Source organism: Polistes fuscatus, unplaced genomic scaffold (genome assembly GCF_010416935.1).
Source record: "Polistes fuscatus isolate 324 unplaced genomic scaffold, CU_Pfus_HIC Scaffold34, whole genome shotgun sequence".
NCBI classification, from domain to species: Eukaryota; Metazoa; Arthropoda; class Insecta; order Hymenoptera; family Vespidae; genus Polistes; species Polistes fuscatus.
The window spans coordinates 88298-160386 of record NW_025113112.1 but is presented as its reverse complement, the minus strand read 5'-3'; the positions used below and the strand labels follow the sequence as shown (position 1 = coordinate 160386).

At 32.6% G+C, this 72089-nt stretch overlaps 6 protein-coding genes and 1 long non-coding RNA gene across 7 annotated transcripts; 2 read left to right on the top strand and 5 right to left on the bottom strand.

The window, feature by feature from the left end:
- Positions 1-3150: 3150 nt before the first annotated feature.
- LOC122520427 lies at positions 3151-4804 on the bottom strand. The gene is made up of 3 exons (XR_006304530.1): positions 4710-4804; positions 4088-4272; positions 3151-3964 (listed from the first exon to the last, which is right to left on the bottom strand). It is a non-coding gene; the product is annotated as an uncharacterized LOC122520427 (long non-coding RNA).
- Positions 4805-6711: 1907 nt separating this feature from the next.
- LOC122520430 lies at positions 6712-7604 on the bottom strand. The gene is made up of 2 exons (XM_043640509.1): positions 7464-7604; positions 6712-7346 (listed from the first exon to the last, which is right to left on the bottom strand). The coding sequence occupies exon 2, from the start codon at positions 7328-7330 to the stop codon at positions 6722-6724; it is 609 nt and encodes a 202-aa protein (XP_043496444.1). The 5' UTR covers positions 7331-7346; positions 7464-7604; the 3' UTR covers positions 6712-6721.
- Positions 7605-11258: 3654 nt separating this feature from the next.
- Positions 11259-11885, top strand: LOC122520417. Its single transcript, XM_043640502.1, has one exon. It carries the CDS (start codon positions 11259-11261, stop codon positions 11883-11885), a length of 627 nt encoding a protein of 208 aa, XP_043496437.1.
- A 1189-nt stretch (positions 11886-13074) lies between these two features.
- LOC122520416 lies at positions 13075-15208 on the bottom strand. The gene is made up of 3 exons (XM_043640500.1): positions 14631-15208; positions 13609-14450; positions 13075-13556 (listed from the first exon to the last, which is right to left on the bottom strand). The coding sequence occupies exons 1-3, from the start codon at positions 15206-15208 to the stop codon at positions 13075-13077; spliced, it is 1902 nt and encodes a 633-aa protein (XP_043496435.1).
- A 17-nt stretch (positions 15209-15225) lies between these two features.
- LOC122520415 (cell division cycle 5-like protein) lies at positions 15226-18189 on the top strand (the record flags this gene model as incomplete). Its single annotated transcript, XM_043640499.1, is given in 2 exon segments — positions 15226-17214; positions 17293-18189. Coding segments are annotated over 2 exon segments (2211 nt in total), but the record flags the coding sequence as incomplete, so codon positions are not given.
- A 9009-nt stretch (positions 18190-27198) lies between these two features.
- LOC122520414 lies at positions 27199-37454 on the bottom strand. The gene is made up of 5 exons (XM_043640498.1): positions 37200-37454; positions 35743-36012; positions 34958-35088; positions 33166-33331; positions 27199-27600 (listed from the first exon to the last, which is right to left on the bottom strand). Exons 1-5 carry the CDS (start codon positions 37452-37454, stop codon positions 27199-27201), a joined length of 1224 nt encoding a protein of 407 aa, XP_043496433.1.
- Positions 37455-52346: 14892 nt separating this feature from the next.
- Positions 52347-54581, bottom strand: LOC122520413. The gene has a single exon (XM_043640496.1). The coding sequence runs from the start codon at positions 54579-54581 to the stop codon at positions 52347-52349; it is 2235 nt and encodes a 744-aa protein (XP_043496431.1).
- Between the last annotated feature and the right edge of the window lie 17508 nt (positions 54582-72089).

The following is a 72089-nucleotide window of genomic DNA, read 5'->3' as shown; positions in this document are numbered from 1 at the left end:
ACCCGACAAGTTTAATTTTCGAGCTTCTATTACCACTAGCTTAATCTGGCTTAAACTATACTAATAAAAGATCGGCCGTTTGCTAGAATCGTCGCTTGTCCATTGGACAAGCCATTCAGCGATAGTCATGCCTCTTGTGGATGTAAGACTAACTAAATACTATTCAATTGAACCTTGTGCCCTTAATTTCGCCATAAATAACATACAACTAACCTCTACGCCAAACATATCAAAATAATTTAGAAAAAAATTAATACAAAAAGTTAAATTACTAATTTTTCTCATTTTAAGTGAAACTTTTTAAGTGACAGTAACGAAGAAATTTTGTGAAACGACGTGAAAAGAGAGGGAGCATAGATATAATTGTCCAATAAGTCAAGCGTCATAAATTAAATAAACATCTCTCAAATTCGGATAATGTAGCCTGATGAGAACTTTTACTATCATCCGAATTCAGACGACGTAGCTATTAACGTGTTAATTGACAGAAAATCTGGAATTATTGTAATTTAATTTATTCAATCTACAATCAATCTCTTGTATTTGACAATTTATATCCGAACATAAAGCAGTTTCAGAGTTTCGAGAATTCATAGCTGAAATTGAATTAACAATCTTTTCCATAAATGCAACCATAGTATTACAGTCATGCAATTCATAATAATCGTTTTTATACATAGATATTATAAATTTTAATTGGCGTGATAGTAACTAAAATACAAATTTAATTAGATGGATTGATTTGTATGGGGTAAGAAATATAAATAAAAAGCAATTCAAACTTGGATTTTTACGAACGAAAAATGTAAAAATAATTCATCAGTTACTGATAACAAAAAATGTACAACATACTTGCATTGCAAGAAGTACATTCATTTTTTAAAAACCTTCAAGCTTTAGATAATGGGGAGAGAATTTAAAAGCAATAAAGTGTTAAGAATTTAATAAGAATTTAAAAACGATTTTTTAGTTATTTATTCAATTACTCACTCAGAAAGATAGAATATCAATTATTCTATTTCTCAAACATTTCAGCAAATGTGAAAAATCAAATACAAACCATAAGTTTTTAATAGAATCAAAGGGATGCGTACAACTAAATTTATGGTCTTCTATTCCAAACAGTTTCCACACTCTGCGGTTCCATTGCGCATCATCGCAAGTTATTCAATCAACATGAAATCCTGATTTTTCAAGTAACAGTACGCATTCTATAAGTAACTTAGGTTAAATTTCATTAGTCACTGCATTTTTATTTAAGATACGCAACAAAAGATAATAAGATATCCAACAACTTGTACCCAGCCACCTTGGAAAGACTGTAACATGAACACTAAATCGTGAGCAGCTCTAGTGTTCATTAAATGCTCTGCTCCTAATAAAAATATGTGCTTTCAAATTAACAATGCCATCCAATTATATACTCAACCTCAACCCTCCTATAACGCGGTACTCTCAGAACGCGGAGCTGAAAATGCGACAGCCCTCCTATAACGCGGTACTCTCAGAACGCAGTTTCCATATAACGCGAAGCTGAAAATGCGACAGCCCTCCTATAACACGATACTCTTACAGCGCGGTTTCCGTCAACAGCATCCCATAAGTTCCTTCCGCGTAGCCTAAGAATGTTTAGCCTATGTTTAGTTCGTTAGGGCCAGTTTCATATAGGTCCAGGCAATCGGATCGCGACATAGTAACTAGATATGTTTATATAAAGATTATCTCCGGCTTATCTGATAGCCGTCTACGACATCGGTTTTAGTCTTCTCAGAGCTCTTTCACAGTGTACACGTTTTGTTGGTGACCAAGTCTTTCTAAAAATTTTTCTGCACCGTCCGTTCGTTCAGCTTTTTGCTGCTTAATTTGTGGTTTATAATTGGACAACATTACACAATACTGTAAGTAATATTCTTCATTTGTTCTAATATAATAATAATAAAGTAATTATTAACCCTAGATTTGCATCATGTCAAACACGAAAGAAACAAGGAAAGGATTAAAAAGAAAGTTTATATCTCTTGAAGATAAAATCGAAATTCTAAATCGTTTAGAAGGTGGGGAAAATCTATCGTCGGTTGCAAAATCAACCAAGTTGAATGAATCTACAATTCGAACCCTAAAGAAAAATGCAGACAATATAAGGAAAACTGTGGCAGATGGCTGTCCGTTAGGTGCGAAACGTGTCACTCGCACACGAAATTCTAATATGGTTAAAATGGAACGGGCGTTAATGATCTGGTTGGAAGACTGTATAGCCAAAAAGATTCCTATCAGTGGAAATCTTATCAAGCAGAAAGCACTTAAAATCTATGAACATTTAAGGAATATTGGGCATTCTTCTGCAGAGCTAGAAAATCATTCGTTTGTCGCGAGTAAAGGGTGGTTTGAAAAACTAAAAAAAGGTACTCATTACACAATATTAAGTTTCAAGGAGAACAGGCCTCAGCAGATGCTGAGGCTGCCGAGAATTATAAGCTGGAATTAGCTAGAATTATCAATGAAGGAGGCTATTCACCTCATCAGATTTTTAACGCCGATGAGACGGCATTATATTAGAAAAAACTACCATCTAGGACCTTCATTTTGAAAAATCAAAGGCGTGCTCAGGGGTTTAAACCTTCAAAAGAACGTGTCACCCTTCATATGTGCAGCAATCTATCAGGGAGCCTGATGATAAAACCTATGATAATAAATCGTTCTTCAACTCCCTGTGTTATGAAAAACATTAATAAGACCGAATTGCCTGTATTCTGGCGATCTAATAAGAAAGCTTGGATGACCCAAGATGCACCCACCTCAAATCCATTGGTAAACGAAAATAAAGAAAACGAATGGGTGCCAAATGTCGATTTACAAGATGTGAAAAAAGGGCTAAATTTGGCTAAAGAATTAGAACTCCATTTCATTCAAACTGACCATTCAACGGTGCGTAGCGCAAAGTTTAAAAAGAGTTAAGAAATTGCTTAGCTCCCTATAGAGAGGTTTTAGTGGAGTTAGAAAAAAAAGCTACAATCGAAAACCAATGTGAAGATGAGCCAAGTGAGGAAGACATTTTGCCTATTAAAAGAAGACGATTAGGCGACTCATATTATCTGACAGCGAGGATGAGTGTTGAAAGATTAAATTTTACAAAAGTCTTTCTTGTTTTTGTTGGAAAACAGTTTTTCAGTTTAGTTTTGGTATCATTTCTTTATATAAACTCTTCAATTCAATAAAAATAATTTATAATTTATCTTGTCCTTATTGGTCTCCATATAACGCGGTACGAATAATGTGATTTGTACTAATTCTGCGTTTCTTGTAGCGCGGTTTCCATACAACGCGGTAGACGGTTTCCATAGAACGCGCTACGAATTAGCCTGGTTTGTACGGTTAAATCCGAGTTTCTTATAGCGCGGTTTCCATATAACGCGGTACGCACTCACCGCGTTATAGGAGGGTTGACTGTAGTACGTGAATTTAATTTAACCCCTTCACTTAAAGCTATTTTATCAATAAGACGTGTGCTTGATAGAAAATGTGTTGAAATTTTTTAAATGAATTTTATTCAAACATTATTGCAAAGTTTCAAAAAGTAATTATTTGAAAGCAAATGAAAAGTTGATAAAAAGAAAGACACTGGAGCAAATTTACAGAAGAGATAAAGCTAAAAGAGGAAGAGACAACAGCAATTCGATAGTTACATGAAGAATAATTTAGGAAACCGAAAACACTATTCAATTTTTGGATGTAAGAATTTAAAGTATCTTTGCAAGGAAGGGGTAAAATTTGTCTTTTTCCAAGTTGGTCATATACTGCGGGGCTTTTAATTCTAATTAGAAGACACTTATATACCCATTCTATATCATATCTTTGCTTTCTTAAAATTTGTAATCTTAGCGGAATCGAAACTGGCACGAACGACTTTTTGTTGGATTTCCAATAGGTCAGCTATTGCTTGCTCGAATTCTTTCACTTGTTACTTCTGCACATTTTAATTTTAGCTCATTAATTAATTAAAACAGTTCATTATTCTACATATTAAATACACTAATAAACTATTAATTCGAATAAACCATAAAAATACTATATACTACACTTTAATTACCTTTATTTGCAAACACGAGCATTTGCTTTTTTTGAACATTTATTTATATTTAAATTTTTGATACAATACTTAAAACGTTTTGTAACTGTCTTCTAAATGTCCAACAGGATTCAAATTGATATACTCCTTTATATTGTTATATTTTTTCATTTGGTAAAATTATATTAGTTTACGTTGTAGAAAATCTGTTAAAAAAGCATCTGACTTCAGAAATTGAGAAGTTTAAAATAAGAGAGACAAAACAAAAATAGTTTTTTTATAGGATTAATGTTTAAATATATAACAGAGAAAGAAATTATAAGATATAAACTTAACATTTTAAATGATAACATCACAGTTAAAAGCAGAAAAATATAATATTTTATGTTATTTTTATATTATTTATTTTTATATTATGTTATTTTACCTATTACTATCAAAAACTAATTCTATCACAAAAATGACTACTTTTCATCCGTTTTAATAAGTTCCAAAAATCACATCGATGCTTGAAAAATTAAAAGTAAAATCTCTAGATACGTTGGTTTTAATATTTGTTATCTATACGTCAGAAAACAATTTGCTCTTATTTGAATGTTAGTCATAATAAACAAAATAAATTTTAATTATACCAATAAGATACCTCGATTTTCAAAATTCGTTTTTCGTTAAAAAATTGAATTAATGAATACTTCGTCCGAGTTTTTTTCTCCATTTCTCACGTTACTTATTCACAGTCACTTTGAATAAAACGCGGTAGACGCGTGAGAGTGAGAGAGTAGGACGATTCTCTCTCTCTATCTTCCTAATTGCCACGTTTGTTGGTAGGAGAGAAGCGTCACGCTGCACATGCGCAAAACCTTCGGTATATCGTATGCGAGGGAAAGAGTAGAAACGACGTTCTGTCCTCCTCGCTCGTTAAGTATAGAGAGGGAGAATCGTTCCTACTCCCTCACTCTCACACCATAAGCGCGTCTATCGTATGCGAAGGAAAGAGAAAAGCGTAGTATGAAAGTTTAAGAGCTTTGTTTCTTGCATTTCAATTTTAAGTATTAATTAGAAGAAAGGAAAATTTAACCAAAAGTGTTTTACACAAGGAATAGTTATTCTAAAAATTGTAAAGTATTTAAAAAGTATGATATTAGTAGAAAATAAATAATATTTGAAGGGTGTTATAGATTTCAATGGACAAGAATTTCTTGAAATTAAAAATGATATGGAAAAAATGATGACTATTTGACACAACCGATAAGCTAGAGTTTTCAAATAGGCATAATAAAAGGGAATATATTTTAATTCGAATGGAAGAATAAGATTACATTTATTTGGATTAATTAGTTATTTCATTTATTATTTAATTTGATACTAAATTGATTATTTTTTACATTCAATTGAAACATATATAACTTTTTGTTGACATATTTGCCATTGTGCCTTAGCGAACAAATTCCAATCATAGCGTAGAACTTATTTTTTGCTTTACTTATCATAACAAATTTATAATACTGTACTTTCAATGGAAATCATTGTATCATAGATATCTAACACTTGTAACGAAACAGGTAAACGAATTCGTACAGAACGCCAAAATCACAACAGATGAATGGGAAAAACATTTCCCAGAGATGTACAAAAACAAGACGAAGGAGACTTACAACAGATGCGACGAAGAATAAGAGATGGCACTAAATGTCTACACTATCTCATCTGGAGAAGTACAAAGAACAATAGACAAACTAAAAAAACGTAAAACACAAGGAACAAACAGATGAGATAACAAACGACCTAATAAAATATGAGGAAAGTCCACAAACAGAGCATAACTACCCTTCTTTTTCTTATTATTATTATTATTATTATTATAATTATTATAACTTTTATTTTAACATAGATTATAGTTGATAAAGAAACCTGTTCCCACCCCCCCATCCCACTGCTTGATGACGAGTGATCAGCTTTTTTCGACGATCTTACATTCCTGAAAGAAAAAAGGCGATGTTCCCTGAGGGGTTTTCCTGAGCGGTGGCGCGAAAATAAAACAAGAAAAAAGAGGAGAATGCTTGATGACATATATAACGTGTCTCGTGAAATTGAAACGAAATTTGTCGAGATATAGGATGATACGACGATATTTTCGAAAAATCCTGGAAAGTCACTAAATTTTCTAAATCGATAGACGTACATGGGTATTGGTTGCAACGAAAACAATCATAATAGGTATATATCTTTCCGAAGCTATGGCGAATTTCCTACTCTTTCGATTTGACGATTATCATATAGACGTGTGTTCATGTACATACAAGTTTATAATCCACTAGAGAATCTCGATCGTTTTTATCGGTTTCGCTTATTTATCTTTCTATTCCATTTGTTTCTCACTCTATTTTTCTTGAAAATATATTTCAAAATCGATATGTATTTATCTATAGAAAGATCATTACCCATCAAACTGACCCCTCGGAAAAATAAAAATAACTCGTATATATTATCAAAAGTGTTGTTTAATTTTGGTATACAATGTTTTAAATAATACAATATAATACAATCAATATAAAGTTATATTTTATATAAAACAACTATAAAATTTTCTACATGAAAAATAAGTTAAAAGTTAAAAGGTAAAAAAAAAACAAAGGTAAAAAGTTAAAATAAAAGTTAATTGAGTACATTATAAACTATATCCGGATAAGGATAATGAATTCCCATGGCTTCGTATCTGTCATGGAGTTCCATTTCTTTTGCAATATCTAGCATTTCTTCCGCGTTTAATTCCTGCAGTTTCCATAATACAGATTGAATCAATTCATTTCTTAAACCGTTACAAAATTGTATTTTTATGGCAGCCTCTCTAAGACGTCCAAAATTACAATTATTGCACATAATTTCAAGCGTGTAAAGAAAACTTGATGTCGATTCGTTCTCTCTTTGCTTTCGGTTTCTGAACGTTCTTCTATACAACTCGTATACCGGAACTTCTTTGAAAGTATCTTGTAATATATGTGCAAGATCTTTGTACGAGGAATTACTTAGTTCTGTAAGACTTAATCCTGTTTCTTTCTCGACGTCGGTTAAAACATGAGGTTCAATCAGTTTTAATAGGAAAGATACTTTCATGTCATCCGGTAGCTCAATTCTACGCGTGGTTCTATTAAATTTTTGCTCCCAACAAATAAATTCATTGTTACTTGGATCGAACTTAGCAATTAGTTTAATAGCTTTAGATACGAAGTATTCCAAATCTTCTTTGACAGTGGTATCCTTCATTTTGTCGAATATATTTCTAAAACAAATTGAAAATTATTCGTTAGATCTTTTGTTTCACTTTCAGCAACGAACACTATGTCCTTATCTCGTACGTAAGATAGAGATTTTTCGTGTAATTATTAAAATACCTTACCTCGTTGATTAAGAAAAATAAGAACACGAGCACGAGCACGAGCACGAGGAAGTTGCACGTTGGATGATTCTTCGTTAAACGAAGAAACGAATTTGATGTATCACTTAGGATTCCCAAATGAAAATCGATGGAGCTCGAACAACTCAACTCGACAACTTAAACTTGAACAAGGCAAGAACGTTTCTTGGCAAGAACGACTATTAGCTTCGATGGGCAAGACAGTAATAAGGAAAAACTTTTTGGGAAGTGGTTTTTATAGGGTTCCAGGTTCAGGAGGTATCAGGAGAGGGGTTAAAAATTGAATGAATTTTGAATTCATGGTGGTGGAAACCTTGACCAAAACAATATGCGCCATTGTAAAAAAGGGAAAGTTTTACGGGAAAGTTCCTAATTGTTGATCCTGCACGTGCAGGGCACATGCATTGGTGAAGGAAGAATAGGAAGAATAAGGAAGCAAAAGGTTTCTGTTTTTTCTGTCCTTTACTGTAAAAAGTATCGAAAAGGGACAAAACCAATTGTTGGTCTTCCTTTTGTCGCTATTGATAATTACGATTGAAAGAAAATTAAATGATATTTTAATCCTCAGGTATGAACTTTTTAATTCAGGAAGAGGAGAAACACAAAGAATAATTTCCCTTTAGGAGGGTTTACCACCGTGCAAGAGTACTTCCAAATTTGTCAAGCTAAAGATTTTGTTGATTTTTCAAAGAAAAATTTTTCTTACTTTTGGAATGTCTGTTTGAAAGGAAATGGAAATATAAGAGTAACCTTGAAATATCAATGTGTTCATTTATTTTAGGATACAATGAACGTATCCAAATGTTTTGTAATCTTTCATTTTCTCTATCGAAATGATCGAAAGATAAATTCGAGTATGATTTTTCTTTTGATTTTAAGATTTCTCTAACACACGTGCAGAGGGTGACTCGTAATAGTAATAATACTCGTAATAGTAATACACGAATAATCTAGCTTCGTAGATTTTCTTTTCTACTAAATTTCTATGACTACGACGCAATAAGCTTTTTCTCGAGAACTAACGTTGGGATACTCGTACGAAAGTCACGATAGAACGTAACGTGGACAAGTAGATTCTAACGATACCATGGAAGCAAAAATTTCAGAATAGCTTCCGGCTATTTTCATGTGTATGTAAATATAAAAATATCGTGTAACATTATGAAAATAAAAGTAATCGATAAAATTCCGTTCTTCTTTGTATTATTCATAGAACAAATTTACCAAAATTTTACCATTTATTCTTTTTTTTTCATTGATTTAATGAATTTAATGTATTATTAGTATTATTAGTCTATTGTTAGTTTAGTAGTCAACATATGTTCATTATAAATCAATTCGTTGTTTCAATATCGTATTAGTACTGTATTAGATATCTCTTCAAATATTGAATTTGGGAGAAACTTTTTCGTATTTTCCCGATAGGAAGTTTTGCTATCGCATAATTCTGGTAATATTAATCGGATCTGGTAATAAATGAATGAATTTGAAAGGTGACATAGCATAAAGTAATTAACTTCAAAAATAAAAAACAAAAAAGTTGTGTTATTCATTTATTAGATAAAAAGTTATTGTCACTTGAAAATGAGTGAATATAAAGAAGAAATTCGATCTTTCTTGAAATTTTTGTACAAAAAGAAAAAACTGATGCAGTTACTGACATGATGCTGTTTTTTTTCTGTTTTTTACAAAACAACAAAGCACAGCTAATTACTATAACTAAGGTCAGAGTGAAGGTGTGAGGGCAAAGCCCTCCTAGTTTTCATAGGGACCAGAGATTCTGTCGTGGAGGGGATTGTCCTTTCTCCACCCTTTTGGCGCAAGCCAACCCAAGCCTTCCTGATGCACCACAGCTTCTAGAACATTCTTGTGAAGGCTCACATATTTTCATTAACATTACGTAGATAATTAATACAGTTTCTTAAAATCTAAGTCTTATTTAATATTTCCTTTACATATTTCCATCGTTTATCCTTATAACATGCAGTCATTTTCCTTCCTATAACATTCGAATCTTATTTAATTAGTTTCGACGATATTCATATAATAATCCTTTTTTAATTATTCATTAATAATATTTCTATAATTCCTTTTTCATTTATTCTTTCGTCGTACGAGTATACATAGAGGATTCGTATTTCAGCAATTGTTTTAGTATTTCTGAGTTTCGAGGATTCAAGTCTAAACTATTTGAGGATCTTCCATATTTTTCCATTAAAATCATTCGAGAAAGTTCTACGCATTTCTTTTAGTTCATAATTGTTTAAGTTTAGTCTATCGGTCGGGTGACGATTAGTTTTAGTTTAATATTTGTAAACGCTTATGCAGGTTCGTGCGCGTTGGCGCCTGCACTAGTGTGAGTGCGTGCGGATGTTTGATTAAGCATCGATATTCTTAAGATTAAATGTGAAGAACATAGGCTGTATGCGTCACCCATGGAGGGGGGCCGATGCTCCGTTGTTTGACGGAAAAGTATAAAAAGGCAGTCGGACAAGAGGAGAGGAGTTAGTTAGTTCAGTTTGTCGGCTTTATGAAATATTATGTTCTGGGGAGTTTACATATTTATGTCTTTCATGGCGAGGATTCTAACAGAGATTTCTTTATTAAGTGAATGGCAATGTATTCATGGCGACAATGGGGTCCCGGAGACAATAGGAGAAAGTTGGTCCTTTCGATCTTAGATTTCACGTTCTCCGATCCTCCTGGCAACGCGGCCTACGGTATTTTATGATTAGCACGTGTTTACGAACAAGGGTTGATGGTAGGGGGCAGGCACATGGCTTATCGAATTTTTGGGCATTTTCCAATGATTTATCGTGGTTGCTTTTGTATCGTTAGAAGACATATGTTTTAATAAAATCAACTAGGTTTCGAGAACAATTGTTACGTGCATTTTATAAATTGGTTATGATAAGTTAATCCCTTATCAATACTACTGTTGTAATTGTTTTCGGTACTTACTACTGAAAATGGTTCGGTTGAAATTTATATAAATCACTGTAATAATGTTAATATTATTCTACTGTGAAAAAATTGAAGAAGATATGCGTGGCGGGACGTCACAATATTGTATAAGTATATAAAACAGATTTGAAAAAAGAAAGTAAAGTAATAACTTTTATTAAGATTCGATTTAAATATATAAGACAATTTTAGATCACGTTCGAGTTCTGGTATCGATAATATTCAACAAAAAAAAATCATTGAACCAAAGTCGAACTTTTTTATCAATCGATAAACACTTCGTGATAAAACTTTTAGCGAGGATTGTTAAATCATTTATTACGTATTGTTACGTAAAAATAACAGAGAAATATGTTATCTAATTTTAGTAACGGAGTAAAGAAGATTTTATAGAAAGAACAATTAATTAGGAAGCTAACCAATTAATTAGTATATCCAAATAATATTAATATACATAGACACGTATGGCAGAAGAAGGACAGATAGATAGAATTAAGATTTCCATAAACTTGAGCTGTATCTTGGAAGTTGGTATGTGTACCAATATATATATACTCTAACATTTGATTTTAAAATCAAGTTTACTGTGCTATTATATTTCTTTCCGGATATTTCATTTATCTTCTTTAAGAACAGCCTTGCGTATACACAATGTCATGAAGTTTATTTCACGTAAAGAGTAACTTTATTTTTTATTATTTTACACGAACATATTATAATATACATAATATATATATAATATATATATATATATATAATAACACGAACATATTCCCCCTCTTTTCTCTTTAACCTTCCGCCTTTGTCGTGAAAATGCCTCGTTCGACTAAATCGCGTAGTGAGGTCGAACGCGTTACATTGAGATACAGTCATATTAAAAGGAGAATCGAACAAGTTAAAAAATTATTAAGTGAAGTAGATCGCGCAAATCCGCTTGATATTAAAAAATTAAAGGTTAGAATCATCGAACTCGATAAAGATATAGTGATACTGAAGGAAATATTAGAAGCGCCGCCTGAAAATATCGAACAAGCATTATTTGAGGAGATTAACTCAAATTTAGAAATCGCTTTCGAGATCAAAGCCGAAGCCGAGTTAGTAGTAGAAAGATTCGAAACAATAAGCGTCCAAAGTACAAATTCAGCGGCCGCGAGTTTGACTTCTCATACGGGCATAGTGACTAACAATCCGTCCATAGAAAATAATTATAGGATACCAGCGGTGCAGTTGCCTCGGTTCGACGGGCAACACGAAGAATGGCCGAGTTTTGTGGACGCGTTCCAATCGGTGATAGGAAAGAATTCCGAACTTCGGGATATACAAAAGTTTAGCTATCTAAAATCATGTTTATCGGGACCGGCCGCAGAGAAGATACGTACGCTCGAAATTACCGCAGATAATTATCCCATAGCGTGGAAGAATTTAATAAATAAATTTTGATCCTTAAGAGCTTTAAAAATAAGTTACTTTATACTCTTTTTATCGAGGTTTTAGGTAGAGTTCTTCTTTCTCCTAGGAAATTTAGAGAAGAAAGGTGTTGTCTAACCTTCTATCGACCATCAAGGATATTTTATCTCATACACCGAATGAGTGTGAGGTAAAAGGCAGGTACGCCTGCCTGTTGCGGCTTTGTTCGGTGAAGTTAGAAGTTGGCAATGAAAACGAAGCAACTCGTCGAAATTGGTTATACACGAATTAAAGGGCCAATTACCGAAAAGCTAGATAACGTAGCTGTCGATGCATATGATTGGACTAATAGAAATGGTGGGAGAACGCGTGCTAGAAGAACGAAAGCGCCCTGCAAGGAGCTCGCTGCGCTCCTTTGTTACACCGTAACTAGGATGTTTCTTTGTCGCTATATCTCGGCACGCGTCGATACGGCTCGAAACGTCCAGATGATTTTCATTCACTCGCTTGCGTAGGATTACGCAACATAGTGAGAGAAAGAGAATTTCTCAATAGGAGAAGAATGTATGCTGGGCCGCAAAAGAGACTAGCTCCTAGGCGGCCCCCCCGGGCGAGGCTCCGGGCAGCTTTGGCGGCGCCTGGCCCGGTCTAGCGCGTCGCTTCCCCCGAGATGAGTGTTGCATGCGGATGCATGGGATGCGTGAACCCGACCAGTGCATCTTGGGATGGATGGTCGGGTTTGTACATATACATATATAGGTAGAGTAAGTTGCGCCTCCGGAAGACCGTGAGGCGCAGTAGTTAGTTAGTTTTAAGGTGTGAGTGTTTTGTATGAATGAAGAGAGCATGGCAAAACACCGGCCAGGCTCATCGGGATGGGAGAGTGGGTGTGTTTTTGTGACATATATCACGGATCCGCCTCTCCCATCCAGCGAATGAATGATTTGCACCAGGTGGGTTTTTTAGTCGGTAGAAATCCGATACTCCCTTGGGTACCGGGCCCAGGGGGCCTTTTGAAGGTCTTTCCCCCTGACGAAAAAAAAAAAAAGGATTACGCAACATACCGCCCCCCTTGAACGGGCACCGATCAACACGCTACACACACACTTACATATACATTATCAAATGCATACATTCAAATACATACATTCACATAACAAGATATTACAGATGTATTAAACATAAATAATAATTACTTCTACTAAATCTCAATTCAAAATTTTTATGCATCGTACAGCAAAGGAGAAAGACGTTTCATACCGCGTTTTAAAAGACCGTTGGTGGTTTTCACAGTTACCACGCGTGCTATACCGTCGGAACCTTTATGTACTTCCGTAACGCGTTCTAAAGGCCATTTAAGAGGTGGGGAGTTATCTTCGCGGAGAATGACTAAAGTACCCGGGCTTATGTCGTCGGTTGTACCTCTGTGCCACTTTTTTCTAACTGTCTGTTCATTTAAATATTCCTTGTTCCAACGATTCCAAAAATGTTGTTTCATCTGCTGGACATGTTGCCATTGTGATAGACGTCCAGATGGTATATCCCGATAATCATCTTCTGGTAAACTCGTCAATGATTCACCAATTAAAAAATGGCCAGGTGTGAGAGCACGAAGATCATTTGGATCATTAGACAGGGGAGTGATAGGACGGGAATTAAGGATTGCCTCTATTTCTAAAACATAAGTTAATAACGCTTCGTACCCTAATAAAGTATCGCCGATAATTCGTACTAAATGATGCTTAAATGATTTTACCGCCGCTTCCCACAGACCTCCGAAATGATGGGATAAAATGCCACTTTATTCCTTCGTTTGCTAAACTTCGCGATACACGGGCCTCCAATTCGTTCGCGGAACCTACAAAATTTGTCGCATTGTCAGAATATATGTCCGAACATTTACCACGACGTGCCATAAATCTATGTAAGGCTGCTAAAAAGGCTTCAGTTGTTAAATCGCTCACGAGTTCTAGATGTACGGCCTTAGTGCTAAAGCAAACGAATACTGCTACGTATATCTTAACGCGACCACGATTCCGATGTTGCTTTTCCTTTATAAATAACGGTCCACAAAAATCTACGCCGGTATGGAGAAATGGACGATTTTGTAATAGACGATTCGCTGGTAAATCACTCATTGGATATTGAGGCGTGGTGGGTTTTAACCGCCGACACATGATACACTTATATATTACTCTTTTTACGCTAGTTCGCCCGTTTATTGGCCAAAACGATTCGCGAATAGCATTCAATGTGGCTTGCGTACCACCGTGACCTATCTGAAAATGTTTTTCACGTATTATCGCGTTCGTAATCGCATGATCCTTGGGCAGCAATGCCGGATGTCTTCGTTCGTATGGCAAATTACTTTTGGCTAATCTACCTCCTACTCTTATTATTCCCAGACTATCAATAAAAGGGTTAAGTACAGAAAACGACGCGCAAACCTCTTTCTTAGATTTGATACGTTCGATGATCTCGGAGAATGCTTCTTTTTGCACATATTTAATAGCAATTGATTCTGCGTCCTTTAATTCGTCTACCGTTAATTCGCCTATTATCCTTTTTTCTTTTGTATTGCGCGAGTTGCGTGCGAACCTAACGCAATAAGCTATTACCCGTTTTAACTTTATGAATGAAGAATACCGCGTAAATAAATTAAATGGAGTGTTCAATATCGCGTGCGTTGCAATCCTTCTTATTTCTGGAATTTCGATTGGTTATAATCGACTATGTGGCCAATTTGATTCCGGTTTAACGAGCCACGCCGGTCCTGACTTCCATATTTTATTTTCACGAAGTTCAGTGGGGGTAACGCCTCGAGATATTAAATCCGCGGGGTTATGTTCGGATGGTACATGTCGCCACAGCTCGCGGGCTGTGTTTTCCTGAATTTCAGCTACGCGATGTGACAAAAAAGTTTTTAAGGTGTGCGGCAGAGTGTTAATCCAATGTAATACTATTGCCGAATCTGACCAAAATATTGTACGACGAATGTTACTTCTACGTAGAGCGTTCTTTGTGGCCTTAAACAATCGCGAGAGTACTAATGCGCCGCAAAGTTCTAAACGCGGGAGAGATTGTGTTTTCAGCGGAGCTACCCTTGATTTTGCGCAAAGTAACGATACTCGGGGATTCTTTCCCATGGTTTTCACGTATATACACGCGCCGTAAGCCTTTTCGCTCGCATCGCAGAAACCGTGCATTTCTATTTCTTTTCCGTTGCCCGCGACGTTTCGCGTGAATCTTATCTTCTCGAGCGTGGGGAGGTTTCGTCGAAAAGTTTGCCACATCTCGTTCATATCGGCTGGGACTTCTTCGTCCCACGATGATTTTAATTGCCATAAACCTTGCATTACGATTTTGGCGGTGATTACTACCGGTACTACGTTGGTTTGAATGGTTAGATCCGAGTATTAAAAAAACAGAATGGAGCAGAGAAGAAGATGAAAAGCTTTTACATTTAGCCAAACTCATGCCAACGCAGTGGAGAACTATAGCTCCTATTGTAGGACGTACAGCAGCACAATGCTTAGAAAGGTACGAATATTTATTAGACCAAGCACAAAAAAAAGAGGAAGGAGACGATGCAGCTGATGATCCTCGTAAACTAAAGCCGGGTGAAATAGATCCTAATCCTGAGACAAAACCTGCCAGGCCTGATCCTAAAGACATGGACGAGGATGAATTGGAAATGTTGTCCGAGGCTCGTGCAAGACTCGCTAATACTCAAGGGAAAAAAGCTAAACGAAAAGCTCGCGAAAAACAATTAGAAGAAGCACGCAGGCTTGCAGCTTTACAAAAGCGTAGGGAATTACGCGCTGCTGGGATAACAGTGTCGCAAAAGAATAAGCGCAAGCGTGGACTTAATTATAATTCTGAAATACCTTTTGAAAAACGTCCTGCTCCAGGATTTTATGATACTTCTAAGGAACATATAGATCCACTTGCAATAGATTTTTCTAAAATGAGACAACAACAATTAGATGGAGATCATAAACAGGAAAAGGAAGAAATGGAACGTAGGAAAGATAAGCAAAAACTGAAGCAGCGGAAAGAAAATGATATTCCAATGGGAATGCTTAATAATGAAGAACCAGTGAAGAAAAGAAGTAAACTTGTTTTACCTGAACCACAGATTTCTGATCAAGAGTTACAACAAGTGGTTAAACTTGGACGTGCATCAGAGGTTGCACGTGAAGTTGCTACCGAAAGTGGAATTACATTATCGGATAGTTTATTAGCTGATTATTCTCTTCCAACAAATGTTGCTGTAACTCCCAGAACTCCAGCTGCGCAAGATAAAATTCTTCAAGAAGCTCAAAATGTTATGGCTCTGACACATGTTGATACTCCATTGAAAGGTGGCTTAAACACACCGTTAAATAATTCTGATTTTTCTGGCATTGTACCTGTAACAAATGCTATTGCAACTCCAAATACTATTCTAGCAACTCCTTTCCGTTCTCAGCGTAGCGACGGAACACCCTTGAATTCGTTTAATACACCAGCATCTTCGCGACTGCAAAATGGAGTTTTGGCAACACCAATTCGTGATAAACTTAGCATTAATCCTGATGATGGTATTTCTGGGTCAGAAACACCAGTGATACAGAAACAAGCTAAAGAACAATTACGTGCAGGCTTAATAGCATTGCCAACACCACGTAACGATTACGAAATAGTTGTTCCTGATGATGAAACTATAGATGAAAATACCTCTACTCTTGCAAATGACATAATTGAAGATCAAGCTGATATAGATGTTAGACAACAACAAGAATTGCTGGAACAAAAGAAAAGGGAATTAGCTCGTAGATCACAAGTTATACAACGGGATTTGCCAAGGCCAGTTGACGTTAACATGAATATTTTAAGGCCTTTCATGGATACTCCACTAACGGATATGCAACGAGCAGAAGAGCTAATTAAAAGGGAAATGATTACAATGATGCAATATGATGCGCTTCAAAATCCTATGCAACAGAATAGAAAGAGTGCTTCCAACTCTTTAGCTCAAGCACAAGCATATCTCGAACAACATCCTTATATGAATTTTGAGGAAGAGGAATTGGATGCAGCGAAAAAATTACTCACCGATGAAATGAATGTTGTTAAAGATGGTATGGCGCATGGAGATTTAAGTTTAGATGCATATACAACAGTGTGGGAAGAGTGTTTATCGCAGATATTATATTAGGAAACACAAAAGCGGTATACAAGAACAACCTTAGCCTCCAAAAAAGATAGAGTAGAAGCTTGCGAAAGAAAATTAGAAGAAAATCGGATGCATATGACTGGTGAAGCTAAAAAAGCTGCTAGAATGGAAAAAAAATTGAAAATTTTAACAGGAGGCTATCAGGTAATTATTTAATATATATAGTTAAATATATAGTTAAATATTGACATTAGTTGTAATCTTAACATGACTTTTTTTTAGACCAGAGCACAAGTCTTAATCAAACAATTACACGATTTGTACGAACAAATAGAACAAGCCCATTTGGAACTTTCAACATTTAAATTTTTACAAAATCAAGAGGAAGCAGCAGTTCCGAGGAGAGTCAATGCTCTTATTGAAGATGTTAATAGACAAACTGAACGTGAACGTATATTACAAATGCGATATGCACAATTGCAAGATAAACTTCAGCAATGTTAATATTATATAGCAAATGTTAACAATTGTATTAATCTTTAAACATAATATTTTGAAATTTATATGTGATATAAGTATGCTTAAAACTTTGCTAACCTAAGCATGAAAGATTATTGTATAGATGTTGCGTATGTGGATAGTTGTATGTTGACATTATCATATTATAATATGTATATATTTTACTATGTATAAATTATTGAAAAAAATAATACTGAAAAAGAGAGAGAAAGAAAGACAATTCAAAACAATGAACCCATAATTATTGAAAATTTGTTAAATTATTAATATCTACTTCTAAATATCAGGGCATTTTTGAAAAGTAATTTTTTCAAAAATAGTTAAGATAAAATATTTAAAAAATCTGATTTTATTAGCCTAATTTTATTAATTACGTGTTAAAACTATTGTATACTTTATAATTTTAACTGTCTCTTTAACTCTCATTTATGAGTTTGAGTGGTTCATTCCCTTTATAATCGTTTAACAAAAATCCTTATAATCTATCTGCATTAATTATCAATGCTATCTTCGTGAACATAAGATTAGGCTAATAAATAAATATGTACAATATGTATTGAACAATACCATAAAACTATAATAAGAAATAAACAATGAACAAAACCATAAAACTGTTTAAACAATATACTTAACACTCTAATAAAGGCACATCAAATCTTACAGAGGCTGTCCTACTTCACTCTGCTATCTATTTTTCTCTCCTCTCCCTCTCCTTCTTAATTCTCTATCCTTTCTTCTCTCTTCCAGCTCTCTCATTCACTTTTCCCCTCTAAAATTCAACAGATTCTCTCCCCTACGCTTTACTCCGCCTTTCCAACTTTTCTCACCAATCTAGCACATGCTTCCACGACTCCACTTATCTTACACATACTGAACAGTCTTTTCTGCTCATTCATCCAATACCTACGCTCACTCATACCTTCACCCATCTTGAAACATATAACCCTGTTGTATTTGTTCTCCTTTTTTACCTTATTCAAATATTTCAATACAAATATACAGATACAAATCATCATTGATACTTAAATTTTTCGAAAGTACACCTCCTATTTTCATTTGGTCATTTTGTATTCAACCTTTCTTCTGTTTTTTCGATAATAATTGTAAAGTTTTTTTGAATAAGACTCTTACAAAGAGTCGATCAGTGAGTCACATCTTATTGTAAGTATGTTTTCCTTTTTTTTTCTAATTTCTTTTTTTCCTTATTATGAATTTAACCTAATAAATTTTTTTCTTTTTTTATTTTTTCTAGAGTATTTTATATTAATTTTATAGGGAATATAATTAAACAAAAAAAGTGCATTTTTATAATATTATAGGGCGTGTGAATTTTTTTTGCTAACGTTATAAATTTAATTCAAAAATCAACATTACTACGCAAGTGATAGAATTAATAATTATAAATTAAATAATATATAATAAATAACAAAAAATAATTTTTTGTTGAAAAATGTATCAAAAACCATGCATATTAATTGTAAATATGAAAGATACAAATGCAATTACTAATATTTAAAAATGTATTCTGTTATTCTGTTACAATGAAGATCAGCGTGATGTTAGGTCATATTATACTGACTGGCTCCTTAACCGACTTTGAAAACATACTTTGCCCTTGCCCCTTTGCCCATTCACGCACAGTCGAGATAAGATATAGATATCGGTAACATCAGAGACACACACATTATTGTTGACTACTACACTACTACAGTTAAAGGAATACGTATCTATATGAAATTTCAATCCGCGTTTTTTCACAAACGGCTGAATATATACGCTACGTTTAAAAGCACAATGAATATTCTCATAGAGTACTACAAGTGTCAAAATTTGAACAAAATCTGAGATGTGACCCACTAACCGTCTCTTTGTTAGTAATAAAAGAAAAAAAGAGAAGATATATATTATATATATATTTAAAGATACAATTTGATAGGATAAACTCGTAATTGTCTACAATTGACCAAATTACTAATTAAGTATTTTCGTGTTTTATGTTAATTTTAACGTTTTTTTTTAACGAAATTATCTCTTACAAAGTCGTATTTAGCTCTTTGTGTTATTCGTCGTACTTCTAACAAAATCTTTCGTCGTACAAAATACATTCTTTATAGTTTATCAAAACAATACATACAGTGCGCTCGCCTTTCGTTACACATACGCATTAATACCCCCTATCGTCATTCGTCATTTCTTTGTAATGTCTTTTTTCTTAATTTTTCCTTTCTTTTGAATCCCCACTTCGCAACCTCGCGGATGGCAATTGATCGTATGATCTCCTTGCTTTCGGTCACGTACGCCACAAGCACGCATCCGACACACACACATCCAGTCTCATGCACTCATACTCACACCATCACCCACGACAAAAGAAACAACATTTTCTTTAACTTTCCCTATAAGGAAATCGTCCGTAGTTATTCTCGAAACATCTATACGCACACTTCTAATAGTAATTACTTTTCGTAATTTACGTCTTAATTTTCTTTTCTTTCACTCGAGACAGGAAATACTGCTTTCTTGTTCACTTCGAATTTCTCTTATCCTTGCAATAGTAAATCTTTGTAAATTTTCTTTAAAAATAAAGAAAAAAATTCCAGAAAAAACGCAAGATTCATTCTGAAAGTTGGACTAAAATTAAAAGTGTTCCTTTGACTCGTCGAAGAAAGACTCGTAGCGTTGCGCTATCTAAATTTCTAAATTTCTAAATTTTCACTTTCTTATATCCATAAGCAGAGAAAGGATTTAAACGATCAAAATCTAGGATTTTTCAATTCTATATAGCCTATGTAACATGTAGCTTCGCCTAATACAATTAATGACTGATTATAAAATAAATAACATTATGTTAATTTAAGCGTACCAAATTGTTGTTGTTTTTCAAGCAAACATCTTATTATCACTTTAACCTAGTAGGTAACCTATTAGGTAACCTAGTAGGTAATGTGCAGATTATCTAGGTAATTAGCAGATTACCTGGATAATTTCTTCTTCTTCTTCATCTTCTTCTTATTAGGACTACGTCCTGTTATATTAGTTATATATATTCTTTTTAGGCCGTTTGTTGTTTCTGCGACGATAATGTCCAGCTTTCGTGCCACCTTTTGCGAAGTCTTCCAGGTGGTCTCGTTGTCCCTATTTTCCCTATTTTTGCCACATTCGGCAGCCTACTGTCGTCCATCCCGTCTACATGGTCTCGCCACTCTCTTCTCCTCCTTCTTATTCACCTTATCACGTTTTGGGTCTCAAATTCTTTTCTTATTTCTTTGTTACCTTCTTACTTTTTTAATACCGTTTAAAAATTCTTATTATTACTTTTCTAAACATAAAACTGAATTTTTACTTATCTTACCAAGGATTTGAAAACCGACAAAATTTTAGAAACCCAAGTCTATAATTTGAAATAATATTATATTACATGAAGTGCAAAGCCTATTATAAATCAAAATTTTTAAATCACTAATATTTTAATTGAAATCGGGTATGGCAACTAAAATAAAATAAATGTTGTCATAAAGAAAATATATATTTAGAGACTCGAAATTTTTATAAAAATTCTTTCTATTCATTTTTTTCTATAAAAACTTCAAAAGCATTTATACCAAGGCTGCTATCTGGATATTTTATTATTTACTATTATTATTATTCAAAAAAAATAATGGCAAACATTTATGACGGTCTTAAAGTTATGGCAGACACTTTTGAAAGTGCCAAAAGAAATAAAATTTCAAATGTATTTTAATTTGAAATTAAAAATTGTGAATTTAATACGTTATTTATTATAGTATTAGGAGCCTACATTTTATACGGTAGACATTTTCTCCGGTAATAACATCCCGGCAGACAGCAAAACCTTATCTACAAACTGTACAATTCGTAAAGATCGTATTTTCGCCTTTTTCAAAGAAAAACTAAAATGTACCGAATTTTCTCTCTTGACTTCCATTTTTAACACCCTGTAACTCACAACTGAATGGACCAAACAAAAATCAGCAAAAGAATTTTTTTAGTATGCAATGTCACCTTTCCAAAGAGCATAAATCTGAAATTGTGCTTGATCTATACTTTACAAGATATCGATTACTAAGCCACCCATCGAAAAAATAATGGATTTCTTTTTCCCCAACCTAATAATATAATTGAAATTTGCATTTGTATTTTTTATTTGTTTAAAGCGAAACACGAATTTAATAAAAGAAAATAATAGTTGTTTACACAACTAAGAAATAATATATTTTCCTATCTAAAACAAATATTCTGTTGTTCTATTCATCGATGTCATTTTCGGAATCATTTCCATCATACGATAGATTTTCATCATTCACTGAATCGGTTTCTTTAACACGTTGAGTGGTACGCGACTCTTTAAAGAAATCCTCGTCAAGCCACGTGCGTTACTTATGTTAGAATTGAAAAAACAATTGTATTATAAGCGAAAAGTTCAGTGTTATTCATCAGTGACTGACGTGGAACTCAACGTTTTAAAAATGAAATTCAAATTTGTAAATTGAACCAGTAATATTTAAAATAAAATAAATTTATTACAATTAACATATTGCTTGCGGGAAACGTATTTTTACGTTTTTCGTAGATTGTAAAAACACGTATTTATATTTCTAGGCAATGCTTTGCATTTGACCAAACTTACGCGAGATTCACGATAAAATGCCCACTACATACGTAAATCCACGGTTAAGTTACTCGCATGCACTGAGATAAAAAAGAAAAAAAAAGAAAAAGAAAAAAAATTAAATAAAACTTCACAAAATTATGAATTTAATGACGCTCACTATATACGATGCTTCTATGCCAACGTTCAAAAATACATTAAAAATATTTGACAAAAAATCGTAACTAAAACGGTCCGCAAAAAAAAGGAGATTAGTCGAGTGAATACAATAATACTGTATCCTTGAAAGTAGAAGAATAAAAAATATCTCTTTAGTCTCTATATAGTACTGTGACGTCCCGCCACGCGTAAAATTTCTTAACATTGTTATTTTCTTTTGTAATACATTTTCCATTATACAACATATCGGGAAACCCCCACTCCCTTTTTCCTGCACGTGTACGACCCATTTGTCCTCTACGGCGGTACACGTGCTCAGCAAGTGCACTCTCCGCCGTTGTGATGTGCTTGCGAGATTGTGCAAACAAACCCCCACCAGGAAGAGATGCGGATGTACGTGTACAAGAACAAAACCGACGCCGTTGCAAACGACAATAACGGAACCATTGCTAGGAAATGGACATCCTGTGACGGAACAAAGCGGGATTGCGGGCTGCCGCTAGATGGATCGTACACGTGTAGCAATCCGCCATTGCGGATGCTCGCAGATTTTGTTTGAGATGACGAAATGAGTGGAAAACAAAACCCCTATCAGGATAGATACAAAGGATAAAGAGCCTCTTTTTGGCCCCGCGCTCTCTTATCGAAAAATCATTTATCGAAAAAACTCTTACCGGAAAAGCTCTTCTTATTAAAAGTGTCTCTCAAAAGCCTTATATTCCGTAGTTTTATATATTTCAAAGTTTATTCATTTCTCCTCAGAAGCATTTATTTTATTATTTCCTTCATCATTTTTTATTATTCGAATATTACTAATTATAAGCTTGTATTTGGAAGTTTGTGTGTGTATGTAAGCGTGCTGCTCGTTTTAAGGACTTATTCTATAAGTAATAGTTTCTTTTTATATAAAATATCTTTTGAACCAGAGCATCGGTAAACGAGAATTGGCATTCACCTCTAATAAATCTTTTCGTTTCATTCCTTATTCCTTTAATAATTTACTCATATTCCAAATTTTATTCGCCATTTTTATTATTATTAAATCATCGAGAAAGACGAGCCTGTCTGGTCCCGGCTATACTCGGTGTACGCAGAGTGGCCAAAATAGGCTTTGTTTGTTACATTTTAACGTTTCGCGTCTCCGGACGTAACAGTACAGTACTCATATACATACGAATATTACGGAAAATGTTTGCTGTAATAAGTGTAGACAAAAGAGGGAGAATATTCCCAACTCATTTTCTTTCTCTCTTTCTCTCTAGCCATGAGCGCGTCTACTATTTTTCAGAGGCAGCTAGGAAGATAGAGAGGAAGAATCGTTCCTGCTCTCTCTCACTCTCCTACCATGAACGCCTCCTGGTATGTTTCTGTGTTAAGACCAAAAACTAGTAATCAGCAGACTGCATGTAATTTACCAAATTCCAAATTTCGTCCAGTCAATTCCTCATACCTACTATACATTAGAGGGAGTCTAACTAAGCTCGGCAGCGGTCCATATAGCGTCACTCAGGTAGCACAGATACAAAATTAAAACTAACTTCGAAAGCATTTTACTAAGGTAAATATTTGGATATTTTATTATTTCCTATTAATATTATTCCAAAAGAATACACTTTTGAAACAAAATCAAATTTCAAATGTATTTTAACAAATCCGAAATTTTAATATGTTATTTGTGAGGTACTGTGCACGCTCTCGTGCACGCGCTTTCTCACTCTGTTTGAAAAAGGACTTTTATCCTTTTCCACTTCCACGTTGTAAGGACGGAAGGAGTTGATCCAGAAATAATACACTTCAAACGTAATGAATCGAAGATATATATTTAATACACGTTCTGCAGCAAATCAGTGTGGCGCTTGGACCCTGTATCACTATCTGCCCTAATTTCGTTGTTTTTTACTAACAGTAACTTCTAATTTTTACTGCTAGCTAAAGTTATGTAATAGATTGAATTATGTACGGATCACCTGTGCGTGATTCCGCCTAACGAGTATGGACAATTGAAGCAACTAACTTGGTACGTAGCGGTCTTCCCCCGCCACTTCTAAGGTATGTCTCACCAAGGGCACCGTTGTGACCTTGGAGTGGGGGTAACTGACCAAATACTACTCTCCAAACTCTAGAAATTAAGATAGGATATCGGACACGATAGCTAGGTATCTATTGATATTCGTCTGTTTTTCGACGAAGAAAAACCCTGGGATCCTAAATAAATATTCTCTAATTACTGTGTTGTGTAGATTCTTTAGTCTGGTATCTTTATCTTTATGAATATGTTCAGAATATTCCCTTGCGATAAATTTCTTTAAGTGTTCCGACAACAACGGAACATTATTTATTATTGTATTAGGAGCCTAAATTTTATACGGCAGAAATTTTTTTCGGTAATAACATCCCGGCAGACAACAAAATCTTACCTACAATCCGAGTATAGGTATGTATATGAGTACTGTACTATATAAAGACTAAAGAGATCTTTTTTATTCCTCTATTTTCAATGATACAGTATTATTGTATTCACTCGAACTAATCGTCTTTATTTTTCGGACCGTTTTAGTTATGGTTTATTGTCAAATATTTTAAATATATTTTTGAACGTATGAACAGAAGCATTGTATATAGTGAGCGTCATTAAATTCATAATTTTGTGAAGTTTTATTTAATTTTCTTTTTTTTCTTTTTTTTTTAATTATAATAGATTTAATTTGTTTTAAATATGATTGGTTCAATTTACAAATTTAAATTTCATTTTTAACACGTTGAGTTCCACGTCAATCACCGGTGACTGACACTTAATTCTCTTTTTAGTACTAACATTTAAGAGATTCCCTTAAGAATTCGCGTAGCGCTCAACGTGTTAAAGAAACCGATTCAGTGGATGATGAAAATCCATCGTATGATGGAAATGATTCCGAAAATGACATCGATACCCGTGGTAAACATGAATATCACAGTATCGTGTGTAATAAAAATGTCTGCAGTAAAAATAGGGTTTATAAAATGTGATCCAGTATATACTTCCCTGGGGAACACTAGCTTCAATGTTAAATGCCTTTGAATAAGAGTCTGGGACTTTTACAAAAAATTATCTATCTTCCAAATAAGATTGAAATAGTTGGTAATAGGATAGAAGAAAATATTGTTGGATTTTAGATAGGAGGTCTTCGTGACACACTTTGTTAAATGCTTTCTCTGTGTCTAGAAAAATAGCAGTGCAGCATTTCTTAATCTCGATAGACGATGTTTTTATGTTAGTCATTCGATAAATTTCTTCGATCGTAGCAAATTTGCTTCTAAAACCAAATTGTTAGAGAGTTATTACCTTATTTTCGTTAATTATTGATTTTATTCTACGTAGAATTATTTTTTCCAAAAGTTTCGACATTAGAGGAAGGAGTGATAGGTCTATATGTAAATTTTTATTTATTTATTTAAGAAAGTAGTTTGATTGATTTATTTAAAAATGTTTAACAGTAATTATTAAACGATTTAAGAATATAATGAGATAGAACGGTAAGCATCTAAAATCTAAATTCATAGTCTATCGCCACGAGATGTTAGGTATTACTCTTTACGCCGTAATCAGAAGACAACCGTCATAATTAGCGAAGGACTCGCCGTACTCGACTCATCGTCGCCTATCGTCGCCTTTCGTGTCCCTTTGCCGTCCCCCGTTATCTTTAGTCTTTCTCGTTTTCTTTCACACCTAACACTCGTCCTATAAACTATGAACTGTAACGGAATGCGCCTATCGGTCCTTTCCGTCGCCTACGTTTCTCGTTATTTCCTAGCATTCCTTCTAGAAATTCCGCGATGATCCTGATCCTGAATAAAGACTCTTCCTGCACTTTTGTATCGGGAACGTTCGAGAGACTTCGATGGGGCCACACAAAGGCGACAAGTCCAGACGGTGTAACATTACATCCTAAACATACACCCTAATCCAACGAAACGGTTTCTTTCTCTTTCGTTCAACGATACATGCTCTCACCCACCTATACTTATACCATTACACATATGACAAATAAAGAATAACTTTTACTTGGTGATACTTATAAAGAAATTGTTTATTAATAATTCTAGGAACCTCGACACGCACACTTCTCGAATTCCCCCAACCCCACACTCGGCCGATCTGACAAAATATATCTATCCTCAGATATCCAAGTAATCATACCACCACCATTAAAAAATCTTACATATATAAAGTCCGTAAGTGGAGTTTTTTTTTTGCTTTGTAAGCATTAGAAACTGAATTCTTTTCGAGGAAGCTGGGAAAAATTTAATTCTTTAGGCAGCATTAAAGATTATGGTGAGCATCCTTATTGCACTTGGTGGTTTCCTTGAGTAACTTGCCGCTGATCAAGTAGACTTAAGGCAACTTATTGCATCGTGTTTCATTAATAAGTTTAGCGATCTCCTTGGCTATGATTAGTGATAAGTTTTCGATTCAGTTTGATTCATTTGCTGACGATAATGATTGGTCAATTACATTTGGTTTAAATGTATCGTCAAGGTAGTTTGCGGAAATTGAGTTAATATTAATAGAATCAGGTTTCAATGTCTTCTGGATTAATGAAAATATGTAAGTTTACTCAATTACCTTCCTTTCTTGCCTAATTGATTTACTGATATTTCGCAATTCAGTCTGTATTTGTCTCAAGTCGATTAACGCTAGTCGTAATTATATGAGCGGGCAATTTTAATTGGTTAGTTATGAAACTAACTGGCGTTCAATTAAATTTAAATTATTAAGAATAAAACTGGAGTATTAGCAGCCTCTGACACCCCGGCAACGTTAGGTAAAAAGTATATAGATAATAAGGAAATTTATCTCTGTTTCAATTTATTTATACATAAAACATTTTACTATAGATTTATTACAGATCCAGTAATCCTAATTGATCATAATAAGGAATTCTCTTGCTTATTATTTTACGATAAAGGTCATTTTTATGAGCGAAACCATCATAAACGCCATCCGAGGAAATAATCTCGTTGAGATCCTTTACTTCATTCTTATCTACGATAACATACGGAAGAACCGTAAAAGAACTTATCATCGCTATTATTTCGCGTTCCTTGATAGACTTTCGAAGCTCTTTCATGCTCGGTGGAAGAGTTTTGCAGTCCAATTGTTTCATCATGTTACACAATGTATTATAATATTCATCTATTAGTCTGTCCTTGTAATTATCGTACACCTCGTTGTTCGTACTGGTGCTAAGAAAGTACTGCAAATCAAGTGCCGGGGATCCATAAACACACAATTGGAAATCCACCTGCAACAACACAATCAGAAGATTCGATCAATTGATTTTATCGATAATTAAAAATGAAATCGGTGCGACGTTGAAAAGAAGAGGTATTCGTATTTGAGAAATCGTCAGTAAGTCGAAAGATCGATGTGCAAATATCTGTGTGGCCTATCTCTTTCTCTTTCTTTCTTTCTTTCTTTTTTTTTTTCATTTTAACACTAGATCTAGCAAATGGGTTCAAAATGATTTGTTTGACATTTCTTATAATCATTATTTAATTTCTGCTCATTTGATTTTCTAAAATTTTGTATGACTTTTTCTGAAATATGTAAATAATTAATTCTTTTTTTTTTGTCTTTTTTAATATAAAATCTTATGTAATATATCTACATATACCGAGATGAGTAATTTAGATCCCTACGGAACGTAGATCAACTGTTGACATCTGACGCTTGAATATAGCAATATAATTTTTTACTTTTGAAAATTTTTCTCGAAAACAATGAGCAGGATAAAATTCGCTCAAATTCTTCGGTTAATTTGTTTCAGTAAGAAAAATGAAAGAGACTAACGATTGCAAATAGATAAATTTACATTAGTTCTAGAATTGTAGAATAAATTCATTAAATATAGTTAAATGTGTTATAAACAAAGAGCCGCAATTACAGTCGATGAACAATTAATGCCGACCAAAGCCAGATGTATATTTACGCAATATAGGCCAAACAAGTCAAATAAGTTTGATATCAAATTCTAATTGATTTCGAATATAAAAAGTAAATGTCTTGTAAATGTATTTCCCTACTTAGGAAAAGATGGGATGAGATTATCCGTACTTTTAGGTGAATTTGTCGTTCTAAAACCTATGGAACAATATATTTGTTGAGGGAGAACAGTGACGACAGATAATTTCATTACAATTTTATCATTAGTAACAAAACTGATAATTAAGAATCTTCCGTAGTTGACATCATTAGAAAAAATAAGAGAGAATTACGTAAACTTGCAAAATAGAAAAAAAAAACATGCCTCGCTACTTGACAATTTTTCACAAAAAAATGTATAACAATAATCTTATATACAAGAGTAAACCCAATAAAAAACATAAACCTGTTGAAATTGAAAAAAATAGTAAAGTTTTATTTGAAATTGATATGACGGATCAAAGGCCCGAAAATATACAGTGAAAAGTGGATCCTGAAGATGGCAATCATAAGTGTTTTATAATATCTTAGATCTTGTCGGAATAAATGCCTGGATATGAATATGAGCCGTCTATTTTGAAAATGGCGTAAATCCATTTATGTTCGAATCGAGATATTGAAGGGTTTGCGTTGAATTAAATTTAAAAAGGTAGATATCAGTAACATAGTAGAATAATATTTTTGGGTTTCTAAGGGTGTCAAATTTGCCATCCTAACTAGTATAATTAACATTATTTAAGAAATAATATGTGTTGGCTATGATTGGACTTATGTCACTTTCAAAATCAATGAAATAACGTTTTCAATTCTTAAGAAAATACAAGTCTATAGAAAAACTAAATTTCCCTTGAAATAAAGATAAATGTATACACTTCTGTTATTAAATCAAAAACAAATTCAACATTTATTTTTTGTAATATAATTTTTATGTTTAAATTAAGATTGCTCTATTAATTACTAGCAAAGCTAACCCATTTTTGAGAAAATGTGTTTGCGGTTTAGTTTACGTTATCTTGATTGTTTTTTTTACTGCAGAAAACCTCGATAAATAACATCTGTTAAAAAAATTTCAAAGAAAATAAATGGATGTTATAAAAACGTATGTACTATAAAAACTAAGCTTTACGTGCTTCAATATGTTCTATTTAACTATGGTGTGCTAAATGTTACCTTTTAACTTTCTTTCTTTTCTCCAAAACAGGGGACCAAGAATAAAAGTTGAATATTTTTTTTTATTTTATAACATGAAAGTGTATAGATTTAACGGAACACAGACTGCGCGAGAACAAAAGCGCTTCTCTCTGTGGACAGGCGCTGTTTTGCGTTTATAAAAAATTCATTGCACATTGTTAATTCAACTACTGTTTTGATAACAATATGCAACAAAACAAAAAAACTAGGATCTCATAAAATTTTATTGCATAATATTTTCTATATGCATTTGAAACTCTCACGATGTGACTTACGCCACTTTCAAAATAAACTTTTTCATAATTTCATTAACCAGCAAATTTTCGTGTTACAAAATCTTACAATTAATGATTTTAAATATATCAGTGTTCGGTGAAATTAGGGCATTTGACCGATTCGTATTGCGCGCCGAATAGGTAAGATAGCGACGGCGTTGGGATATTAAATTGGTTAGAATTACATTCTAAATAGGATCGGTTACGGTTGCCTTAGTTGAGTTATGAGGGCGCGAGGGGGCATTAGAGATACATGTAGGACCGCCTTAGCATGCCAGGTACATGCGAGTGCGTCTTGAGGCATGTGAGAGGGGAGATGGGTGCGTAGGCCCTGGCTCGAGAGCGCAAGCGACAGACCGATTCTGGATATTGAAAAGGACTATTCGTTTGCTGATAAGGTACAGTGGCGCCATATTGGTTTCTTTGAAGTAAGAGCTGTTTCTTGTGGTGTGCTTTCGAGTTGTCGACTGGTAAGTTTGAAAGAGTTGGGCATAGCCGCAACCGTGTGCTTTTTACTATAATAAGTTTGAGGGGGTTGTGCGTAGACACAACCATGCACTTGGCTAAGTAGAAGGGGTTTTGCATAGACTCAACCGCGCTCATTATTAAGTTCGATGGGGTCGTGCAAGCACACGACCGCACTGTTTTACTTCGCTTTGAAGGAGTTGTGCAAAGGCACAACTACGCTTGTCACCGACAGTCACGATGCCTATTACAGTGTTTACCAGTCGACCTGCCGAGGATAAATTTGTGAAGGAAAAGGCTACCCCACGTGGAAGGTGTTGGTAGCGAGATTAACGTGTTTTGAAGACCTGATAACGCATCTAAGTAGGCTACGATAAGTTACATATTTGTAGTGGAGACGAAGGTAAGAAAGTTCTCTAGTCTAAGAAGAAATAAGAGACTACTATTTACTGTATTATATGATTAAATAAAGTCATAGCTTGCCCCGGCTTTTCTCTCAAATTCGTGAGAGTTTTTATGCCGAACAAGTGTTTCATACCGCGTAAAATTGTGTTGATTGATTTATCTATCCTTCCCTATCTCACTCATTCATGCGTCGAATTAACCGAACTCACGACATTAATATTCAGAATTGCTTCCAGTCTTATATTCTACTAACAATCAGTAACAAGTTGCTTCAGAATAAAAAGATCACGTAAAAATGTAACTATTAAGGTAGCTAACTCGTATTATTTGGAAAATAGACTTACGCCACTTTAAAAATAAACGGCAGGATATAAACAAACAATAGGAAAAAATATTACAAGCAAAAAACTTCTTATTCAAATTAGCCGAAAAACTTACAGGTCACTACAAAGATTGGTGACTACAAAGAAGGTCGATCTTACGTGGGATCGATACGAACGGTCTTCAATAGAAACAGAAGACATATTTTCATGTACACTGTCACAAAACCAGACGCATATTTCGATGAAACGTAAATGGTGACAAATAGCATATTGTACTAATAATTGTTTTTTTTTTACTTCATATATCTTTACAATTTCTCCGTAGACAATTGGTAAATATTTATATAAGTGAAAAAAGATAGCACGTTGACGGTTTCTCCAATAAGAAAGTGTACGAAGTGGGGATTTCAACCGAAAAGCTAGTTTAAGGTGAAATACGCAAGAAAGAAAAGACTATAAATAGATACTTCTAGAATAAGACGAAGATGCTTCTAAATCGACAGAGCTATTTCTAGAATAAGTAAAGATATTTTTGTGATAGGTAGAGCCACAAGAAACGTTGTCCTCCGTTGTTATGATATGAAGGAATGAGAGAGTATGTGTATGCGTGTGTACGTGTGTTTAGCGTAGATTAAGAAATAAATGATGTAAGATAAAGGCGAATATAAATATATAGGAGAAAGTGTGTATGTGTATATATGCGGTAAGCAGCGAGATACAGAAAAGACAATGGATTTTAGTTAGTCGTGTAAGAGTAATATCAGAGTAAAGAGTAAAGCGAATAGTCGTGTAAGAGAAGTATCAGAGTAAAGAGTAAAGACAATCGTCAGAGTAAAGATAAGCATCAGAGTAAAGAGTACAAAAAAAAAGAGTTTAAGTTAAGATCATTTGTTAATTAATAAAATTTGATTTTTTTTAGTTAAAGAAATTACAATCAATTGACACCAGGCCTTTTATTTCTCACAATATTTTGATAGTCACCGCAAAGCACTATATGCGAAACGGGGTCCAACAAGGCGATATTTTTATGAATAATTAATATTTTTTTCTGGAATTTTGTAAAAGTCAAGTTGAGACATAATATAAAAATTCTGTGTAATCAGTTTTTTAAAACAAACCTAATTATTATAAGAACAAAATTATTAAAAATTCTCCTTTTTTCACGCCTCTGACTGCATCTTACCCCTTAAATAATTGTAACTTGTAAAGAATGACTTTGAATTTTACGCGTAATTCTTTTTAAAGTTGTTGTTATTATATTATTATTCTTATTCAGTTAATATTTAATTTTCGCTCATAAAAAAGAAAAATTTATATAAAAACGTAAAAATTGCTACGTCTTTTCTTAAATAACTTAATAATTTAAAAAAACAAATATTTGAACTCTTTTGATAGAAGTATACGTCAGTCATCGGTTTTTTTAGTTTTAATCGTGACAAGTACGGACAGGTTATTCATAACGCATATCAATATGAGGAGTCGCTGTACTTTCGACGTTACATTTCCGAACATTTTTATCTTTTGCTATAAAGAAGTCGCTCTCCTGTGAATATAGAAAAAAATAGTAAATTTCATCGATCAAAATTTACCCTAAAATCTATTCCGGGTATGTTCTCTTTCGATAAACATACGATAGAATTTGGATTTGTTTCTTTTCCTTCGAAAAATAAAGTCACTTATAATTTGTTAAAAATGATTTTGTTATCTTGTTACTTAAAAACGACGACCATGATTTACTGAATATCTTATCTTTCGATATTGTTGAATTGTTTTTTTTTCAGATGTAGAGGATAACAAAAAAATATGAGCGCATAGCTTTTCCTTTGCAAAATGGCAAACCTTTTGGTCTTAATTTAAAGGCTGATGAGTTTCCAAACTAGGTAGCCTACATAGAAATAAAGAATAAGCTAAATCTGATTGAACTCGAACGTTTTAACTTTCCGCCTTTCGGTATTTACCAAGCTGCATATTTATGTATACCTGCAGTCCTATAAGAAATTCTTTTCAGCTTTCTTTCCCTCGTTATTAAATCTTACAAACAGATTAACCGATTATCTATTACATGTCGAATCAATTATGAGATTCAGAAATATTTTGAATCGTTTATCGTTGAAAAACTAAGCTTTCATCGATGGTTGTTTTTACTTTGAACATTTTCCCTAAAATCTTTCCAATGATCAAAGAAAAATGGGGAATGACGAATAGAAATCATATCGTTATACTCACAAAGATATGATCGATCGGTTTTCCTTCATCATTATAACGAAACATCATATTGTTCATCCAGAAGTCACCATGATTTATAACATTAAATTCGTCATCTCGGTATTTTATTGCCTTGCTAGTCTCATAATAGATTTTATCAGATATTTTGTCAATTTTCTCTCCATATCTATGAATACATTTAATAAAATTAGTTACACATATAACTTATACATACGAGGTTTTGTTGAAAAGTTTTGAGCTTATTCTTATCCATGAATTTTTTAGATTATCAAAAAGACTATACCAAATGTTAATTTTAGATCAGTATAAGAATTGGTATATTAGTAGAGGGTACATATAAAGTACATTCGCATTAAAATATTTAAGCAAGTTGGCTAGTTAATTTCGAGAAAAATATTTTTAATGTTTCGCTTGTTTGTTTATATTCGCGTAAATTTATTTAATTATAATATTAAAATGGTCAGAATTCGTTTCTTCGTGGAGAGATTTGTTTTTTTTAATAATTCGTAAAATTGATAATTTTAAATAAATCAATATTTACCAATATTATCAAATTAAATATTAATAATTTGATGTTATCTACAAAATAATAGTTTATTAACCCTTTGACTGCTACTGGCGCAGATATACGTCCAACGAAAACCATCAGTGGTGCTTATAGACATATATTTGCGTCCTGCAAAAGCCATCGGTAGTACCCATGGACGCATATGCGCACTCAGCGAAAAGACTTTGACTGTTTACTGCTGTCTCATGCGTATTGATGGAAATTTTTTCTCTCGTATATCTCTAATATATAGGGTGATTCACTAACTCTTGCCACCAAAATAGCTCCAAAAGTATAATTGTAGCAGAAAAGTTTATAGAACAAAAGTTGCATGAAAAATTTAGGAGTATAATGTAATGTCAGTTTTTTGTTGCTAGAATTAGTCCCATCTGAAATTTAAAGGTCAAATTTGCTTTTCTGAATGAAATGCTATATTCTGTTACTTATTTTCTGATAACAGCTGTCGGCATTGCGCGCAAAAGTATTTAGTCCTCAGCACACGCGAAGCATTTCAACTTAAAGCATTTAGTAGTCAAAGAGTTATTATAATACTCGAATTATCGTTAAAGTTTAATTTTTCAACAGTTATATAATTACGTACATAACATTTTAGTAATGATAAATAACTAATAAATAACATAATTGCTTTCATTATTATACAAAATTGTTTGTACAATTTTTTATCATTCGTAAATCTTGAAATTTTGTGTACAATTAATAATGTTTACTATTGAAGTTTTATTTATAATTCTTTAATTGTAATTCAAGTATTATATTAATTTACAATTATTTTATAGATAAAATAAAATTATTCTTTTTTAATTTGATAATATTTGTATATTATGAATTTATTTAAGATTATAAATTGTAATAGAATTATTAAACCAAAAATCTCCGTACGAAGAATCGAATTTTAATCCACTCATAAAATAGGCAAGTACGTTAGTATCTACGTTACCGTTTAACTTGATAATTTAATGAAATTAAAGGAATATAAACATAACAAAACTTGAAGGTTTTTTCCTCGGAATTGGCTAGCCAGTTTGTTTTAAAATTTCAATGCGGGAACATCTTAAAGGAATACTATTGATATACCACCAAGTTTTATATCGATCTAAAGTTAACATTTGGTAGTGCCTCCGTATATATGCAAAATTTAAGTAAATTTTACCAATAACAAAATTGTTTCTATTATATATTAGACTGAAAACTTTTTTAACTTACTAAAGTATTTATAGAACTCACTTCTCAAAATTAGGCCATTTTTTTACTTGTCCGGCTAACGATTTTGTTCCAAGAATGAAAAAGCCTCTTAATCCGGAAGTTTGTTTATCATAGTATAATCCTTTGGTGTAAAGCGTTTTGTGATCGGGTTCCTGAAAACATATTGTATCGTCTAATTATTGATATACATATATTTAATTTCAAATAAATGATTTACAAAATAATTATTGTTACATCATGTCCGTTTAAACATAAATCCACGCATAGAAGCCTTTTTAAATTTTCTAAAGAAAAAACCTGCCTGACATTGGAACACGTCCAACGATAAAGGATTATAAGGGATATTGAACTTTATTTATCCTCCAGGTAGACATTTCGCATGTATGCATTTTGATTCGAGCAACGCGAGTTTCGCACTCCTATTCATAGGCACAAAATTTGCAGCTTATGGTAAGCATTATAATCCTGAAGCTTTTTTCTACTGGTAAGGAGACAATTCGGTTGTACACAAACGGATTTTTACGAGCTTTGGTATATTAGTAGTACACCTCTAAGGTATTCTTCTGATAAAATATTTCGGTGAACTGGCCAGAATTTACAAGAAGATAAGCACGTGTATAAAAAAAAAGTAAATTTTGAAAGCTTTTTTCTAACAATTAGCTGGCCAGTTCACCGAAATATTTTACCACAAGAATACCTTAAAGATGTACTACTAATATACCAAAGCTCGTAAAAATCTGTTTGTGTACAACCGTAATATCTCTTGTAGGTGAAAAATCCCTTTTATCGATAAAATAGATTTTTACCTTTTCGCATATGGCCAAACTACTAGCATGAAATCTAGCTAATCCACGCATCGCACACAAGGAGTGAGGAAGGTCAAAACCAGCTTGACGGGCAGCCATGCGAAATCCAAGTTGAGCTAGATCCTCTATCACTAGAAACCCCGGATATTCTTTCTTAGTATAGAAGACCTGTGCAACCAGAATATGAGCTGGTCCAACTAGATCGTTCATTTTCTTCAACAGGTTCTCAATCATCAGTATTTCCGTGTCGAAGATCTTTGATTGCTCGACCTAGGCGAATAATTCGACGTATTATATCATTAATCGTATTTTTTCAATTTTACCCTTTGCACTCGACTGTCACTGCGTGACAACGTAAGTCTAGCATATAACTGTATAAAATAATAAGAAATAATTTCTGATTTGTTTACAAATATATGTTCATCGATGTGGACAAATTTAGATAAATCAAACATCGTCACAATACCTTACTTAGTTCAAAAGTTATGCTATATATTATGATGACTTAAGAATAGCGTCGAATTGCCGGTAGGTACGTTTTGAAACGGCGCCGAGTGCAGAGCATTAATTACACGCTTCATCGTACATTTAGATTGTCTTTCTTTATTCTTACTCTCAATAACGAAGCTAATCAAAGAGAACGATCGCAGTGTTATAAATGTGTCTACGTGTATGCAGTAAGAAAGGATGATTTCTATTGATACTAGAGAGCGCGTCGATTCGATGGATCTGATTTTTCAAATATATATAGTTGTACCTTTAACTTGGTAAAAATATAGATAAATATATTAGTCTACGAAGTAAATAAAAAATTAAAAACTGAAGAAAATGGAATAATCGGTTATGATATCACAAAGTCAAGAAAAAATAACAATAGCATGAAAAATATCTCTATAAATTATTCTGTATATCTGTAAAAAAATTGTGAAATGGAATCAATTTATCTTTAACTCAATTATTGAGTATAAAAATGAATAATACCGCATGCAAAATGTAATTGCCAGTTACATTAAGTTTAGACAGTAAACCATAAAATCAACAATATAAAATAACCTGTTGAGCTGTAAGAAAATTAATCGATTAATTAATCATAGTTAACGGAGTAGCTAATCAAATCGCAATAAATATACCTCGTATAAGATTATAAATTTTATGTAACAGAAATGACATTTTTTTTTTCTTATTATCTTCTATAAAATAATAAAATTATATATTAATATATAGTCAGTTACGTTAACTTCGCCCTAGCTATTTGCTTATTTATAAAATCACACGTACTAAAATCTGAACTCCTGAACACCACTACCCCCCTCGTGGAGAATTATAGTACCTGCTATTTCCTTATTTTCAACAACACAAATTGGACGAAAACGCATATCTCGATCGTCCTCCTTGTATCTAGGTATCATGCTCTCAATCGTGAATCTAATTTAAAAACAAGAGACTATAATACCTACCATTTTTCTTTGTACAGTATCTGCCGATGGTGCGACTTTAACAATGAAGGATATTTTGTTCATAACTTCTCGGTCATCTTGTTTGGACGCAAATTCAACTGAAACTCTGTACAAATCGCTACTATAGTTGTCCCCCTTTGCTGTCGCCGGTTTTGAAAATATATCGATCACACGGATCGAATTGTCATTTTTCGCCTTCCGCAACATATTTTCCAAAAACTCGAGGCTCAGCCATAACGGTGTCTCTTCGGCCATTTCTGAAATTAAAATTGAAATCGGAGAATTTCATCAGAAATCTATGTACTTTTCGTTGTGTTAGGAAATGTGGAAACGATTCTTTACAATAACTTATTATCAGCAGCGGAATATATAATTTTCTTTCAACGTTTTTGTCCCTAGACGAAGTACGTGAACCAATTCATTTTTTCAAAATCATTTTTTGTATATGTCACGGTCAATGTATATATTCTGGTAAATCTATAAAATGCACAGAAAGATTTGATTAATCTATGAAATGTGCTTTAATTTGTTATTTTTAGAGCTAATAGAGGGGAGAGAGAGGAGGAAATGATACAAACCACGTTAGGTTTATGTTCCTATGATCATAAAATAATCTTCACTTTTCGTACTGTGCACTTGTTTTTTCAACTGTCTGATTACAAGTACTTAATCTTCCATACTTTCACATTGTATGGGTAGAAGAAGGTAATATAGATAAAGATACGAATTCAATTATTATTATAATAATTAAAGTTATTATTGTAAAAATAAAGTTATTATTTAATATAATAAATATATACATATATTATATATGAAGGATTCGTGAAAAAATTGGGCCGCTGGACTGACTGGAGGACTGGGACTCGAGCCCGGATCTTCCACTTTCCGGGCGACTGCTCTTTAACCATTGAGCTATCCAGGGACCACCGTCCAATCTCCTCACGAATGTCTATTTAAGTTTGGGTTGGAGGCGCTCGCATCCTACATATATATGTATATTATATATATAAATACAATTATATTATATAAATATAATTATTCTTATTTTCCGTTACTATAAAGATCAGCGTAGTTTTCAGTTTCTTTTAAGGGGTGAGATGCAGTTAGGATTTTCAAAAAATGGATTTGTTTTTTGGTTTATTTTTTTTAAGTATGATGTTTCGAAAATATTCTCTGCAAAATTCCAGTTAATCCGATGAATAGTTTTATAGCGGACGGAAACAGTAAGCAACCGTTTTCGACCAACCTATTATATTTTATGAATAATCTTGTGGAAACAACAAGAAAGAAGAAACACCGAAAGCTGAAAATGAAGACACGAATTAATTGACTGTATAGTCGCGTGCCATTAAGAGGCAAGATGTTTTCAATCCGAAAACTGTGAAACGTGATGAAAGTGTTACAAGTTCATGAGCTAAAAAATTAAAATGTTACATAGAAGATGATTTACCTGAAGATAGTCGTGTTAAATATAGAATAATAAACTTTATTTCTATATTACGGCTATTTCGAATCTTGTGAAGTGCAAAAAGTGTAATGGGAATGTTAAACTTCAAATAGCCAACACACGTGGTCTGGGATTTTAAATTGTGGTATCACCTGATGATTGTATTAACGATAACATTCCTTGTATATATATATAATAATGTAAATAATTATTTAATTAGTATTTCTGTAAGTACATAAATTAAGTGTATGATTGGAAAATTCTTTTAGAAATTTTCTAAAATTTATAACTCGAAAGTTTTAGCAAGATTTTGTATAGAATACTTTCGTTTGGAAGTTGCCAAAAATATAAAAAAAAAATTAATTCATCCCGAAAAATGATAATTTTGATGAAATTTCTACTACTTATTATTAGAACTAAAAAATAGTTCTTTTTTGAAGGATTTTCGTTTATGAACAAAATTTCGGTTTTTTAACATTTTTTTTTAACATAAAACTCATGAATTTTTTGTCAAAAATCGAAAAAAGAATGCCAAAAGGCTCCATTTTTTTAATTTTCCAAAAAAAGTAAAAAAACTTTATCAAAGATTATTATTAAACTAATAATTCATATTTTCTTTTTTTTTTGATGATCTAATAAGATATTCTGATGGTCACCGCAAAGCACTATATGCGAAACGGGGTCCAACAGGGATGGCGATATTTTTATAAATAATTAGTATTTTTTTCTGGAATTTTGTAGAAGTCAAGTTAAAACATAATATAAAAACGCTGTGTAATCAGTTTTCTAAAATAAACCTAATTATTAAAAAAAAAATTATTAAAAATTCTCCTTTTTTCACGCCTCTTGCTGCATCTCCCCCCTTAAATCTGTTTGATTCACATATATCCAATTAGTCTCACTGATAATTGAGTCACCGTTCTGTTACCGTTATATTTACGCGCCAATTGTATTTATTTGTAGTGTATATCTAGGTCAGGTCGATAAGATCAACATTGTCTATTGGAAAAGACCAGTAATGAAGAATATGAAATGAAAAGTTCGAGAACTTGCAGCAGCGTAATGGGCTTTATTGGTAGATTTACAATAGTTGCCGGTGATGGTAGAGTGAGCAATTACAGCGAGATGATAATGCTAGACTAATTATAGTATATGAGTCGCGTAAATTTAAGTACAAGACTGACGATTTATAAGTAAGAAAATAAATAGTTAAAACGAAAAGATGAATGAATGGGCCAATGACTGATTGATAATGAGCCAAGAACCAATGAGCGATTTGCCGGTTAGCAATGTTCCAATAACGTGGTAGCAAATTAGTAATTACTTCTATAACTGTCACTAGATGGCGCTTGACTTCGTTCCGAATGCGTTATTGACTATCATAAGAAATGCTTATAAATGCCGTTTCAAAAATAGAAAGTAAAATGTGTTGAAACTGAATGGGTTTAGATTTATAAAACCTTGGAACTTGAAATGGTTTCATTATCTAACATTTAACGTCAATATCAAAAGGATAAATATAGAAATTTTATAATAATGTCAGTAACATTAAACTATATTCTGTTAACCTCGGATACACTTTTGCCTTTATGCAATTTCGACGACAATTTCTTTGATTTTACCTAAACAAAAAATTGCAAATTATCAGAATACTAGTCAATAATTTAAATAAAACATAATACTTTAACATGTAAGTTCAATTCATCATTTAACATTGATGTTAAAATTGATATTAAACGGAAATGTGTGAATATATGCATTTAAATTAAATACAATAATGTTAATATCATTATAGTTGTTGATCACCCGAAACAAACACTAAAATAAAAAATCGAACTGATTTATTTAAGTTGACATTTAAGGAAGTCGTACGTTAGTCGAATCACTGTTTAATAGGACGTTTTGAAACAAAAACGTTGATCTTTTTATTAAACGACACGAATTGAGTACGGTAAGCAATAAGAAAAAGAGCTTCAAGTTTTGCTAAATATAAAATTTCGAAGCAAACCTAATGCATTTAAATAATTAATCGATGAGAAAAACTTTTAAATGTTACTTTACAAGTTACGGTAAATTACATTTTTTTTTTTTTTTATTTAACTCCATACATCTTTCCAATTTGTCCGTAGACATTTAGTAAATTGCTATATAAGTGAAAAAAGATAACACGTAGACGGTTTCTCCAATGAGAAAGCGTCGCTATTGTCGTTTATTTCATTTAGTTATAGTTTTTACTAGGTCTCTTGGGTGGATTCTTTTGAGCCTTCTAGGGATATATTGGTTATAGTTATCGTTGGCTAGCGGGTTTATGTTCATATCAATTCATCTTTTGTATCTGCAAGTTGACTTGGTTATTTTTTCTTCTATCGTAGGAATATTTAAGTCCTTTCTTATTTCTTCGTTACGGACGTACCATGGAGCATCCACGATTGTGCGTAGGATTATAGATTGTTGAGCCTCAAGCTCGACAGTGAGACTTTTCGCTGCTATACCCCATAGCGGTAATCCATATGTCCAGATTAGTTTTATTATTGTTTTGTAAATTATTAGGTTTCAATTTTTTGCCAGTTAGCTAAGCCATTTTTCTCCTTCTTAAACGAATTTGTTCGATTTTGGTATTTATATGCTTTTTCCATGTTTGTTTGGAATCTAGGTGAAGTCCTAAATACTTGACCGTCGTTACTTGCGGAATTTCTCTATTATATAGTTGCAGTTTCGGTATTTTGTTTTTCCTCAGTGTAAACGTGATGTGTTTACACTTGGTAGAGTTTACCGTGATCTTCCTATTACGTAACCATTCTTCGAGAGAGTTGATTTGGTTTTGTAACGATTGAATTGCTTGTTGCGGGTCTTTGTTTATGGTAAGCATTGCCATGTCGTCTGCAAATGTTAAGACTTTACAGTTTGCGTTTATTGGTATGTCTGTCATATAGAGGATGTAGAGAATTAATCCGAGGATACTTCCCTGCGGAACCCCAGCTTTGATTAGTTTGATGTTGGAATGAGTGTCTTTTATTTTTAAGTAAAATGTTCTTTCCGAATGATAATATTTTAGGAGTTTGTAATACGAGCGTGGAAAGTGTTTATTAATTGTTTGTAATAATCCGTGATTCCACATTTTATCGAAATCTTTTTCTATATCTATGAAGACAGCGGAACAGTACTCCTTATTTTCTAAAGCTGTGATTATCGTATTAGTTAGTCTGTGTACTTATCAACGGTAGAGTGTTTGTTTCGGAATCCAAATTGATGGTCAGGAATCAGATTTTTGTCAGAAATTATTCTTTTCATTCTCTTGTATATTATTTTTTCCAGCAGTTCAGATAGTAATGGTAAGAGCGATATCGGTCTATAATAATTTACATCATGCAGATCTTTATTAGGTTAAGGGAGCATTATAATTTCCGCGAGTTTCCAAGTACTTCGGAAGTAATGGACTCGTAATACTGCATTAAATATTATTGTGAGCATCCCAATTGCTTTAGGTGGCAGTTCTTTTAGTATTCAACCAGTTATTAGATCGTAACCTGGTGCCTTTCTTATTTTGATTTGTGATATTAGCATTCTTATTTCTTCGGCTGTTGTGCTATTAATGTTTTCGAACTAGTTTACGTTAGTGTCTGTGTATGTTTTTGGCATTGAAGTTGTGTGCTGAGAATATGTTCTCTAGGTTTGTTGCGAAGTTGTTATACTGTGCTTTTCGCCCACGATCCGTCAAAATTTTGTATGGCAGGTATTGATTTTACTGGTCTTTTGAATCTTTTTGCTGTTTTACAGAGAGAGTAATTAGTATCTTCGTGAGGTGAAAGTGATGTCAGGTACCTTTCGAATTCTGCATTGTTGTGATCCCGTATGTTATGCTGAAAATCTTTAATTACTTTGTTTTGTAGTCTTTTATTACTCCTTGTTTTATTTTTCTGCACCTAGTTTTTGCTAGCTTTTTTACTTTTATTTTATGCAAAATAATGCTAGGATATGACGGAATTTTTCTGGGTGAAACATTTTGAGATGTAGATGCCCACGCTGCTTCTTGTATAGTATCTGTTAAATTGTTAACTGCATTTTCTATTTGTAAAAAGGTCTTGAGCGGAATAATACAGTTTAATTTAGATTCTAAAGTTTCTTTAAAGATCATCTATTTTGTGCTTCCATTGCACAGCGTTGGAGATTTTTTATATAGGTTTGTTCCGGTATGTAATTATTATAGGCGAATGGTCTGAGCTGAGATAAAGAGATGATTCGGTTTTTAAGTGAATTAGGTTTTTAGGCCTTTTAGGACGCCGAAGTCTAGTAAGTCGGAAATTTTGTTATAAGCTGAGGGCAAGTATGTTGGTTCACCTGTCGTGAGGATGTCTAGGTTTGCGTTGGTTATATATGAGTCTAAAATTTTACCTCGTCGTGAAGTTTTTTTGATCTCCAATTCAGATGCTTAGCGTTAAAGTCGCCAGCTGCTATGAATTTATTACCTAATGACTTTAAAAACTTATTCCATTGATCGGTTGAAATTTTGACTCTTGGTGGTGCATAAAAAGCCGAGAGTTTAAGTGAATAACCCTGAGTTCTTAAGGTAATTGCGGTGGCTTGAAGGTAATCGTGGGCTGTTTTACTGTGTAGATGATGTTTTATCTCGTTCTTAAGAATTATGGCAGTTTCACCATGAACTTTACCTGAAGGATGTTTTGTGTCATACAAATGGTGTAGTATGGAATATTTATATAGTTTCTATTTGTAAGATGAGTTTCAGATACGAGTAGAATGTCTATGTCATGCGTGTATATGAATGCTTAGGGTTTCTTGAATTCGTTGTTGTAATCCATTTTTTTTCCAAACCGCTATTTTTATTTGTGTATCCAATATTTTTTATTCAGTAGCGTTTATGTTAATAGTTGTAGCATTGTGGTAATTTGTTGCGTTTGTTGTTTTAAGAGAGAATTTTGCTCCATTATCATTGTGGTTATGATTTCTGTATTTTTATTTGATTGTTTTAATAGTTCTTTAATGTCCGATGTCTCATCAGTGTTTAAGTCTTTTTATATGTATGTGCCCGTTTGGTTACTTCGGAATTGCTTCTTCTTGATTCAATGTGTTCAACTATTGGTGTATTGTCCCTGTTGGCATTTACGTTTTGTTTATTGTAGTTAATTTCATTATATTTCAATGTTATTTTAACTATAGTGGATTTGGGATGAAGTCCTCGAATTACGATTTTATAGCTTTTCTCGGTTTTTTTTCTTGATACGTGTGGTATCCCGCGTTTTTAGTTTTTAGTGCATTTATTACCTTTCTGTATGTATCTGGTGTGGTAATTTGTACTTTCACTTGGTTATCTTTAAGTTGTTTTATTACATAATTCTTTTGTCCAGCTGTTTCATCCAATAACTCAAGCAGAGGGTCGATGATTTCTGCGTCGATGTATATTGGTGGTGGTTTTACTGCTTTTTTTCCTTCCAATTTTTCTGTAGTATTTTGTGGTTCTGTTGACTTTTCGAGTAGATCATAAATGTTGCTAACGGGTATGTCTTGAAGCCATTTTGTTGGTAATGGTGTGGAAGAGTTATTATTTCGTTTTTTGGTTCACCCATCTTGCGTTTTTGTGATCCCTGTAATTTGGTTTTTTTAATGGGAATCCAGTTTTGCGAGTCTACTGAATCTGTATCCATCTCACTTTCCATACACAAATTTCTATTATCTATTTTGATTATTCTCTTTCCTGTATGAGCAAGGTTAGAAGATTGTTTTGTTTCCATCGACGATTGACCTATTTCGGTATTAGCTCTTGTTCGAATAATTTAACTGCTGCCGTTATTAACGATTTTAAAAGGTGGGATATTGTTAATTTCCATGGTCAAAGCTTTTTGTCTTAGGCTTGAACACGCGGTTACCCGCGTGGGTGCAGTGTTACCTCGCTGGAACACTGGTCGCTTACTCTTGTATCTGCGATGTAAACCTAACGTACGTTACACTGTATCTCAACGTAATTATTATTTAAATACTTATATTCTCTGGAGCGGAAGATTAACACGTCCGTATTTACTAACGATTGAACGAAGAATAAAATTACATTTATACTCACGTTCACAAATATCAACTAACGTACGATCAGATTTACAATTGTGAACATTTAGAAATCAAGGAAAACTTGAACACTCTCATTGAAAAACCATTGAAAAACGGTGTACGCAATCAACTACTTGAGGCAATCTCTCATTGAGGAATCTCAGTTACCTTGATATTTTGAATCGTTCATCCCAAAGATTCACTATATGATTTCCTTTAAATGAATAATTATTCTTGCAAAAAAAATGCACGAACAAAACTTCAAGCTTTTTTATCAACATTTATTTTTACATTATTTTCTTGATTTAGAATAAATTATTAATATTAATATCGTATTATTTCATCAACAAACCTGATAGATCGTATTCTCTACAAGTAACAATTCGTTTCTCTTCACTACAACACTTCTTTATTAGAGTATCTTATCTATAGAAAATAAAATAGTTTTTCGCTCGTTATTTATATTCTCGTGAGAATTCCACTAAATTCTAAGCAAACAGGCAGCGCTATTAGCAGATTTTTAAGTAACTACAGATTAGAATGTTTGATATTTGATAAAATTTGCTTATTTATTTAGATAAAGGGTGTCACTATTACTTTTAAATTATCTCCTATTCATACCACTTCTTTTTCTGTTTTTCTTCCATTTTTATTACTTAATAGAAAAAAAAGGAACGAGATAAGGTAACTTTTTTCTCGTACTTCTGTTATTGTACCTTTTTTTCAAACAAAAACTCAACTAATGATGTTACAAATAAATATTACGACAATTAATGTTATTAATAAGATTCCTAATTAGTCATACAAACTATACATAGCAGTGAAAACCTTACCATAAAAAAGTTATAATAAAAAGATAAATATAAAAAACAAAACTAACTCTCTTATCATTCTGCTCACATTGTGTATTTTAAATAGAAACATATTAAGTAAAATTAATTAAAAAAAAATAAATTAAAGGAATGGAAAAAGTAAAAAAAAAAATGATATTTTAAAAAATTATAAAAAAATATTTATGTGACTAACTGTTAGTTGATAACAAAGAAGAATATTATTAATAAATCTTTAATCTTTTATTGGTCATACTTTTTGCTCATTGACACATATTAACTCATGTTATACTATCTCATATGCTAACGTTTTTTGCATGGTACATATTATTCTTTTGATCGTACCATTATATTTCTCTCTCTCTCTCTCTCTCTCTCTATGTGTGTGTATGTGTATGTGTGTGTATTTCATTAGTCATGAAGAAATCAATTTTATTACGAGATAAGAATATAATAATTAGCTGATCTTTATAAATAAAAAACTAGTATAAAAGTACTTATAGCAATATATTTAATGTATTTTTCTTGCGTTTGGTTTTCTTTTGGAAAAGAAGACGTATTAAAGCGTTCAAATTTCAATGTGGGATTTCTAAATTGTACGAACATAATCCAATAGTTTCCGTCTAGTTTAGTTAACCGTTTACAACGAAAATAAGTAGCGTGAGCTCAAAATGCAAGCTAAGCATTATTTTCATTTCACTTAATATTGAGTAATCTGGAAATCTTCATTATCGCGTTCAATAAAACATCATATATTAAAATGTCTCTTACTGTTATCATGATAATGCTATCAATGTAATTATCGTTCACTTCTAATCAAATAGATAAACTTATCGCTTACATAAAAAAATGTAATTTATTTTACTATACAATAGTGAGGTTTTGCTTAAGTGCCTGGATAAAATTCCAGTCTAGAATTATTTTCAATAAATATCAAACATATTATAAATTTTGTATATACATGTAAAGAAAATGTACTTTCTTTAAATTGAATTTGTCTCGCTATCGCGGTTGGTAGTGAACTTGGCAACATGGATTGATGGATAGAGAGGAACACATAGATACGAACAAAGAGAACAGAAAACACGTGAGTAATTTTAAGTGCTATAATAAAGATAAGAAATTTAATTAAAAAAAAGAGTAAATAAAAGTGTAACGGGGAAAAAGGAACTTTAATTGTCGTTTTTCTTTTACAAAACAACCGATTGAGTTTTACTTTCCGTAAAAATCTCAACAGTATAGGAATTAAGATTATTTATCCTATATACATATACATAAACCACACTGATATAGTGTATATAATTTAATCACCTCTGAAAGATAACATTAACTTTATGAGAGAATAAAAGGGATTTTATCACGCACACTAGAAACGTTACACTGTATTATCAACGTTATACTGAATGCATTACATAATTTATTAAGCCATGATGTTTTACGTCCATTCATATTAACAGAAGTCAATTATAAAATATTATGAAATTTCTTTAAGGGGTGAGATGCAATCAGGATTTTCAACAAATAGATTTGTTTTTTTTACATTTTCTTGAAATGCGTTTCGAAAATATTCTCTGAAAATTTCGAGTTAATCCAGTGAATAGTTTCCGAGATATCCTACAATTGATAGGTAGTGGACGGAAGCAGCAAGCGCAACCGTTTTCGACCCGTCTATTATATTTTATGAATAGTCTTGTGGAAACAACAAAAAAAGAAGAATCATCGATCGAAAATAAAGAAACGAATTAATTGACTGTATAGTCTTGTTATGTATCACTACATTTGTGTTCAAAAACTTATTCGGTTATTTCATTATGAATCGTAGCGAAGGTTCTAGAGAAGTTTAGAGATTTAGTAATCTTCGTAAATCGCGTACTGTTATGACCTTACATACGTCTTGCAGTGCCAAAAATGCGCTATAAAAAATTTTTTTAGTAGGGATAACAATAGAAATTATTAAAAATAAATAGTACACATTGTTTATTGGTATTTAAACTTTATACAAAATTTTATTCTACTTTATTTTTACAAAAATTGCTATATAAAGAATCACGGGATCCACAACACTAAGAAAAAAAAGTTTCTCCACGGACGGCATCATCATATCTCCAGTAAATGTTGATCGGTGTACAAAATTTAAAAAAATTCTTGTAAAATAATATTGTAGTAGTAGAGTAGTTGTGGTAGTGTAGTGGTCGAGCTGGAATTTTGAATATTGGAAAATTTAGCAATTTACGGCAGTTTAAAAAAAAGTATGCGTTTTACGTCATATATTTTACACTTTAATTATTTTTATTAAATTTTTGTTCGATTAAAAGTCGGGGTGAATAATAGTTGAAACGACGTAGTACAAACATAAATCTTATATTTTAACAAAACACAAGTAAATACAACAAAATACAAACTCCACCGCGGTATACTAAAAGCAAGAAAACTCCTCTTACATATTTTACTTTTTGAAATGGACTCATGCACTCTAGTCCGGTGTTTGCCTTTATAGCCCGTATATAGTGGAAGGAGGTAGGACTCTCTTTATTCTACAGGACATTTCTTATTAAATCACAAATTCCCTATCGCTTATCAATAGGTCTTTCTTTTAACCGTACGTAACGCCTTAGATTGGATGTACATCCCATGGTTCTCGGAGCTATACTATCCAAACCTGCACGGGTAAACAAAAAAAGGACAAACACCAGACCTTTCCTCTTGAGGAGACCTTATCTCTCTTAGATTATTTCTATCTCCTGTAAACTGAGATCTAGAAAATATTACATATTTACTTTACATTGTCAAAATCTTTTGAAATCTTTATTTCCATAAGATTATTATAAGAATAGTTTTCTTATGCAGTGTGCTGCACGATTCAGCGTAATGTAACATTTTTAAATCAAAATATCAAAAATCCATCTCGACAACTATAGTAAACAATTATGAATATTTAAAATAATCGCATTAAAAAATATTAAAAACTGTATGAGTTATCATGCCGACCGTGGCGGAAAAAGTAATTTCGAGAAAAACGCGTTTAAAGTTTTAAGTGTCTCAAACAAAGGACGGCTATCCGCGCGCACCAAACTCTTGTCGGGTAGTCACATTTTCTATCATAACTTTGGATCTATGAGGAATTTTTGCAATCGACTTTCCCAGAAATAAGCCTGAAACTATAGAGAACATCAATCTGTTAAAAAAAAATCGATTTTTAGAAAATTCTGGACGTATGTAAAGCCTTAAAAGGTAAAATGTTTTCAATCCAAAAACAGCGGAACGTGATGAAAGTGTTACAAGTTCATCAACTAAAAAATTAAAATGTGACATAGTAGATGATGTACCTGAAGATAGTCATGTTGAATATAGAATAATAAACGTTATTTCTATATAACGGCTATTTCGAATCTTATAAAGGGAAAATAGTGTAATGAGGATGTGAAATTTCAGACAGCTAGCACACGTGATCTGAAATTAAAAATTGTGGTATCACGTGATGATTGCATTAACGATAACATTCCTTGTCTAATAATGAAAGTAATTATTTAATTAGTATTTTTATAAGTACATAAAATAAGTATAAGATTGGAAAACTCTTTCAGAAATTTTCAAAAATTTATGACTCAAAAACTATAAGCCTTAGCAAGATTTTGTATAGAATACTTTCGTTGTGAAATTGCACACAATATGAAAAGAAAATTAATTTCTCCCAAAAAACTATAATTTTGTGAAAAATTGTTTAAACAATTGGCTATAAAAAATTGAATGCTTGATTTTTCGGCAAAATATTGTGATATTCGGATTCAGCGGATCGAAATACATACAAAAAGTTTAGCTTCATCCATTGAGCTAAAAATGTTACAAAAATTTAATACCGTATCTAAATAAAAAATCTTTAAATGCGTTTTTCTCGAAACTATGTTTGTCAAGTCGGTAACCATTGTAATTCAATAACCACTCGATGGATTTTGATGAAATTGTGACTGTTTATTAATAGTAAATATAAAGACTGTTTATTAATAGTAAATATAATAAAACTAATTCTTCATTAAAGGATTTTCATTTACGCGAAAAACTTTGATTTATTTTTACAACAGACTCATAATTTTTCTGCCGAAAATCGAAAACAATGCCAAGAGCCGTTATTTTTTTAATTTAAAAAAAAAATAAAGAAGGTTTGATAAAGAACTAGATTTATTATTAAACTAATAATTTATATTTTCTTTTTTTTGGATGATCTAATAAGATATTCTGATTGTCACCGCAAAGCACTACATACAAAACGGGGTCCAACGAGGATGGTGATATTTTTATAAATAATTAATATTTTTTTTTTGGAATTTTGTAGACGTCAAGTTGCAGCATAATATAAAAACGCTGTGTAATCAGTTTTCTAAAACAAACTTAATTATTATAAAAAAAAAATTATTAAAAATTCTCCTTTTTTCACGCCTCTGACTGCATCTTATCCCTTAAGCGGGCTGCAACAAGACTGTTGTTTTACAAATAGAGCAATCATAGATATTCATAAACGTTCATAAACTTTGTAAAAATGTATCGAATGCGCTCGGTAATTTCTTCTAAAAGCTTCTATTAGTCGATTGTCACTTATTACACAATCGTACGAACGTATTGCCTATCGCCAGGCGCTGAATAATGTAAATGAAATTTCCAAGAACGTTCGGGCATTAGCGAAGTAATCTGAAGTTGCGCTGCCGACGCAAAGCGAAGAAATTTTTTCGAAACACTTAGACATCAACGTGTGATTATATTACGTCTAAACGTAATGTAATCTTCTACTACGATAAGTAACTATAGGCCCTACCTAATAACATACAAACATTAACTAAGTTTCAGTTTATAGAGGTACGCATAGTATAGCGACACGCACAGTCTCAGCAACCCCCGCAATGCTCGTTTGTGTGTGTGTATGTGTGTTTGTATAAGCGCCTGTTGCCCAATAATGTATTCTGTTCAATATTGCGTAAATATCATTTGGTGTGCTATAGAATGTCTAACAATAAGTGTTATGTTCAATTGTTAAGAAATGAGAGGTTTAATGTGCCAAATATATTTAACTATCCACTTGTAGGATTCTTTCTATTATTATTATATCATTATTTAATACTTTATTATTATGGATTACATCTATATCTTTTTGGATTACAATGCACATGCACTTACTCTATACAACCGGCCATCTTAATACTGAATACCGTTCACTTTGTTCTCTTCCCATCGCTACCACTATTGCGCACGCATTCCCACACACACTCAACACACGTTACTTACTACTTAGTATGAGTAGCATAGAAATATATATTTCCGTTCTCTTAAGACATCTCCTTAATTTTATGCTACTTATACTCTAAACAATTTTCAGACGCATTCTAAATTTTTCAAATTTACTTCTTCCAAGAGCCTTTGTCAAAATATCAGCAATATTGTTTTCAGATTCTACTTTCACAATATCTATTTCTTTCTTTTCGAAGCATTCATTTACAAAGTGATAGTGTACTTCAATGTACTTCGAGTGTTTCGTCATATTTCCAAATTTTGCTATGGCCATGGCTCCTGAGTTATCCTCATATATTTTTATTGGTTTTTCTACATTAATACTGAAGTCTTTTAACAAATTCTTAACAACTATGATGTCGCTTACAGCCTCTGATAAAGCTACGTATTCTGCAGCTGTTGACGATTTTGTCACACTGCCTTACTTTCGGACTTTCCAGTATATCACGTTTCCAAACAATCTTATCAGAAAACCTGTCGTTGACTTCCTATCAGATTTATCACCCGCCCAATCGGCATCTAAAAAACAGTCCATGACCTTTTTATTTACATTCTTTTTATAAGTTAGCTTTAGATCTTTTGTCAAGTATAAATATTTTAGAACTCTTAACTCATATTTATAATGGGTTTTATCGTAACAATTTTGAAATTGACTCAAGTAGTTTACACTATAACTCACATCTAATCTAGTTCCAGAGCTTATATATAATAGTGCTCCTATAAGATTTCTATACTTTATATTGTTTGATGCTGCCTGTGCGAATTCGAGACTTAGATTCTGTTCTATTGGTATATTAAATAGTTTACTATTCTCAATATTATACTGTCTAGCTAATGACTCGATATAATTACTTTGGTCCATTGTCATCTTACAATCTTTATAATCATAGTTAATATTTATTCCTAAGTAAGTCTTTACCTCGCCTAAGTCTTTCATTGAAAATTTATTTGATAATTTGCTCTTAATCTTGTTTATTTTTCTTATTGACTTTTTTTCCGCAAATTAATAAATCATCTACGTGTAGAATTAAGTAAATAGACTCGTTATCTTCGCATTTTGTGTATAAGCAATAGTCACTCACACTTCTTTTAAATCCTAGTTTTTGAATATAACTGTCAAAACATTCATACCAAGCCCTAAGGCTTTCTCGCAATCCATACAACGCTTTTTCCAATTTATATATGTAGGATTTTAAATGGAAAAACAGTTTTATTACAAAACGCAGATCCTCTCTCTTACAACGCTCAATACTCACTACTCTTTGTCGCTCGTGCATTCATTCGTCGCATTCACACCGTCCTTTATTTCGTCCGTTGTATCAGGTTACTTAAAATCTAACCGATACCTATCGCCCTATGCTAACAAACTAGCGTCTTTGTCAGCAGACCCAAAAGATAAGACGGCGACGCTTACCGTCTCCTACACTCGGCCATTCTGCAGCGGTATCTGTCCTCAAATACCGTTTCGTTTCACATTCATTCATTCGCATCAATTCCATTTACTCATATCCATTTACACGTCTGCCACAATAATCACTAATCGTCACTCGACTCACTATCACTCAATCCAACGTTTATACTTTCAACCCACGGTTTCATGTGATCCGCCGATGTAGAAGTTTGTAAAGGGTCCTCCGATTCGCCTACCTTACGCACCACATATCGATCATTACGCAAGGCTTTTATTATCTGATACGGACCCGAGTATTTCGATGCCAGCTTCAAGCCTGGTGCCAATTGCGTTCGCTTGATTGCCACCAAGTCATCCTCGTTATATCGTTTTGCTTTCTTACGTCGTTTGTTATATGTTTTTATATTTTCCCGCTGCACTTTCTGCAACTGGTCTCGAACAGCATCTCTGAGTTCATCGCGATCTTTTTGAAAAACTGCGAGAGAATTGCATAACCCAAACGGCACGTATAAAAATTCGTATTGCCCATCACAAACCACAAACGATGTGTATTTTCTGCTTTCCGGTTCCAATGGTACATGGAAAAACCCGTTTTTCAAATCCAACGTACTAAAAATATTTGCATTCTGAAGCGCGTCCAACTGATCGTCAATCAACGGAAGCGGATAACGGTCCTTCACTATTTTCTTATTTATCTTTCGGTAGTCCGCGCAGAGCCTTGTACCACCGTCCTTTTTCTTTACTAGTACAACCGGACTCGCGTACTCAGATAACGATGGTTGAATAATACCGCTAGATAACCAATCACTGATGTGATTCTCTACCTCCTGCCTTTCTGACGGAGGTAAACGTCTTGGCCGCTGATAAACTGGCTCTTCGTCTTTTAGCATCAAACTCATTTTAACACCAATATCACGCACTTTCACCGGATTATAGTTACTAATCAAGTTTACTACCAATTTTTTATGCTCACTCGACGGAATGTGCGACAGATCTAGCTCATTCGTATCATATACACAGTCTATCTTTAAGATTTCGACTACTTCCTCGCTGTTCTCCCCGCTTCCCGACGGTTTGCTAATTGCAATTTTTCCCTTTCTAATATTAATATCTACCGTATCTAAGAAATCAGTTCCTATCAAAACAGCATGCTGCATCAATGTATCGGGTACCACGGAAATTTCAATGGTATATTGATTACCATCAATCTCAATACCCGCAAAGAATTCCCCTAACGTTTTATTGTCCTCCGAGCCTATTCCACGAAATCTGATCCTATTCGGTTTCAATCTAGGCGATCCTATTTGTATGTATTGTGTGGCTCGCATTAGAGATATATCGCTTCCGGTATCGATTAGCGCGTCGATTTTCTGACCATTTATTACTACTTCTTTGTAATACTTACCACGCACCGATCGCGAGATACTACATGAATCTTTGTTAGTAATACGGTTTCTAGGACAATTAACCGCGATATGACCAAATTCCCTACATTCAAAGCACTTCGTACCTCTACTCTTATATGGGCATTCCTCGCTAAAATGACTCATCGCACCGCAATTTTTGCACCTCAAACGGTTATTTGATACGCTATTTATCTTTCTTCTAACGCTAGCGTCTATGTTGCTTTGACGTGTCGTCGAGTTATCCATCTTCGCCTGTTGCGGGCGTCCTTGTAGCGATATATGCTCGAACGCGCTCAGAAGGGACTCCTTCCTTTTATGACCATGCACCCTTGCTTGATCTCGTAGCGATTGATCTGGTATCCCAGCGATGACGAATTCGATCATTTCTTCCTCGTCGATCTCTATCCGGTTCGCTAATATGATCTTCTCATGGAAGTAATCGCTAAAAGACTCGTCACGCTTCCAAACACGTTCCTGGAACCTCGTTCGCAAGGTCATCTTGCTGATTCGCTGATGGAACATTTTTCGCAACTCAACTAAAAGTTCATCCACTGTGAGATGCAGGTATTCTCTCCGCGATCTAAACCACTCTAACGCTCGCCCCTTTAAACGCTGTACGATCATCACTTTCGCCTGGTCTTCGGTCAAATGATACATGTCACGCAGGTAGTTTACGTGGTCTTCCCATATTGTAAACTCATCTGCCTCCCCTTCAAAGTATCCAATCAATTCAGTAACAGCTTTTAAAGATAATTTATTTATCTCCGTTTGCGCAGGTGGCCGGTTCGCCTCTTCCAACCCGTACGACTGACAAATAGCAGGACTTTGTGTCCTTCGCAGGATCTCTATTTCCTTCCGCGCTAGTTCTACTTCTCGTTCCGCTATCTCTTTCTCTTTTCGAAAGATTTCCATCTCTCGTCTTAAAAGCGCAAGCTCATCTATACTCTCACTCATCGCGGCTACGGTTGTGTTCCGCGTTTCTTCGACATCCCTCCTCGCAATACTGTCTCCTATTACTCAATTTCCCGATGGATCAGCTTCCATAAGGCGGGCTATCAACTCGCTTTTAACACCTGTCGTGGCAAGTCCCAAAGCTGCCAACTTCTCCTTCAATTCCGATACCAAAAATTCCGAAGGCGCTTTACGTACGTCGCTCATGATTTTTTCTTCTTCTATACTGTTTCGCACACACGACTCTCTGTCACGCTGTTCAACGCTAATTCTTCACTATCACAAAGGTTCACACCAATTCACTATCGCAAAAGTTCACATCAATTCACTATCGCAAAACTTCACACAATTTCGCTATCGCAGTATTCGCTGTTGTTTTTCCGCAATCCTACTCTTCGCACGCTGTAGCTCTTCAATCCCGGAGGGGCCACCAATTTTGTAGGATTTTTAAATGGAAAAACAGTTTTATTACAAAACGCAGATCCTCTCTCTTACAACGCTCAATACTCACTACTCTTTGTCGCTCGTGCATTCATTCGTCGCATTCACACCGTCCTTTATTTCGTCCGTTGTATCAGGTTACTTAAAATCTAACCGATACCTATCGCCCTATGCTAACAAACTAGCGTCTTTGTCAGCAGACCCAAAAGATAAGACGGCGACGCTTACCGTCTCCTACATATACTTTTTCGGTTTTGTCATTATAACCTAAGGGTTGTTTTACAAATATTTCTGATTTTATTTTTCCATTTAGGAATGCAGTTTCGACATCCATCTGTATAATCATTAGACCATTTTCACAACAATATGATAACAATAACTTTAATGTTTGAACTTTAGCTACTGGAGAATATAGATCTTCCAGTACTTCACTCTGTTGAAAACCTCGAACAACTAATCTCGCTTTCTTTTGATTATCAGATTTATTTGTAAATACCCATTTTAAATCTAATATTTTCTTATCTTTCGGCCTATCTACTAATTGCCAAGTTTTATTTTTATTTAAGCAGCTCATTTCTCTATTCATAGCCTCTTTCCATAAATCACAATCGTTTCCTTATATAGCTTCTTCATAAGTTTTAGGACTATCTGCGCTTACAATATTTACATAAATATAATACGAATCGGATATACCATATCTATCCGGTTTCTTTCTTTCACGTTGTGACCTTCGCAGTTCAATTTCTTGGTCATTACGATTTTCATCTATGTTATTACTTGGTATTTTTTCTTTCTTATTTTCATTTACAACACTTTCTTCAATTTCGTTGCATCCAGAGTTTTCCTTAATACTTATGTCTGATTCATCATCACTTTCATCTTCACTTTTAAATCTAATTAAGTTTTCATTTTCAATAAAATCTACATGTCTTATAACTATAATTTTATTATTTACTAAAACTCTGTAACCAACGCTTTCATAACCTACTAGTATACCTATATCAGCTTTTCTGTCCCATTTCGATTGTCTTTTTATTTCAGGTACTCTAACAAATACTTTACTTCCATATAATTTTAAGTTACTAATGTTTGGTTTTTTCCAACAAATATTTCAAATGGAGTTTTATTTTCATAAGTATTTGTTATAGACCTATTCTTTAAGTACGCTGCTGCTTTTATCATTTCTGGCCAGTATTTAATATTTAATTTTGAATCCGAAAGCAAACATCTTGCCAAATTCATAATCGTTCTGTTATAGCGCTCAGCTGTTCCATTCATCTCGTGTATATATGGTGGACATGGTTCTAATATAATTCCCTTATCTCTACATAAGTTAAACATATTTTAATTCATGTACTCTGTCTCATTGTCGCATCTCAGTTTCTTTATTTTCTTGCCTGTTAAATTTTCAACCTTATTGATATAATCTATGAAATAATTATATACTTCGTCTTTCGATCTTAATGTATATACTAAAGCACATTTACTATAATCATCTATAAACGTTAGAAAATATTTTGATCCGTCATAACCTATATTCTTATGAGACCCATTTAAATCGTTGAGTACTAACTCTAATATTGCTTTGGCATGACTAAGGTTATTTTGAAATGGCACGTTATGCACTTTACTTTGTATGCACGTTCCGCATTTTAAAGATATATTTTCTAAATTTTCTGGCATTCCCTCAACTAATTTTTCCTTGTACATTTTATTTCAATAGTTAAAATTCACATGTCCTAAAATCCTATGAAATTTTTCTTTTTTTGTCATTTTCTCTACATTATTTGCACAACTTTCTAACTTTTCAACATAACTGTTCATTTTATATAATCCATTTTTTTTATACGCAATACCAATTAAATTATTATTTTTGTTATAAATCCTTGACACGTTTCTAATAGATACAATTTTATTCTCGTTTGTTACTTTTGCATAACTAATCAAATTCTTATCAATCTCTTTTACATAAAATACATTATTTATTGTTATTCTTATTTTATTATTGCTTACAAAAAAATCAGTTACAATTTTGCCAACTTTAGTGTATTTTAAATCCCTACCATCTCCTACTTTAACATTTATTAACTTATTTAGAATAATACTTTTTGAAAAATATGACTCGTCATTTACAATGTGGTCTGAACATCCACTATCTAAAATCCACTCTATTTTATCTCTATCACAATTATATACTACGGTTTCACTTACATCTTTACCTTTACGCTCTACTTGTGTTAAGAAGGTTCCTGTTCCTTCTTCTTCGTATCACTCAACGTGATAACGATTTATGTACTATTTATAAAGATTATAGATTCTTATCGTATATTCGAAATACGCGACTCAATCATTTCGAAAATATTGAAAATAACGAAATTTTGTTAACGTCCCTCCCCACTCTTTAAACCATTGCTAAGCACGCCCTGCTGGGCCTATTAAACAAAGCGTCCTATACTTCCACTGGATGCTTACGACGACATGTGTTAGATAACCAGCGAAGAACTTACAAAGAAAGCGACAAACAAAGCGATACAAGCTACAAGGGAAATAAGAAAAGTATAAGTATTCCTTATACTTTCATAAACGAGGTGAACCTTTTTGTTGAATCCGTATACAAGCGAAGCATGCAAGAGGTGAGATACTTGTTTAATCTTTTGTTAAATCCGCAATTCTTTATATGTAATTTATCAACCAGAGCTTCTATGCTACAAGGCTTTTTCCTGAAGAGCCAATATAGTATTATACTTTGTATTGATTTAACCAAGTGTTTTTCTTTTTTCTTATTTGTCGTTTTATTTTATAATTTTTTAAATATTTGTAATTTATTTAAATTGTATTTAATATCTTTATTTTATTAAAGTTTTTATTGAAGTTATATTTTATTTTATTTACAAATTTAGAGTATATATTGGCATTCGGAAAAATTGTAGTTATTCCATATTGAATACAATGAAGATGGAGAAGTAAATGTTGCGTGACTTAAGTTTTCAGATTCACTAAAGATTGGTCAGAAAATAGTACAGAAAGTTGCAGGACACGTTGCGATTCAAATTAATAAAACAATAGTGCCGATCGAACATAGATCTTCAACTATTCTCCTTAGTAACAATACAAAAATTAGGGTTAGGCGTTCACATTTATCTATAGTTTAAATTTAATTATTTATTATTAACTATTGTTGACAATTTATTTATTTTATTTTAATTATTTTAATTTTGAAGTAATTTATAAACTATAATCTATTGCAGCTTTCTTATTGACCAGGATCAAAATACATTTAAATTTCAATTTAAGTTTTTGAGATGCCTAAAACTATTGCAGAGAAATGTGAAGATTATCGTCTTAAGATTATCGTCGTAAGAAAAGGAATAAGGAAAATAAGGAAAATAATGAGGAAAATAAGGAAAACATAATGCACGCTAATGAAAAACGTTGTAGGGTTCATTGGTTGCGAAGAAAAATGATTCAAAAAGGATGTGAATTGTCTGCGAATGAAATTTTATGTACTCCGTCAACTTCTAATTTACTTTGCGAACCATCGGCTAAGCCTGCGATTACCGGTACAAATTTAAATAATTTAAATGTCCCAACAATAACTAATATTATTGCTAATTATTTATTTTTTTTGTTTGGTCTTTATGTTTTGAAGGTATTTGAAGTTATTTGAAGTTATTTGAAGTTATTTACATTTAATTTATTTGACATTTATTTTAAATTTATTTCTTCAAGAAAACCAATTGTCTGTGAATGGAACTTTATGTACCCCATCGACTTCGAATTTACTAGTGACTTCTGAACCATCGGCTCAGCCTATTGTTACCGGTACAAATTTTTCCAATTTAAAATTAACAGCAATAACTAATAGTACTGCTAATTATTATTCTTGAACTTATACTTCTTTTCGTATGTTTGGGAATTTTGTCTTTATTTTTTACATTTACTTCTTCAAGATGTATCGTTGTCTACTGCAAAAGATGACTATCACAACTGTATTACTGTGCAAGCTGATGTGCATTTGGAAAATTCTTCTACGCCGTTTCATCATCGTATAACATCAAAAAACATTAAATCAACAAACATGGAGCCAAGTCCACGATCTCGAGCACGAAATAATCAATATTTAGCTAACGCTTCGATTATACATGTATTGTCTAATCAAGACATTGTACCGGACTACGAACGCAATTCGTTAAACCAAGACACAATCATGAATCAGGAATTACATCAATCAGATGTACCCTCTATTTATTCTATCTCTTCAGACCAGTTAGTAATTAATCATTTTACTGGCGAGCAAATTGATATGGATTTAGATCCTTCTTTACCATATAGCAATTATCATCAATTTAAACGAGCTCATAAGGAATTTAAAATAAACTTCTTAGACAATTTATTTGGACATCTATTCTTAGAATGTAACAGATTGTTGTTTCAAAAGGATTTAAAAGAGCCATCTAATGAACATAAGGATATTCTAACACAAGTTACACCTAATGTACCTATGGAAAATACTTAGCTTTGTAATACATGCATACAAGCTTTAAACAAGAAGAATATTCCTTTAATATTACCATATTACGGCTTCAAATATCCAGATGTACTTCAGCATCTTCTACCACCTTTAGATTTAGTTTTGGTTACGTATTGCACATGGCGAAGAAAATTTACCTCAAAGTTTATTATTTGATGAATTTTTTTATTTCTTATTTTTTATTTTAATTAAACCCGTCTTCTTCCTCATGTATAAATAAATAAGATTATACTTATTTTTTTGAAGTTATTTTTGATTTTTTTGAAGTTATTGATGCTATATTCGTTTTGGTACGCCAAAGAAGTATAACTTCTTACGTACGTACATAAGTACACACACCAGTCTTTATACAGGATAAGTTTGTACTAGTAAGTTATTATTATAGGTGAATGGTCTGAACTGAGATCAAGTGATGATTCGGTTTTGAAGTGAATTAGGCTTAGGCCTTTTAGAACGCCGAAGTCTATTAAGTCGGGAGTTTTATTAGAAGCTGATGGCCAGTATGTTTGTTCACCTTTCGTGAGGATGTCTAAGTTTGCGTTCGTTATGTAGGAGTTTAAAATTTTACCTCTTGGTGAAGTTGTTTTTTATTTAAAATTTGGATGTTTGGCGTTAAAGTCGCCAGCTGCTATAAATTCATTACCTAGTTCCATGAAAAAGTTGTTCCATTGGTCGATTGTAATTCTAAATTTTGGCCGTGCATAGATAGCCGATAGTTTAATTGAATAACCCTGTGTTTTTAATGTAATTGCGGTGGCTTGAAGGTAATCGTTGTCTGTTTTACTGTGTAGATGATGTTTTATCTCGTTCTTAATAATTATGGCAGTTCCACTATGCGCTTTACCTGAAGGATGTTTTGTGTCATACAAATGATGTAGTATGAAATATTTATATAATTTCTATCTGTGAGATGAGTTTCAGATATGAGTAGAATGTCTATGTCATGCGTGTATATGAATGCTTTGGTTTCTTGAATTCGTTGTTGTAATCCGTTTCTGTTCCAAACCGCTATTTTTATTTGTGTATCCATCATTTTTTATTAAGTAGCGTTTTTGTTAATAGTTGTAGCATTGTGGTAATTTGTTGTGTTTGTTGTTTTGAAAGAGAATTTTGCTTTATTATCATTGTGGTAATGATTTCTGTATTTTTAATAGATTATTTTAGTAGTTCTTTAATGTCCGGTGTCTCCTCAGTGTTTAAGTCTTTTGTATTTGTATGTGCACGTTTGGTTACTTCGGCGTAGCTTCTTCTTGATTCGTTGAGTTCAACTATTGGTGTATTATCCCTGTTGGTATTTATGTTTTGTTTATTGTAGTGAATTTCATTCTAAGGATCGTCTAGAATAGATTTTTCCAATACTTTTTCCTTAGCATTGGATACAGTTTTTGTTGTAGTAATTTTCTCGTCTGACATCCTTTGTAATTTGCTGGGTGGTTACTGTTGTAGTTTACACATATGGCGTTTTCGATTTTGCCCTCTTGAGGACAGAGTGTTGTTAATTATTTTTTTGCACATTTGACACAGGCAGGATTTCTGTTGCCGTAATTTTTTGTTTTCCCATAAGCTTGGCATCTTGTGCATTGAGGTATTTCTCTTTTAGTTCTAAGTGGTTCGACTTTAATTATTTTATTAAGCAGGGTATTAATCTCGTATATGTTTTTATTATTATCCTGAGGAGCCAGTTCGTTAAAAAATAAAGGTAGCGGCTGTTTGGTATCGAATTTTGTTAAATTATGTATTGATAATTTCACTGTAAGTAATGAAATTTCAGCCGATCCAGAATTTACTTAGATTATTCCAGACAGTTGGAGCTTTGAAGATGCTTCAACAATTCCCCAAGCCTATTTAGCAGCTTTCTGCATTTTGCATTCAGATACTTGGAGATTTAAACGAATTGAAACTGTATTGGTACACTATTAGCCCAGTCAACGCGGGCCAAAAACTGATTTTTGCAGCCCCTGCTTGATTCTTTGATATAAGGGTAAGTTGACGACGCTGAATCGAATATTGCTAATTTTATTTAAATTTGATCCCAAAGTTTTGAGAAAAAGGGTAAAAAAGGGTAAAAAATGGCCTTATCTTAGAATCTAGGCATTTAATCGAAAAAAGTTTCAAACAAAAGTTGTAGAGAATTGAAAAATACTAAAAAAATGTTCTATGAGTTATCTTCGTATTTTCAGAAATAAGCGAATAAAATTGGATTGAAGATGGGAAAAAAATTGTAAGAGTGGGAGAAAGCAAGCTTATCCCTCCGTCGCGTTGTACACGCGAGCGAGCTAGTATGCGTGCAAACGTCCGTGTGCACTAATACACAAACGAAGGATCTTCGGCAATCTTCGGGACTCTCGGTCTTGAATGAAAGTGCGAGTGAGAGAACAAACCAATACTTCTCTCTTTTTATTTATCATGCGATAACGAGTATTATTGTCCTTGGCCATCGATTGTTCAGCGTTCTGATATTTCTCTTTTTATATTTTTTCTTTCGGTAGCAAGAATTTTACGTCTTGGCTATCGAGCGTCGAGCGTTTTGTATACGAGTGCGAGTGAGAAAGAAAACCGATATTTCTCTCTTTCTATTTTTTCTTTCGGTAGCCAGAATTTTACGTATTGGCCATCGAGCGTCGAGCGTTTTTTATATCTATATATCGGCGTATGAGCGCGGCATTTTTAAATCGAATCTTGATGCTTATTGCACGCCGTTTCTTTATTTATAGTCAAAAATAATGAACCTTGAGTAAAAAAAAAATAATTCATTTTAACAGAAACTATTATTATTTAGTTGAGAGTAAAAATAATGAATTAATTTTGTGTCTCGCCATAAAATTAATTAGAATAATTAATTGATATAAATTCTTTGCCTCACAAAAATTTATTTGTATATCAAATTGAATACGTATTCTCTTTAAGACGAAATTTAAAATTTAAATATTTTTCCTAATAAATTATGTATTTTATAAAATTTTAAATTACTGACTTTTTGTCTCGTAAAAATTTATTAGTGTATCAAACTAAATACATATTTGAAAAAGAAGAATTTTGTATCCATACATAAAATTAATTCAAGATATATATGAAAGGATATTCTAAAAACGTGGAATTTATTTTTTGTCTATACATAATTTTAATTCATTTTTATTATGTTATAAGAAAACAGTAATGCATTCTGATTCATCTTCGAAGTCTTAAGAATTGTACGAAAAAAATTGAACAATTACCAAGTGGTGCGTAGCGTAAGTAGTAACGTCTTCGCTTCTCGCGCTGGGTATTTAACGTTCGATTCTTCGTGGGGGATTTATTTTTTTATAAGTTTTTCTATCCTTAGGTTATATAAATTGTTTTTACGTTTCCTCATTTCTAATTATATATAGAAAAAAATTAAAATTATTACAAAAAAATTAAAAGCAATAAATTTTTTTACATCTTGCACAAATAAAGAAGATTTATTACTTAAATTACAAATTCATGCTGTAAATATCCTAAAAATGTCTCGCTTCGGCACGTTAAAAATTAATTTTTGTTATTTATTGGATATTATTTAATTTATAATTAGTAACTTTATTACTCGCGTAATAATGTTGATTTCTTAATAAATTTTATATCGTTAGTGCAAAATTTGAAAAAAATCTGAGGTGGGACTCACTGACCGTTTCCTTGTTAAGGATAGAAAAACTTATAAAAAAAATAATTCCCCCACGAAGAATCGAACGTTATATACCCAGCGCGAGAAGCGAAGACGTTACTACTTACGCTAACGCACCACTTAGTAATCGTCCAATTTTTTCGTACAATTCTTAAGACTTCGAAGATGAATCAGAATGCATTACTGTTTTCTTATAACATAATAAAAATGAATTAAAATTATGTATAAACAAAAAATAAATTCCACGTTTTTAGAATATCCTTTCATATATATCTTGAATTAATTTTATGTGTGGATACAAATTCTTCTTTTTCAAATATGTATTTAGTTTGATACACTAATAAATTTTTACGAGACAAAAAGTCAGTAATTTAAAATTTTATAAAATACATAATTTATTAGGAAAAATATTTAAATTTTAAATTTCGTCTTAAAGAGAATACGTATTCAATTTGATATACAAATAAATTTTTGTGAGGCAAAGAATTTATATCAATTAATTATTCTAATTAATTTTATGGCGAGACACAAAATTAATTCATTATTTTTACTCTCAACTAAATAATAATAGTTTCTGTTAAAATGAATTATTTTTTTTTTACTCAAGGTTCATTATTTTTGACAATAAATAAAGAAACGGCGTGCCATAAGCATCAAGATTCGATTTAAAAGTGCCGCGCTTATACGCCGATATATATAGATATACAATACGCTCGACGCACGATGGCCAAAACGAAAAATTCTCGCTACCGAAAGAAAAAATAGAAAGAGAGAAATATCGGTTTTCTTTCTCACTCGCACTCGTATACAAAAGCCTCGACGCTCGATGGCCAAGACGTAAAATTCTTGCTACCGAAAGAAAAAATATAAAAAGAGAAATATCAGAACGCTCAACAATCGATGGCCAAGGACAATAATACTCGTTATCGCATGATAAATAAAAGAGAGAAGTATTGTTTGTTCTCTCACTCGCACTTTCATTCAAGACCGAGAGTCCCGAAGATTGCCGAAGATCCTTCGTTTGTGTATTAGTGCACACGGACGCTCGCACGCATACTAGCTCGCTCGCGTGTAAAACGCGACGGAGGGATAAGCTTGCTTTCTCCCACTCTTACAATTTTTTTCCCATCTTCAATCCAATTTTATGCGCTTATTTTTAAAAATACGAAGATAACTCATAGAACATTTTTTAGTATTTTTCAATTCTCTACAACTTTTGTTTGAAACTTTTTTCGATTAAATTCCTAGATTCTAAGATAAGGCCGTTTTTTACCCTTTTTTACCCTTTTTCTCAAAACCTCGGGATCAAATTTAAATAAAATTAGCACCATTCGATTCAGCGTCGTCAACTTACCCTTATATCAAAGAATCAAGCAGGGGCTGCAAAAATCAGTTTTTGGCCCGCGTCGACTGGGCTATATGGTGCTAGCGACGTAGGACAGGCTCTCATAAATTTATCCTTATCTTATAATTTTGATGTTTACACTACCTTTCTCATCTGTCCCTGAATATTCTGTAATAGATATCTGTGATTCTAGGCTGACATCATTTTTTAACCAATATTCGTAAACACCTAAGTCAAATGCAGAACATTTAACATTCACAATCCTATTATTTTTTTCTTTAATCAATGGTTCATTGGTAATCAATGGTAATTTTTCCATCCATACTAATAAGCCTGATTTATTAATTTTTGCTTGCCAACGCATAGAAGAAGAAGACTTTACTTGCAATGGCATCCATCTGTATGTGCCCCATACCCCCCTTAATACGTCGTCGATATCTATCTTTGTTTTATTGATATTCTGGATAAATCGAAGTTCATCCGCGACAATTTTCATATTCCTGTTTTTAAGTATTATTTCTTTAAATTGGATTCCACTCATTGCAATTCCGGGGCAAGCAATGACGTTTGCCCGTTTTTCAAACTTCATCGGTAAGGCTACGAAAAAAATCAGTATAGTTCATATAATTTGTAAAATTATGATAAGTTACTTTATTTTTTGTCGAAACATTTATAAGCACTATATTTAAATAAGTGATCAGAAAAATGTTTTTTTATAATATAACAAGTTTGATGTACGAGAATATTTGGTGTAAAAACTATTTTTATGTCGTTTGGAAAAAAATATACGTATCGCCTTTTTGCATACTAGTCGTTTTTGTTTTAACAAATTGTCTATTGAAATATTTCCTAATTGTAAATGTTAGTACTTAAACGTTAAAAATTGGCTGCCGATTATTATTGTTAAGGAAACAGACATAAATAATGTATAATCAAAGCATAATATAATAAATAATATTAATTTTACCTTTTTATTCTTTATTAATAAATAAAGAAAATTAAAATTTATTTATTTTTAGTCTAAAAATGCTCTTAAGATTTCACACGTTTATTTCAATTTTTATTTATGTGGTAAAGAATTTGAAGAGTTTTAGGACTTTCGGTCTATATTGTATCTAAATAATCACGAGTAAGTTAATATTAGGTTTCAAATGCTTACCATTGTTTCCTTTCATTTTTTCTGTTAATTGTTCCATGTCGATGACAAGTTTTTGTATCCTACTCGGTACCAACATATTTTTATTCCTACTGCTGATAATATGGACTTGAACTAATCCTTCTAGTAATAACCCCCAGTCTCTGCTCCATTTAAGCGTTCCATTAAAACACGATGTAGAAAGTCCGCTAATAATATTGTAAGATTCTTCATACTGGTAACCATGTAAAAATAGATTATAGTAAAAATTTTCTTCGTCTAAAATTTCCGTTTCTTCTTTTAGTAAAATGATTTCTGGAATATCTTTCTTCTCTGTTTCTGCTAAGCGAATAGTTCCAGATGCTACTACCATAAATTCATCTTTGGTTTTTACTTCAAAATTTCCTGAACCTGAAAATTTACATTATTTCAAATATTGTTTTAAAATATTATATTTATAGGATTGCTATTTATACCTTTAAATATCGTAATAATTAAATGAATTTTGTCGTTTCTAGGTACTTCTAGTAATTTATTGTGAATAATAATGTTCTCGAGTATAAAAGAATTATTAGCCTTATTCGGTATAAAATTCGAGTAAATATTCACAACCAACTTTAAATAAACAGCTGAAGAAATGATAACATTGCCGTTAATTTTAAAATTTCGTAAAAACTTGTATTTATCCGATTCCAAATCTACCAGTTCTTCAGTTTGTTGAGTCACCCGCAATTTACCACCTTCTACGTGCCTGTCAAACATACACAATAATAGTTTATACCATCTATTTGAGAAAAGTCTATTTTGTATTTACCAATCAGAACTGTGTTACCATCGAACTAGAGGAGAAATAGATGGGGTCTCTGTAGAAACAGGATAAGGAACTCTCTGATAGAGCTTTCCTGGCGTAATTGGAAATCCAAGATTATAAAGCTTTCCTAATGTGGATAAAATAAAAGTTGCATTGTCCTTATGGCCTCGTTTTGTTAAAGATAAATTAATGCAACCACTGTCCAATGATTTTCTTAGAACTGCCTAATAAGTTAAAAGTATTAGGTTATTTAATTTAAAAGAATTTTATTAAAATATATTTTCCAACAAACAAACCTGTAGAAGTCCATGGGGTGAAATTTCAATCGTTATAGCGTTTTTTGGTAACATTGTTAATACTTCTTCGAATAAGACAGGAGAAAGGAGATTATTCGTATGATATTCCGGTGAGGAAAAGTTTGCTTTCATTAAATGCCACTTATTTTTCGGAATAGACGTGCATATCCAACGTTCACTGCGATATTTTGGTTGAGAGATGACTTTTTTTAAGTATTTTAACGACTTTGGACCAGCTGGAGAAATGTACCGACTATGTAAAGCAATATTACTAGTCGGCACGGTTTTAGCAAATATTCCTTTACTCTAAAGAAAAAACAATTACAGTTTCAAAATTTTAATATTTTAAATGTTTATGAAAAAATCTCTTCTAAGCATTACCTGTAATTCTTTTACAAAAGCTTTAATGGACTCGGTAGGTCCACTTATGGTAGAACTGTCGGGTCCATTATGACAAGTAACATCAATGTCTTCAGGACAGAAATGTCGCAACTGTTTGTAACCCAGACCTACTGCGGCCATCGTTCCATGTATTAAATCACATTCCACTGAAGCCAAACCACGAGAAAGAGCGCTTAAAATCATTTCCTCAGCAGTAAAGCAACCATCTGCGTAAGAGCAACCCAGCTCACCAACAGAATGCCCGATCATGTAATTCAGTTTCACGCCAACAGCATATAGAGTATCCACCAGACCGATCTATGTAACACAATTATTCGAAATTATTTATTTAAAAAAAAGAAATAATAAACACTGCGCTGAAGGGAAAACATCAGATATATTATTATTTGTATTGCTGCTATTCCCAGAAAGCAGTTTATATTATTATCGTTTATTGTTGGATTTTTATCGCATATAATATGCACAATATCGTAACCTCGCGGTCTTAAAACTACGTCACATTTTTTTATTGCTTCGGCAAAAATTGGTATTTTCATTAGTGATTCACCTAACAGAGAATTTTACATTTATTATATACGAGGAGAGAGAGAGAGAGAGAGAGAGATGTAACATTTTTTTAATTATTTAAATATTAAATTTGTAGTACCCATTCCAGTCCATTGTGATCCCATCCCCGAAAAAACGAACCAGATCTCTCGAGATTGAGCTGAAAAATTAGCTTAAACTATCTCTATCGATTGCTCTGAATCAGCTGCTTCAAAATCTGGAATTACTGTATACCCAGAATACAGAGAATTAGGAAATGGTTTCTCAGTAATATCAGTAATTATTTGAGCCAGTTCATCATCTCCTCTGCTCGAATTTAACTAAACACAAATAGAATATAATTCACGATCATTTTGTTTAATCAGTTCGGTCGCAAAATAAATATCTTTCAATATTAAAGATCGACGATATCATTTCCTGAGTTCGACAAGAGGCTACAAAAAGTCGTGGCATATTAAATCGTGAAAGTTTTCTCCTTTGTTTCTTTTTTGAATGACGTTTTAGGATAATGTGAGAGAAGGAACCGTTTAAAGAAGCTGTGTTAACAGCAGCGTAACAATCCGTCCAAAGTGTTGGTTCTGTAATTACTTTTACGCGTCCATCCCTAAGGCATTGGACTTCTTCTGGAGGCTCGGAATAATAAAGATTCGGAGGTATAACTCCGGTCTCCATAGCAATTAGTACCTAGAAATAAAAAATAAACAAATGTAGAAAATTAAACCAAATTTGTTTTGTTTTATATTTAATTTTGTCTTTTAAAAAAATTTACCTTGATTATCGAATTTATTGCATTATTATTATATGTGTTACCAATGTTTGACTTAACAGATCCTATTAAAAGAAGATTAGAAAGACTTCGATCTTGACCATAAACAAGATCTATTGCCTTTAATTCTTCGAGATCCATTGATTTTATTGCTGTACCATCGGCCTCAATGTAAGTTACGTCACTTGGTTTTAGACCGCAGTGTTTCAATGTCTGTTTCATTATTTGAGCCTGAGATTCGGCTGTGGGAAATAGACAAGTGTTTCTTGGAATTGATTCAGTGTACACAAAACAAAGATTAACGATCTCGGCATAAACTTGCTTTGCATTTACGGCTCTTTGAAGGAAAATTGTTCCTACCGAGTCGCTTCTCGAAAATCCAGACGCTTTCTTATCAAAAGATCTATTTACCCCGTCTGCTGACAACAAACCTAAATAAAGGAATGCATAGAACAAAAAATTATTTATAAATTACGAAAAAATTTAAATTGCTGTTCTAAGACTTGTAATTATCATTGAAAAAAAAATATTAGAAAAATTGCCTTTTTGTCTTTACATGCAAGAACTGGAATAAATTATATCTAATATACTCTTATTTTACCTAATTCATACAGTTGGTGAGATGTTTGGGGAAGTAATCTTCATATACCACCACTAACAATCGCGTATTCACAATCTCCAACTTTTATAGCTTCATACGCTTTTTGAATTGCTAATGAACTTGATGTGCAAGATGAATCGACAGTGCAGCTTGTCCTAGTTAAACCCATACAAAATGAGATCCGGTTTGATAGCAAACCACGGCAATACCCCAGTAGACTATATCCATTCTCCTATAATAAAAATAAAAACAATTGCACATAGAATGATTTTACCTTTAAATGAAATCCATTAGATCATTCTATTTACTTACTTGAGTTTTATCGTTCATTAGATAACTATCTGACTCATATAAACTCAATACCCCGTAAACATTAAAAAAACAGTAAAAAATAAAAATTTAATAAAACAAAAATAACGCACATTATTCCACTTAATTTTTATATAAAAACAAATTAAACATTTTCTTACCTAATTTCCAACTTGTATTATCCTCAGATACGCAATCTTCTCCATTTAATAGATTTGCCGTTAAATCATTGATATTATCACTCTTTGGAAATTTTCCAGATATTCCAGAAATAACCACGGCACTATAATCTAAGCCTTCTACTTCCATATTTGCTAAATTTAGCAACACGCGACAAAATATCAGCTACAAATTCGTATGACAAATAAAGCTATTCCTTCAAATCGTTGTTTATATAGCCAATCGAATAAGTCTAATTTAAATTGTTAATTATGCCTAATAGTTTTGCAATTTAAATGTGTTTATTATAGATTATGCTGCGTTGTCAAAACATGATTGTATAAAAGAAATCTTTCCCTGGACTACCGATGACTTTTGATTTCTAATTCTTTTTATAGAAGAAAGATATTTCCGTATGATCTATAGGGTAAACGATTCGAAATACTTAATTATTTTAAATTCAAATACATTTAATACTAGCTTGATATGAAAATTTTTTCCAAATATAATAAATCCGTTGAACGGACGTAAATAGCAATATACTTCAAATATAATATAGTTTTTTGGAAATACTTTTTGAACACTTTTAATGCAGGATCAAAGTATATTCAATCAGCATATTAAATGTGCTTACGTATGAAGCATTGTCATTGTACTTCCCATTAAAAAAACTTTTTGCCACGGCGTCAGATGACCTTTGATTTCGAATTGTTTTTCATATAAGAAAAAAATTTCTGTATGATCCACAGGCAAAACTATTCGAAATTCTTAATTCTATTAAATTCAAAAAAATTTAATACTAGCTTGATATGATAATTTTTTCAAAATATAATAAATCCATTGGACAGACGTAAATAGCAATATACTTCAAATATAACATAGTTTTTTGGAAATACTGTTTGATCACTCTTAATGCAGGAACAAAGTATTTAAATACTGCGGAAAACTATCAATGGATAACATAATAAAGTCTTCAATAAGAAGTACAATTTTTTTATTTTATTTTAATTAAAATTCTCTTGAAAGCGTTATACGAATAATTAATCTCACGAAATAGAAATACTTGGAAAAATATTTCCAGTTGTTAATATTTCACGCATACAAAGCTTTAATAAAAATTATATTAGTTGGTAAGAAAAATGTTGCATTAGAAATATCCAGGACACTTATTAGATAACTAAAGAGGGAAAATAATGACTAGTTAATGGAAAAACTAAAAAAAAAACAAGATGAAACTATTTCAACTCAGGTACTCTTTGTAGATCGAGTCATTTTTATTACAAATGTTCTTGATTTAACCGCACTGTTTAAATATATATTTATGCGATTCAATCAGCATATTAAATGTTCTTACGTATGAAGCATTGTCAGAATTTTTGTTTTAACGTCTAGTTTTTGGTTTCTGATGATCGTTTACTCCTATTATTTAATGGGGGGGGGGTGTTAATTCGGTCGAATGATAGCATATATTTATGAATTTTTATTAGTGAAATATTAATATAAATGATGTTATTACAATGGGGTATATTCAAGTCATATTTAAAGAATACTCTGTGAAATTTTCGGGAAAAAATATAAAGTTTTGAATGGCAGCAACTTTTGTCAGGCAGCGCGGAAAAAACGCGTTTTGCGGTGGACATCAGAGCTCAAAACTGAATGATTGAAAACAAAAAACCCAAGCTATTCTGTTAGTTTATAAGTTTATCTAGATAGTCCTATCGAGAAAAAAATTTGTGTTTCATTTTTGGATTTTTGGTTGCATTCTATAGTCAAAAACCCGATTTTCGACCAAAAAACCAGCATTTGAGCCCCTATAAAAAATACTTTAAATAAAAAAACAAAAAACTCAACAGCGTTACCTCGCTAAATATGTGTAGAAAAAGTGTGCAAAAATTCAAATCGATCGGTTCAGTAGATTTTAAGTGACAGTAACCATCGACTTTTAAAACGCAAGTTGTGGGAAAATCGATATAAAGTTTGACATTGAGAAATTACAAAATTCATCATAAATAAAAAGACAAGTTTTTTTTCTCATCATTTTACTGGCGAGTGAACAAGTTCCACCAGATGGATGTCTCAAGGAGATGATAGTCATCTCTAAAATATTGGTCAATAGAATATGGATATTTTATAGAAATTATTAAATATTTGGTCAAGTACCAGAAATCACAGGAAGAAAACAAGTTTTTCTTTCTCATCATTTTACTGGCGAGTGAACAAGTTAACCAAATGGATATCTCAAGGAGATGACTGTGCTTAGTTATTTAGATAAATAAATAAGTGGTTGACAATCAAGTATTGTAAAAAAAAGAGTCATAATGTTATTAATAAATTATTCCGCATGTAGGCAGGAAATACTCATCGTCGTCGTTGTCATCGTCGGGAAATGATTTTGATGCACCGGAACGTCATCTTAGAGAAGAATCACCCTTAATTCCATTTGAGCGATTTCTGCAAGAGCTGTATGATATTGGTCCTAAAACAAATCAACTAAAAGACAGTTCAGGAGAACTGCAATCTGCTGAACAG

Excerpts from the sequence above, each read along its gene's own strand:
- LOC122520430 (XM_043640509.1), bottom strand. The coding sequence starts at position 7,330 with ATGAAGGATACCACTGTCAAAGAAGATTTGGAATACTTCGTATCTAAA.
- LOC122520417 (XM_043640502.1), top strand. The coding sequence starts at position 11,259 with ATGCCTCGTTCGACTAAATCGCGTAGTGAGGTCGAACGCGTTACATTG.
- LOC122520416 (XM_043640500.1), bottom strand. The coding sequence starts at position 15,208 with ATGCAAGGTTTATGGCAATTAAAATCATCGTGGGACGAAGAAGTCCCA. Across the intron at positions 14,451-14,630 it reads CGTGAAAATAAAATATGGAA|GTTCGCACGCAACTCGCGCA; the intron begins GTCAGGACCGGC and ends TTATTGCGTTAG. Across the intron at positions 13,557-13,608 it reads GAGGTCTGTGGGAAGCGGCG|GGTACGAAGCGTTATTAACT; the intron begins GTAAAATCATTT and ends ATACTTTATTAG.
- LOC122520414 (XM_043640498.1), bottom strand. The coding sequence starts at position 37,454 with ATGGCCGAAGAGACACCGTTATGGCTGAGCCTCGAGTTTTTGGAAAAT. Across the intron at positions 33,332-34,957 it reads AAATGGCCTAATTTTGAGAA|ATATGGAGAGAAAATTGACA; the intron begins GTGAGTTCTATA and ends ATGTATTCATAG. Across the intron at positions 27,601-33,165 it reads AACCGATCGATCATATCTTT|GTGGATTTCCAATTGTGTGT; the intron begins GTGAGTATAACG and ends GTGTTGTTGCAG.
- LOC122520413 (XM_043640496.1), bottom strand. The coding sequence starts at position 54,581 with ATGAGTGAGAGTATAGATGAGCTTGCGCTTTTAAGACGAGAGATGGAA.